The 72,089-nt window shown below is 36.6% G+C and overlaps 1 protein-coding gene across 1 annotated transcript; it reads left to right on the top strand.

Annotated features, from left to right (window-relative positions):
• Nucleotides 1-17,156: 17,156 nt before the first annotated feature.
• On the top strand, nucleotides 17,157-66,582 carry LOC114297460 (protein neprosin). Its single transcript, XM_082916128.1, has 7 exons — nucleotides 17,157-17,438; nucleotides 17,610-17,696; nucleotides 24,855-25,115; nucleotides 40,785-40,949; nucleotides 41,942-41,995; nucleotides 42,125-42,271; nucleotides 65,983-66,582. The coding sequence occupies exons 1-7, from the start codon at nucleotides 17,271-17,273 to the stop codon at nucleotides 66,355-66,357; spliced, it is 1,257 nt and encodes a 418-aa protein (XP_082772254.1). The 5' UTR covers nucleotides 17,157-17,270; the 3' UTR covers nucleotides 66,358-66,582.
• Nucleotides 66,583-72,089: the final 5,507 nt, after the last annotated feature.

The raw sequence follows: 72,089 nt of genomic DNA, 5'->3' as shown, positions 1-72,089 counted from the left end.
TCTTTTACGTGTTTCGTCTTCATTGGAGCGTGTCAATGACGCGCCTGAAGCTGTCTGTTCGTTCGTCTGCGCCGTCTGACGCGTGCGTTACCCTAGGCGTAATGATTGCCCTAATTTTGCCGCCGTTTCACATTTTTGACAAAACTTTTCTTTTGCCTCTATCTTTTCTTCACTTTTTCACTCCGTCTTCTTGCTCTTTCTCTCTCTGAAAGTTCATTCTTCTTTGAATCTGCCATCGCTTCAATCTTTCTTCTGGAACTGCGCTTAATCCCTCATTCTTGCAAAGCCTTCTTTTGCTGTTGCAACCAATTTCTGGGTTCAGCGAGCATTGTCTTGGCTTCATTTGTCCTGGTAAGACCCTTTCCTTTAATTCTTTCATTCTCTTTATGTGCTTTTGTCTATCTGTTGCCATTACTGATCTTGTTCGAGGTCTTGGATTTATTCGTATCTTGAATTTGTGGCTATACCTTGGACTTCTATGCTTTTTCATTATTCTCTTTACCGCTGTTCTTGATTTGTTTCTGTATCTCTATTGTTTCTGAGAACTATACTTCTATTCTTGAATCTGAAACTTCGTCTTTGCTTTCTCTTTTTTGTGTCTGCCCCAGATTTGTGCCCTCGATTTTTATCTTCATACTTCATAGATTTGGGATTTGTCTGTAGAACCCTTAATCTTTAGGGAAACCTGAAAAACGCCCATTTCCTGAAACATATTCCTCTTAGTTTAAGCCGACATAATGGGTATGTGGAGGCATAGGGTAAATACCCCAACAAAACTTGAATACTTTAGGCAAGAATTCTCTATCCCAGCCGACGTTCATCTTAAGCTGGCTGGGGATAATGATACCATCGTGCCCACAGACCATACAATGCCTTTTCCAATAGTTGCTTTTACCGAATGTGGACTTCGGCTTCCACTTGATCCCCTTTTTCGTCAAGTTCTCCATTTCTATAAGCTGAACCCCATGCAACTTACTATCAATTCCTATAGGGTAATTAACGGTATTATAGCCTTAGCTAGGCAAGAAAACCTTAGAATCACCCTAGCCGACCTTCAATATTGTTATACCATGTGCCCTCTTGATCTGAAGGATAGGGGTTTTGTCTATTACCTTAAGCCGAGATCCACCCAGTACAAAATTATAGCCGACCTCCCAGACTCCAAGGGGGCTGGAGATGATTTTCTCATTGCTTCTGGAAATTGGAAATTTGGCCCAGATGAAGATGTCCACCTCTACCCTCTTCCTCGAACAATCACAGAGGGCAAGAGTAAGAGTCCTGAGTCAATACTTAGTTGTTTTTATTTAAGACTTTAATACTTTTTGTTTCTGACGTCTGTTTCTTTGCAGATCTTCATCAGCCACCGAAAAATTTTCGTCAATCCTTCTTCCCAGGAACAGATCTGAAAACACTTCTTGGCCTTCCAATCCATAAACGAAAAGCCCCAGTATTACTAAACTTCATCCCTACATACAAATCCACCTTACCCGACGTCCCAAGAAAAAGAAAGAAGAGTCTCTCTCCACCCACAGCCACAACCTTAACTGCTTCTACATCCCGAACAGATCAAGAGTCCACATCTGACCCAGCCGATCTTCCATCAACTTCGGCCCCCTACTTAATACCGATTTCTGAACGTAAACGTCGAAGAAAGCTTGTAAAGACTGCCGAAATGGTTCGTCCAAGGCCTGTTGTCCAAGACCTTCTTGCCGATCTCCCAACTGATGCCGAAGCCGCACCAACGCAATCAATGCTCCCACCCAAACCAAAGAGAGTTAAAAAGGCTCAGCCTAAGGCCAAGGCTACAGATGCCGAGGCTGAGGATGCTTTGTCGATTTCGAAGCTAGCTGAAAGCAAAAAATCAGCCTCTACTTCAACCAAGAGGTCTGCTGAGGGCCAACCCTCAGGGTCTACACAAACAAAGAGGCCAAGATCATCGTCTGCGACGACCTCGGCTTCGAAGAAGCCCGACGTCCCCTGGGCCCCTGATCTATCCCTGGAGGATAGGCCCATTATGGCTAGTGAAAGTGCTGACGACATTAATGTTGCTGTCGCCCTTAGCACTGCTCTTCTTCTACCAAATGACTTGGAGCGAAATGGCAAGCTTAGTGAATATGAAAATTACGCTCTTATGCTCCAACACTCCGCTCAAGTAAGTATTTCTGTTTGTATTTGTGTTTTTTCCTTCTGTTTCTTTCTGAGAAAATTTTCTGATACTTCTGTTTTCATTCAGGCTATCCAACACGCCCATTCATTTTCAATGCAATCCTTTGAAAATCGTCAAAGATTGGTTGATATGAAGAGGGAAGCATCTTCAATGAAGAGAGAGATAAGGGCCCTTGAAGCAAAAATGAAAAAACTGGAGGATCAAGCCGAGGTTGCAACGAAAGTTCAAACTTTAGCTCTTGAGAAGGCCGAGGCTGCTGAAGCCGTTAAAAAAGTAGCTGAAGCCGAGAAAAGAGAGGCTGAGGCTAGGAAGGCCCAAGCGGAGAAAGAACTCCAGCAGGCTCTGGCCACCAAAGAGGCCGAAGTCAAAGAGGCCGATGAAAAGGCCTATGCTCAAGGTATGGCCGATGTCGCAGAAGACTACAAGCTTCAAGTCAGGCAGGCATGCAACAGGGGATTTTCCCTTGGTTGGATGTCCTTGATAAAGAAGCTTGATCTTCCTGCTGACTCGCCATTGCGCCAGGCCGACGCTATTCCTTTACCATTTCCTCCACCTCCTCCTGAAGGTGAATCAGAGTCTGAGGCCGATGCTGTGGATGAAGATGAAGAAAAAGACGATGGTGACGCCTTGGTGAGAAAACCCAAGGATGCTGCCGAAGCCAAGTCCCCTCCTCCTGCTGAGCAGGTTATGGACTTAACTTTGGATGAGGAGGGTGATGAGGTTGAGGGGGCACCCAAGGGGACTGCCACTGGGCAGCTATCGTCCAATCTTCTATTGGTAGAAAGAAGTGTGGAGAATACAATCGCAGAGATCGATGCCGAGATACAGGCGGAAAAAGTAGCTGACGAGGTACCACCGGAGTCGTCCGAGATCCCAGTCCCTGCAGTGACTAATACTGAAGAATCTTGAAAAAAATTGTCCTTTGTACTTTTTTCCTTCTTTTTTTCTGTTTTTTGCGCTTTGTACTTTTTTACTTTCTGGATTAATGCAAAAACTCTTTCTTTTGGCCGACGTGGTTTCTTCAATATGTAACTGCAACAGTTCTTCCTCTGGATGTTTCAATCTTGTGATATTCTGTTGACTGCTTTTGCATAGTCTTGTACTTAGAAAATTTTTCCATGTTTCCTCATGTTGCTTCCTTTGTACAATCTCCTCGGGGTTTCATACCTCGGGTATAACCATAAAACTTTTACTTCGGCAAGATACTAACCTGCAAACTTTTCATAAATTTCAACAAGTATAGAACATATATTTCGGAATGTAAACTTTGCAAGCTTCTTCTCAATTCTTGACAAGTACTAAATGGTAATCTTAGTCTGACCTACTTGTAAATTGCTACAAATTTCAACAAGTAATGAACAATATACTTAGCCTTTATTTTAACCTGTAACTTTCTGTATACCTCGGCGGGTGGTCATATGTCGGCTTAACATAGACTTGTAAATTGCTACAAATTTCAACAAGTGTTAAGCATCTTCCCTAGGGCTTAAACAACCCACATATTGCTATGATAACTTTAAGCAATAACCTCGGCTTATCTTCGACTTGTAAATTGCTACAAATTTCAACAAGGGAAGATAAGGAATCAGCTTAATTCCAACTTGTAAATTGCTACAAATTTCAACAAGTGAATTAAGGAATAACATCGGCTTAACTTCAACTTGTAAATTGCTACAAATTTCAACAAGTGAAGATAAGGAATCAGCTTAATTCCAACTTGTAAATTGCTACAAATTTCAACAAGTGAATTAAGGAATAACATCGGCTTAACTTCAACTTGTAAATTGCTACAAATTTCAACAAGTGAAGATAAGGAATCAGCTTAATTTCAACTTGTAAATTGCTACAAATTTCAACAAGTGAATTAAGGAATAACATCGGCTTAACTTCAACTTGTAAATTGCTACAAATTTCAACAAGTGAAGATAAGGAATCAGCTTAATTCCAACTTGTAAATTGCTACAAATTTCAACAAGTGAATTAAGGAATAACATCGGCTTAACTTCAACTTGTAAATTGCTACAAATTTCAACAAGTGAAGATAAGGAATCAGCTTAATTCCAACTTGTAAATTGTTACAAATTTCAACAAGTGAAGATAAGGAATCAGCTTAATTCCAACTTGTAAATTGCTACAAATGTCAACAAGTGAATTAAGGAATAACATCGGCTTAACTTCAACTTGTAAATTGCTACAAATTTCAACAAGTGAAGATAAGGAATCAGCTTAATTCCAACTTGTAAATTGCTACAAATTTCAACAAGTGAATTAAGGAATAACATCGGCTTAACTTCAACTTGTAAATTGCTACAAATTTCAACAAGTGAAGATAAGGAATCAGCTTAATTCCAACTTGTAAATTGCTACAAATTTCAACAAGTGAATTAAGGAATAACATCGGCTTAACTTCAACTTGTAAATTGCTACAAATTTCAACAAGTGAAGATAAGGAATAAGCTTTGCCTGAGTTTGATATGTCTTCAATAAACATCCATGCATAACTTTATCAATCATATATGTTGAAAGGATTCTGAAAAGACTTTATTGATGATATCGGCTAAACAATGATGTTTATCTAATGGTAGAAAAATTTCAAATTACAAGTATTCCAAGGTCTGGGCAATGCTTTGCCCTCATTGTCCTCAAGCCGATATGCTCCATTGCCTAATACTGAAGTAACTCTGTAGGGTCCTTCCCAGTTTGGGCCAAGCTTGCGCTCCCTGGGATCCTTCTTGTTCCCGACGACTTTTCTTAGGACTAGGTCGCCAACTTGAAAATCTCTTGGATTAACCTTCTTGTTGTAAGCTCTGGCAAGCTGTTGCTGGTATACTGCGAGCTGAATCGCAGCTTTCTCTCTTCGTTCTTCCAATAAATCCAGGTCTCGGGCTAACAGTATGTCATTGGTGCCATTCTCTACTCCCTGGGTTCTGATCCCTGGGATGCCGATCTCCAATGGGATGACTGCTTCTGTGCCATAGGCCATGGCAAAGGGGGATTCTCCTGTTGATCTTCTTGGCGTAGTCCGATATGCCCAAAGTACGTTGGGCAATTCGTCCACCCACTTTCCTTTTGCTGCCTGGAGCCTCTTCTTTATTCCATCCAGGATTACTTTGTTGGACGCCTCTGCTTGTCCATTGCTTTGAGGAAAACTTGGTGTTGAGAAATAATTCTTGATTTTGAATTTTGCACAAAAGTTTTTGATAAGTTTGCTGTCGAACTGTGTTCCGTTGTCGGCAACAATTGCTCTTGGAATCCTGAATCTGGTGATAATGTTTCTCCATATAAAATTCTTGACGTCCACATCTCGGATTTTGGCAAGAGGTTCTGCCTCTATCCATTTTGTAAAGTAGTCTGTTGCTACCAGCAAGTATTTTCTCTGCCCAGTTGCCTGGGGAAGTTGTCCAACTAGATCCATGCCCCATTGGGCAAACGGCCAAGGGCTGGATACTGGGTTTAGGTCGGCGGCTGGCTGATGTATCAAAGGTGCAAACCTTTGACATTGTTCACACTTCTTTACATAGGCTTCGGCATCCTTTTGCATGTAGGGCCACCAATACCCTTGGGTAATGGCCCTATGGGCTAACGATCTGCCCCCAGCGTGGCTTCCACAAATTCCTTCATGAATCTCGTAAAGAAAATCTTCAACCTGCAAAGGGTGTACGCACCTTAAAAGTGGTCTAGTGAAGGACCTCCTGTAGAGATGGCCTTCCGCTGTTAGACTGAATCTGGCTGATTTCAGCCTAATTTTATGTGCTTCTTTATGGTCTTCTGGCAGCTTCCCTTCTTTTAGGAATGCAATGATTGCATCCATCCAGCTTGGTCCAAGGCCCACGCACATTGCTTCTTGTTCGGTGCTCTGTTTATCTATACTCGGGGCCGACATGTAGTCGATCATAATTGTTCTTGTTTTTCCAGTTTGAATTGAGCTGGCCAGGTTGGCTATCGCGTCGGCGTGGGTGTTGTCATCTCGGCTAACTTGGAGTAATCTGCAGTTCTGGAATAGGGCTGCCAGTCGGATGACTTCCTTTGCATATGCCGACATTCTTTCGTCTCTGGCTGCAAATTCTCCTGTTGACTGGTTAACAATCAGTTGTGAATCACAAAAAACAATTACCTCGTCTGCCTCTGCTGCTGCTGCTAGTTTTAGCCCTGTAATTAATGTTTCATATTCTGCTTCATTATTGGAGGCTTTGAACCCCAGACGGATGGACTGTTCTACGATTTCTCCATCTGGAGATATCAGTAGTACTCCTGCTCCTGCTCCCTAGCGGTTTGAACTTCCATCGACGAATAGTCCGAATGAATCGCCGATGTAGATGCTGCATGGTCTGAGCTTTTCTTTCTCTTGCTTTTTTGTCTTTGACTGGGATTCTTTTTGCTTGTCGGGGCAATGTTCCTCTTGGCTCGACAGAGCCCGAGGTGTGATGGCTTCAGGTGTGAGTTCTACGACGAAGTCGGCCAAAACTTGGCCCTTTATTGCTGTTCTTGGCCTAAATTCTAGGTCAAACTGGCCTAGTGTTACTGCCCATTTTGCTATTCTTCCTGTTAAGTCTCCTTGATGTAATAAGGACTTCAGTGGGTGCTCTGTTAGAACCACAATCTTGTGTGCCTGAAAGTAATGGCTCAATTTCTTTGAGGCCATTACCAAGGCTAGCATTAATTTTTCCAGTGGTAGGTACCTTGTTTCCGCGTTAGCCAGAGTCTTGCTTACATAATAGACAGCCTTCTGCTCCCCTTTCTCCTCTCGGATTAGCACTGCACTGACTGCGTGTTCAGAGACTGCTAAGTACAAAAACAATTCCTCCCCTGGGATTGGGTTAGAAAGGACCGGGGTTGTGGTCAAGTACTTTTTTAGGTCGGCTAAGGCAGCTTCACATTCTTCCGTCCATAGGAAGTCTGTGGCTTTTTTCACCAGGTTAAAGAAGGGTCTGCACTTGTCTGAGCTTCTGCTGATGAATCGGTTTAGGGCTGCGGCCCTTCCAGTGAGCACTTGAACTTGCTTTGCCGATGTTGGACTCTGTAGTTCCAGGATGGCCTTGATTTGGTCTGGGCTGGCTTCAATGCCCTTTCTTGTTACCAGATATCCTAGAAATTTACCTGACCCAACTCCGAAGGCGCACTTTGAGGCGTTGAGTCGGAGCCGATATCTTTTGAGTATGTCAAAGACCTCTTTTAGGTCGGCAAGATGACCTTTTGATTCCTTGGTCTTTACGACCATATCATCGATGTAAACTTCTACCGTTTTGCCAATCAGGTGTTTAAACATCTTTGTCACTAACCTCTGATAGGTTGCTCCTGCGTTTTTCAGCCCAAAAGGCATTACCCTGTAACAGTACAGGCCTTTCGGGGTGATGAACGCGGTCTTCTCCTCATCTGGAGGGTACATAGCAATCTGGTGGTACCCTCTGTATGCATCTAAAAAACTCATCCTTTCATGTCCCGAGGTGGCGTCTACCAGTTGGTCGATTTTGGGCAGAGGAAAGCTGTCTTTCGGGCAAGCTTTGTTGAGGCTGGTGAAGTCTACACAAACCCTCCACTTGCCATTCTTCTTTTTTACTACTACTGTGTTGGATAGCCACGTTGGGTACTGGACTTCTCGGATGGCCCTGGCTTCAAGGAGTCTGTCTACCTCTTCCTCTACTGCTTCGACGTGCATTAACGTCGGCCTTCTGGCTCGTTGAATCACAGGTTTTGCCGATCTGTCGACATTCAGACTGTGGCAAGTGACCTCGGGGTCAATGCCAGGCATTTCATAAGGTGTCCAGGCGAACGCCTCTATGTTTGCCCTTAAAAAATCTTCCAGTTCTTTTTCTTCTTCTCTAGCTAAGCCTGAGCCGAGAAGAAAAAATCGTTCTTCGTCGCCCTCCTGGACGAGGATTTTCTTTAGTGTCTCTTCGCTTTTCTCGGCTGGTTCTTTCCCGACGTCTTCTAGGACTTCCACGTCCTCATCTTCAACTTCTGCTTTCTTTGGCTCCCGTATACTACAGGTGGACTTTATTGCTGCCATGGAGCAATTTTTGGCTTGTAGTTGATCCCCTCTGACTTCTTCAATCCCATGCTCTGTTGGGAACCGGAGTAGTTGATGCAACGTCGAGGGAACTGCCCCCATTGCATGTAACCACGGTCTTCCCAGGATGATGTTGTATGGTGAGGGTGTGTCAATTACCAGGAATTCCGTCCTGATCTTCTTAGTGCCGGCTTGTACCTCCAAGCTTGTTGCACCTAGTGGCCATGTCGGCGTTCCATTAAAGCCGACCATCGGGCCGCTGGATTGTTCTAGGTCATCGGGGTGAAGGCCTAGCTCTTTGTAACATCTGACGTACATGATGTCACAGGAGCTGCCTTGGTCTATTAGGATGCGTTTTACTTGGCACTCCCCAACCTGGAGGGATACTACCAAGGCATCATTATGCGGATGTTGGACCAGTTCTAGGTCGACTTCAGTAAAGGCTATCATCGGCCCTTGGCATTCTTCTGGCCGATGTCTCTTTTCCCCGATTTGGTAGATATGCTGTAAATGTCTTACCCTCTGGGTTTCTCCTCTGACTTCGTTTTCGTTGACCCTTGAGTGGATTACATTGACCACCTTCGGTTCTCCTGCTTGTGGCAGCTGTGCTGGGGAAGGGGGTGCTGCTGGTGCTTGAGGCAGCCTTGCCTGCTCTTCCCTCGTTCTGGCATCATCGACCAAGTCCCTCAGAAGGCCTTGTCTTACTAGGTCCTCCAAGTGTGCTTTTAAGGCTCTGCAGCCTTGAGTTGGATGCCCTTCTTCATTGTGGTAGGCACATCGTCTACCAACATTCCTTCCCATGAATTCCCTCGGTGCTCTTGCCGGAGCCCTGAAATATGGTTGATTTCGAATCCGATCTAAGATTTTATGGATTGGGATTCGGAATACCGTTGTTACCGCATGTTTATTTCTTAATTCTATTTCTTGTTTGGTCGGCCCACTGTTGACTCGGGCTCGCTTTGGCGAGCCGTTTCCCTTTTCTTGTTTTACTTCTTTGTTTCCCGATGTATCTTCCTCGGCCCTTGCGTATTTCTCAATTCTTGCCATGAGTTCTTCCATGCTTTTTGGCAATGTTTTTGCCAAAGACTTCCGTAGAGGGCAGTCATCTTTCAGGCCGTTCTTAAAGGACACGACTGCTACTTCCTGGTTGCATTCGGGTATTCGGTTGAACACCTCGTAGTACCTCTTCGCATAGGCCCAGAGGCCTTCTTCTTTGGTGATTCGTAGAGCCATCAAAGCATCAACCCTCAGGGGTTGCAGCTTGTTGGTCACGAATCTGGCCACAAACATCTCGGCCAAGCCTTCCCATGTTTTTATGCTTCCTTTTGGTAACTTATGGAACCAATCAGATGCAATTTCCCCAAAGGATGAGGGGAATACTTTGCAGAGCAACGGCTCGTTCCCGCTATATAACGCCATTGAATTCAGGTATAGCCCAACGTGAAAGTTTGGATCTGACTTACCATCATAGATTTAAAACCTCGGCATACTGAATCTTTTGGGCGGTTCGAATTTGTCCAGTTCCACCGAGAAGGCTGTCTTCGGTTTTACTGGGGAGTTTACCTCGGCTTCTGCATTCTGCTGCCTCCTCTTGAGGTAGTCCCTTAAGTCTTCTTTGCTCCTCCCTGGAGCCCGGCTGTCTTTGGATTTTAGTCTTTTTGGTACACTGCTTTCGGCCTCGTGGTGGGGTCGTTTGGATCTTTCTTCATGGGTTGTATCAAAATGGAGTACTTGCCCCTGAACATGTCGATGTTCTTTGGGGTCTGGGTTCCTCATGTGGTGTGTCCTTCGGGACTCTTCTTGCCTCGGCTTTTCCCGTCCGACTTCCCTGGAAGGCCGGTGAGAATGCCTTTCGCTTCTGGTATGCTGAGGGACCTCAGGGATTGTTTTTCTTCCATCTTTCTGAGTGTTGTTCGCCGGCATCGGCGTATCTTGCAGCGGGTATGGTGGCTGCATAACATTATTTTGCATCATGAAGTTGACGACTGACTGGAGGTCAGCCAACTTGTTTGCTAGTTCTTTCACTTCTTCATCCCTCCGTAGGCACCTGTCCCTCCATACCTGGAGGTTATCTTCATTGTAGTACTTTCCTTGGTTTGCTCTTTTTGACATGTCGCCTTCTGGGATGACGTCGTTCTCTCTGTGACCCTGGTCACGGGCTTCTGCATTGTGGTTATCTCCTTTGATGTCAAGGTCAATTGGTCTGCCACTCCCAGTGGGAGCGTCATCCCCAATATTTTCCTGCTGTCCGTTACTGGCCATCTATTCTTCCTTCGTTCCCACAGACGGCGCCAAATTGTGTGGGTGAAAATCTGACCACACTGCCCGTTTAGTGATCAGCTGGAGAGCACAAGCGGAATAGATGGCTTAAGCAACCTGAAACAGAAAGAAAAAGCTCCGGCGGTGGTTCTTCCACCCAGGGGCACTCCGACGATCAAGTCAGTATATCTCTCAAAGATAATCAAGTACTAAACTGAATACTCAAAGTATAAATTGCATACCTTAGACCCACGGGGGTGCCTCTCTTTTATAATATACTCAATCCAAGTCCCACTAGAAGTATGACTTCTATGAACTCCAATTTACTGTTTACTCTGGACTCTTCAAGAGATAAAGATAAAACTCCCTAAGAGCTTTATCCTTATCTTGGTTAAGTCCCCTCTTTGCCTTAGGACTCTTGCCCCTTATCTCGGATTCCGATATCTTCGGAGATGACCTCAGCTTCTCCGAGATTACCTCGGCTTAACTACCAGGGCACGTGGCACCTCGGCTGACACGTCGGCGTCACCATGCCACGTGTTGGTATTCAGAAAATATATCCCCACACCTTATGTCTTAGTTAGTGTGTTAGTTGATATACTAATTAGTGTTTCTAATATTACTCTTAAATTATATATAACTCATTAATTTTGTATTAAAATTTTAAGAGAGAATGCGATGGGGAAATATTCTCTATGCGATGGATTACCAATTTTTTAACACAATTTTCCATCAATTTGTCAATATGTTGGATCAAAAAATTAACAGTAAGTTTTGATCGAAGGATGACGAAAGAAAAAGAATGATTTTAACCTCTCTTTTAGGTGTGAAAAGAAAAGAAATAATTGTACTCATTTACTCTCATATTTGGATAGGTAAGAAAACAAAACAAGTGAATAAGAATATGAGTGATATTTCTTTCCTTTTTTTTTTCTTTGTATTTTTAGGTACAATCTTGGTATTTTAAATAGGATAAATTTACTTTATCTTCTTGTGATTTTGTTTTGGCACGCTTTATCCCTTTATGATTCAAGCATATGTGGGGAATCATTTTATGATTTTAGACTAAAATGCTATCATTAGTTTTTCCACTAAAAGTAATGGAATGTGTGCTATACTCTCCCAAATTGATAGTGGGGCAATGCAACAATCCCAAATTAAAGTGAATAATTGAATCAAATGTCAAAAATTCCCCTATCAACATCTTTTCAAAATTAAGTCATATTTCTGACCAAATCTTAACCATAACTCTAATCATAAATGTTCTCTTCTATCAATAATTTAATTTAAAATGACATTAAATAAAAAATTAGTTTTTTTTATTACAAAATTTACAAAAGATCATATCAATCTGGCACGGCGATATCACATTATCTTAAAAAGAGACAAACAAACTTCATAGAATCAAGGATCCAAGTCTCTATAGAGGAGGAGAAAATGCCCCTCCATGGGAGAATACATCAATAAACGAAGAATTAAGAAAATCAAACATAAAAAAAATCCCAGATCCAAGTCACCATCGAACTCATTGAAAACTCTACTGCTCCGCAGCCTATAACTTGGAATATCACTACATGAAATCGCACATCCGCTAATCAAGATAGAACATTAAAATTAAGGTGGTCACTTAGCGTAAAACAAACACGTTATCTGGCATCAGCATTCGAACTGTGAGAAGATTTGAAAGTAGATCTTAAAGTTTTGGGCTTGATGGTGGAGAAAGTAAGGCAGTGATGGTCGGACTAGTAAAGTAAATATCAAATCTAGTCAGATGAGAATTGGAGAAAAAAGGAGGAAGATCAGAGAGGTATCAACCACCACAGTCTCCCTCTCTCTTAACAAAAAATTTCAGAGAGGAAAGCAAGAGGAATTTTTAGGATTTTCCATTATTTTATGATATATATATATATATATGTGGCAATAAATAGGGTGTTTAAATTAATTTATGATTTAATTTGTTAAACATATATTTGTGTGTGTATATGTACATGTTTAATTTAGAATGTTATTAAAAAATAAATTGGATTAAAATTAAAAATTAGATTAAGGTACTTTTATGATTTAATTTGTTATATATATATACACATATTTAATTTAAAATGTTATTAAATAAAATAATTTTATGTTAATAAATTAGTGTGTTTAGTTTAATTTATGATTTAGCTTGTTAAATGTATCTATATATGTACATGTTTATGTTAAAATGTTATTAAATAAAAATTGGGTTAGAAATTTAAATTAAAAAATAGATTAAAGTAATTTGATGATAATAAATTAAGGTGTTTAAATTAATTTATGGTTTCATTTATTATATATATATATATATAATATGTATGTTTAATTTAAAATGTTATTAAATAAGAAATTAGGTTAAAAACTGAAAAGTAAAAATTAGACGAAGATAATTCTATGGTGATAAATTAGGATTTTTAGGCTAATTTAATTTAATTTGTTAAATATGTGATTAAGATAGAAAATTGTATGTATTAGAGAAGAGAATATGGCATAAGAGTATTTTGGTAATTTTGTCACTATTTTTAACAAAATTTGCTTTGTGTTTTAGTCCAAAACCATAAAGGGTTCTATGCCTATATTTGAACTATAGGATGATAAAGTATTCTAAGACAAAATCAAAGGGGGTAAAGTGAATTTTACCCTTATAAATATTTTATAACCAATAGATTTGTTTCTCACCAAAACTCATTATTTTTAGTCAGAAATAAAATAGGTAAAAGAAGAAAGCTCTCTTTCTCACAATTTCTTATTATTTTTCACCATTACTTACATATTATGAAGTATGGGTATTTCAACAAACATATCGTACTCGTACCAAGTACTTACTGTGTGCTGGTATTTTAAATGGTACTTTTGTATACGTATCGATACAAGAAACATGTACCCAATTTTTTTTCTTAATTTTTGGTGTATTCAGTATATACCCAAACCTCGAAATAGTAATATAGAGGTAAAATTAATTTCATTAGACTTTTTATTTTTATTTTTATACTTAGGATGATTTAAAAATGAAACTATGGTTTTTAAGTTATTTAATCTAATGACATTTATTTTGATTTATACCTTTACTTTTGGTATTAAATATGAATTATAGGTTGAATCTTAACAAATTAAACCATTTCACTAATTTTTACATTATTCCAATTTAAAAATAAATATTTTTTTGCAAATGTATCTAGTTGTAACTGTAACGTATTTTTTTAAAAAAATTATCGTTTCAATGTACCCATATCATGCTAGTACTTGTAGTCGTACATAACTTACATTTATACCCTGAACATAAAAAAATAAAAATAAATAAATAAAATTAAAAAAAAAATTCTATCAATTAACACCATTCAAATTGTGTGTAAAAGGCTCACATTAATCCATTTGGAAGTCCACAGTTAAAGCTAAGTAATTATAGCCATGCAATTAGTCAATCAATATCATCTATTAACCGATTTTGAAGAAGTTAGGGAACCCTACTAGCCTCGTGCTGGTGAATAATGGGGCCATGTTATTGATGTTGGTTCTATTGGAGGGGCCCCTACTAGACTTAAAAATATATATATATATATATATAACCCACATTGACATTGCCATTGTATATGAAAAATATTAACCACTGTGCACAGGTTGGTGGTGAATAATTTCAATGATTTATGCTTCATACCCCCACTGGGGGTCGACCCCCAGTGAGGTGTCGGCCCCGGATTGGTGTAAAAAAAAAACTGTTTTTTTTTTTTTTTTTTTTAAGTTTTCAGCCAGTGGGGGCGCGCCACGTCACTGGGGGCGCGACCCCCACTGGGTGTATGTAGCGCTGTTGTAATTTCAATATATATGTGTGGGTACATATTTTTAGAGTGTCTATGTGGCCGAGGCGGGTAGTTGAGGTATCATGTGGACAAATCGTGATGCTGAGGTTATTGAGATATTTTTGAGATGTGGTGTGGTGATATTGGAATCTTGAATATTAAGTGGAGGCGCTTAGTTCGGATAGAAATGAGACTCTTAAAGGGATCATTCTTATTTAAGTAACAGTTCCAGATCAGTGTTATGCTTGAGTCTTATGAACTAATGGTTCCACGGACAAGAGCATTGTTTATTATAAAAATAAAGCGTCCCCATGGGTCCAAGGTATACTTTTACTTGGACATTGTTAATTGAGTTGTTATCTTTGAGAGATAAGTCAATCGACATGATTATCGGAGTACCCCGAATGGACGAACCAGCGTATTCTTATTTTTTTGTGTGCATGTACTTGATTTAATTTATTCTGTCGCGTGCTTTCCAGCTAAGTTTCATGTTTGGTTATAAAGTTGGAAATCAACACATACAATATGTATAAATTAAATAAATATATGAAATATATATATATATATATATATTAAAAGATGTAAAATATATATTTGAATTGTAATTATTTTAACATTAATTGCATCTTGACCAATGGCTATTTAACACTGCTTAGCAATATACTTCCTATATTATAGGACAATTTTAAAGGATTTGGTTACACTTTTCTAAAAATACTTTTCAGAAAATTATATTTTCTTGTTTTTCATATTTTCTTATTTTTACTGAATTTTTTTAATATTTTAAGCAATTTTTTTTTTTACTTTTTAGACATACCTAACATAAATATACTTAAAAAGTAAAAAATTTGTGAAAAACCCTTTTAAAAATTCACTAAATACCAAAAATACAAAAAAATAAAAAAACTAGAATTCAGTACACTTTTTTGTATTTTCATGTATTTATTAATTTTTTAAAATTATTTTTTCATAAATTTTTTACTTTTTAGATACATCTAAGTAAGGTACATCTAAAAAAGTAAAAAAAAAAATTTAAATTTTAAAAATATTCACTAAAAACAAAAAAAAAATACGAAAATCAAAAAACTCAGTTTTTAAAAAATTTAATCCAAAAAACTCAAACCAAACACACTTGTCTTTTCAATCAGGGATTGGACGAGTCCATCTTAATTGTCTTTTGGAACAGGAAAGCATAATTTTATTAAGGGAGTGGCTTTCCTCCAGTCCAATCACGGATTGAGGGTACTGTTGGACCCATGAGGTCCTACCAGCGGTCTCATTTTGATAATCCGAATCATTTAATATGTAAAACTTGTCGAGTATTATATTCTTGTAAAAACTCACTTTGATTGGATATCGATAGTTATGTAATCAAATCCGTTTTATATGAAAAAAATAGATGGCGAAAAATAAACGGCTTACAAAAATCGGATTTGATTGCATAGTTATCGATATCCGATCAACGTAATTTATTATAATCATATAGTACTCGACGAGTTCCACACATTAATGGTTTGAATTATTAAAACGGGATCTGTAATGGGCCCTTACGTGTCCAACAGTATCCCTTAATCCGACCACGAAAGGAAGCCATCCTCTTTTATTAAAATTCCAAGAAGTAAAAGTTACAACAAATCTCAAAAAAGGCCATTAACATCACGCTGACGAACGGTCAGAAAACCAAGAGGTGCTTCTTGATATAATCAGTAAGGAAGAAGTTCCCTTTGCCAAAAAACCCATCGCTTAGTTTGCCTTCATGTATACAAAACAGAACATAAGACTGTCAAAATTAGATAATAGTTATAAGTAATCATGCAGAAGTAGACAATTAAGCCGTTCGTTTGTTGTTTGACATTATGAATATTATGAATTAAAAAAATGGTTTCATCTTGACGAACTAGGTGATGCCTCTAAAAACCCTCTAGATTGGTGGTGCTAGATACACCCAAAAATTTTTGCAAATTGCCCTCTTCATGCACCTTATTGCTAAGAAAATTCATCCTGTTGCCAAGACAATATTTTGGGAATTGGATAAAATTATTCTTAATTAGATTACTAAAATATTATAGAAGGCCATTTTGATCAATTTAGTTTTAAAAAAAAAAATGTCCCACACAAAAAATTAGGCTAGTCCTAACAATAGGGCCGCTCTAAATTAAAAGTCAAAAGTTAAAAGTCAAATTTTAAAGGTTGATTAATAAGTTGTTTAGCTGTGTCCCCATTTCTTAAATAATAAAAAATAAAAAACATTTTATCGCAATTAATGTTATAGTTTGGTAGGATTCAACTCGAAAAATGTTTTCATTTAGGTATGTCTTTATTATTATAACTAGGGTCATGCAAAATATCGACCAATTTGTTAAAAATACTGTTTAATCTGTTAAAATCGTATCAATCCATACAAATCTATCCGCTAAATGCAGATTAAATTTTAAAATTTATAATCCGCCTTCAAAACCGCTCCGCTTCGCTATAATTAATACATATATATTTTTGACCTCTAATGAAATATTAAAGTAAAAATGAGTGAGAGAGATTTAAAATATAAAATTTGTTATAAATTAGTAATGATATATATGAAACATATTAAGTAAAATTAGTTTGTGTTATAAACGTGAAAAATATTATGCAGATTAATATTATATGTTATCCAAATGTTTTGCAATTGGGTAGAATATTTTTCAATTCGCCAATCTACCCAAAATCGTCTAAATCACGATTTGATAATCTGCCATTCGATTAGTAATTTTACTCTCAAAACTTTAAAATAACATCGCGCACAACTTGGAGCATTGTTCATCCCCATTCATAGAATGACACTTGTCAATATTTTTTACTAAAAAGTAAAAACTAACCAAAAGTATTGAATCCGTTAAAAACTATATAAATATGCTCCAAGACTAACAACTAATTTTCCATTGTATTCCTCATTGATATTTATAGAGGAATTCACGTGCGGGTACGAACTTATAGGATAAGCAGTAGCAAAGTCAGTGGTGAGAGAGAGTGTATTGTGTTCATCATCATGATCACTCATAGTGTTGTTGTGGTGGTGCGGCGGTGGTTATTGGTGCTTATAGTAGTGCTGTTGCCACTGTGTTATGGTGGCATAGTAAGCATTTCTGGTCAGAAACTTGATGATGTTGACAAGCAGTTGAAGCACTTGAACAAGCCTGCTCTTAAATCCATCAACGTCCTCTCTCCAACACCCTTTTGCTTCTCTCTCTCTCTCTCTCTCTCTCTCTCTCTATATATATATATATATATGTGTGTGTATATTTGCATGTTTTTGTATGTATGTATGTATGTATGTATGTATTGATTTTCTATTAATGCTTTGTTGTTAAAAAAAAAAAAAAAACAGAGTCCAGATGGAGATATAATTGACTGTGTCCATATTTCTCATCAGCCAGCTTTTGACCATCCTTTACTGAAGAACCACACCATTCAGGTCACTCTCTCTCCCTCTCTCTCCGTCTCTCCATGTGCGTGTCTTGTTTCTAATGGTGTATAAAAAAATATAAAAAAAAGTGTGAAATTCATTTTATATCTCTGTGTATGCTCCAGAGCACTTTACGCCTCTGTGTTTTAAAAATATGCAAATGCCTCCCTCCTACGTAATTTTGGACTAAAATATATAATTAACCCTGTTAAAAAAAAAAAAAAAAAAAAAAGCAGACTTCTTGACTAGTGGCGGAGGCATAGAGGGGCTCACGGGGTCACGTGTCTTAGGGTGATTATTCAGTATTCTCGAAATATAGACACGTGGTACTCCATTAGGTTTTGATTGGTAAAGAGACACAAGTGCCCACGATTTATTTTGAGGATGAGGGAATAACATGGGACTAACTAATTGGTGATTGGTTTATAGTATGGACAAGTGGTACTCCGAGAGTATTGAACAATTTCCCCGTGTCCCTTGAGTTTTGGAATTTTTTTTTTTTAAACATGAAGAAAATATTTTAGATAAAAAATTTATAAAAATATTATTTAGAGTGAAATGTCAATAACATTTTTAAAATTACGAGAACAATAATGACTATTTTGATTGAAAATAAAAAGATTGTGATAAGTCATATTATTATTTATGAAAATTTCAATATAATTGTGGTATCTATCATTATATAATGAATCTTAATGAAGATATGGAATTTAATGGATTGTTAATTGCATTTAACATGCGGAGTTCATTTTCCATGTATTTATTTACTATTGATTGGTGATATCATATGTCAATGATAACGCGATATTACTATTATATTGAATTTTTACTCAAATTTTGTATAAAAAATTGCTTTATCATTTGATAATTGTTTTTTTAAAATTATATCCATGATTTTTTTTTTATACTGTCCATAATACTCTAGTTACAAATAATAGTTTTATTATTATTATTATTATTATTATTATTATTATTATTATTATCTTTCTTGAAATCAATCGTAAAAATTTATGTAAAATTTTTTTGAAATTTTTTTCAATATTGATAAGTGCCTCATCTGATTTAATTTCTTGACTCTACCATTGTTCTATGTAATAGTGTATTTCCCCTTTCTTCTTCTATTAACCAAAATAAATAAATAAATAAATATAAATATAAATAAAATAAAATAAATAAAATTTACAATCACCATTTATGTATTTGACCCAAGCACCACCATCAATTTTAATGGAAATCTTATTGCATTTTTGTGTTTTATTGAATAAAAAATGTTTCCATATTGAATTTTTATGGAAGCAGCATCAAAATTTAAACTATAAATATATACATGCATACATATATATACCCAAAGTTATACATATAAATGTATACATACATATATATATATATATATATTTATGAAAAGTAATTGTGAAAGATTTATTGTTGGTAATGGTGAAGGTTTTAATTGTTATTAGGGTTTTGCAAATTAATGGGGCTGCAAATCAGTGGAGGGGAGGTCCTGTTCAATTGAATCTTTAAAACTATCTAATCTCTTTATAAAATACGTGCAACATTACTTCTTAGCTACCACCATTAACTCAACATTACAACTGCCCACGTCTTCATTCTATTGATGCAAATAAACAAAAAAATCAATATGAACAAATCATGGATTTGGGATAGGGAGAGTTGCAGCAATTAGTATGAGAGAAAATGGTTGGATGTTAGAGGGGGACGGGGTTGGGGAAGAGGGAAGTGGATGGGGGAGCTGTGTGTATTAGGGTTTGGATTTTGAAGTAAGAAGAAGATGAAGAAAATGAAGAAAGGGTAAATTTGACCTTTTACAATAGAATTTGACATTGCTTTTTGTATCCACTCTCAAAGTTGGCCCGTGTTTTGTAAATTTTATCAAGTTTGACGGAATAAATAATGATAATGAGATTAACTGTAAGATGATCAAAATCACATGAGATGTTTTTGACTATTTTTAAATGATGGAGGGTAAAGTATTTTAAGGTCAAACTACAAGAGAGTAAAATGAATTTTGCCTAAAAAAAAAAAAAAAGTCAGGTACAAGTAGTAATGCTACATGTATCCCTGTTAAGTACAAGTAGTAATGCTACATTTATCCCCCCCTTTTTTTATCAATAATATTCGGCATAATGTGCTAATAATATTAGCCATAATATGGCAATAATATTAGGCACGTGTATTCACGCACGCTTAAAACATGCTTGGCATGCCTAGGGTTTGGCACATGTTTTGCCCTTTTTTTTAATCAATAATATTGGGAATAATATTATCAATAATATTAATTTATCAATAATATTATCAATTTATTAGTAATATTAGGAATAATATTATCAATATTATTGATAATATGAGAGCGGATAATATTAGGGTTTGGCATGCTTAGGGTTTGGCACGTGTTTTTTTGTAATCAATAATATTAGGAATAATATTATCAATATTATTAATAATATGAGTGGATAATATTAGGGTTTGGCATGCTTAGGGTTTGGCACGTGTTTTTTTGTAACCAATAATATTATTAATTTATTAAAAATCTTATTTATCAATAATTTTAATTTATCCTGTTTTTTATCAATAATATTAGGAATTTTTTTTAAAAAATATTGGGTATAAAAGCACATCTATAAATCATAATCATTCAAATACGACATCTTACTAATTTTCAATTTATACCATCTATCTTATTTTTGAGATAAAATTCAGAACACAATTTCATGGTGCATAATATTTTGAGGAAATATCATTTTGTCCCTCAAACTATCACGTGTTTTTCAATTTGATCCTCATACTTTGATTTATTTCAATTTAGTACCTGAATTTTCAACAACTTGATCAATTTAACCTTTGCCGTCACATTCTGTCTACAATTAGACAGAATGTGTTAACGTTGCACCAAAATTCATTGAAATTTCATTTTACCCCCAAAACTATACCTTAAAAATCAATTTGCCTTGCAAACATAAAAAAATTAAATTTTCCATAATATATTCTTTGCAAAAAAATAATAAAACAATATAAAAATTCTCATTTTGAATTATTTTGAGACTATGAAGTATGGATAATTCGACAAACATACCATACTCGTACCGAGTACTTACCAATGTATGATATTTTTGTATACATACCGGATACACAAAATATGTACTCAAAATTTTCTTTCTTAATTTTTTACCGTACCTCAGTCGAAAATAATATTTTTCTTCTACTATTGGATAAAATTCTTTTTACTAAATTTCTTTTTCATTTTTAGTTTTGTGTTTAGTATGGTTTTAAAATTAAGTTATGGTTTATAAGTTATTTAATATAATAATATTTAATTTTATCTTATATCTATGCTTTTGGCATTAAATGTCAATTGTATGTTGGATTTAACAAATTAAACCATTTAATCAATTTTTGTATTATTTCAAATTGAAAAAAAAAATATATTGAGTAAATATCATTTTGCCTCCTAAACTATCACGCGCTTTTCACGTTGACTCCCATACTTCGATTTATTTCAATTTGGCACCTGAACTTTTCACAAATTGATCAACTAGACCCCTGTCGACACCTTCTGTCTACAATTGGACGGAATATGTTGACGTGGCATTTAAAATTTCATTTTATCCCCCAAACTATACCTTAAAAATCAATTTACCTCCCAAATTAAAATTCAATTTGCCCCAAAATTATACTTTAAAAATCAATATGCCCCCCACATCAGCACATTCCGTCCAATTGTGGATGGAAGATATTGGTAGCTGTCTAATTGATCAATTTGTGGAAAGTTCATGTACTAAATTGAAATAAATCGAAATATGGGAGTCAACGTGAAAAACGCGTGATAATTTGGGGGGAAAAATGATATTTACTCCAATATATTTTACAAACGTATTAAACCATACCCGTACTTGTACCCTTACTTTTTAAGGATTTTATCATGCCAATGTACTCATATCATACCAATACCAGTACTCATACCCATACCTGTGCTTCATAGGTCTCAAATTATCTCGAGTTGATCCTATAAAAACTTATTGAGTCAAAAAATTCTTAATTACTCTATGTGCGTGTGTGCATACAATTATACTAGTTTATTACCCAAATTAATTTTAATAAAATTGATCGACTAATAGTAATTTCAAAATTGAGTAGGAAATTTTTTTCAAAATTTAGTAAGTAACTGGTACGGATACGGCATATTTGTCGAAATATCCATGCTTCATAGTCTCAAGATAATTATAAATGAGGACTTTTATATTTTTTTGTTATTTTTTTTGCAAAGTATATATGATTTAAAATTTAATTTTTTCATTATTGGGATAAAAAATATTTATTAAATATTTAAATTTAATTTTTTTATATTTGGGCGGAAATTGATTTTTAAAGTGTAGTTTGGGGGGTAAAATGACTCTAAATGAATTTTAGTACCACGTCAGCACATTTCGTCCAATTGTAGACGGAATGTGATGGTAGGAGTTAAATTGGTCAATTTGCTAAAAATTCAAGTACTAAATTGAAATAAATCGAAATATGAAAATCAAATTAAAAAACGCGTGATAATTTAGAGAATAAAATGATATTTCCTCTAATATTTTCTCCTTTAATACCATGCTTAGCGTACCATATGATATGTGAACAGTATATTAAAGAAAAACATTAATGGTGGGACTCATTACATCAACAATATGCTGACATATGCAAGGGTAGAACTACACTCGACTTCCAAAAAGGTTTGGTAATGTATGTGTAGTTTTATTTAAAAGTTTTGGATTATAACAAATTGAATCCGAGAAAAAAAAAAAAAAAGTTTTGACGTTTATATTAGAGGTAATAATAGCAATCAAATTTATACAAATTGTTCAGTCTTTTAGAAAGAAAATATTATACAAACTAAATATTTTACTAATTCATATTGCATGCAATAATGCATTTTAAAAACTGAAACATAATCTATTTTAATTATATTAGAAGTTTCACATTAGTGAGTAAAAAAGAATATACGAGTTTTATTGACTATTTTATTGAAGCCATGGTATTGATGTCCCAATATTTTGTTTTTGGCTGCAATTTGATTATTTTGAATTAATTTTGTCAATATAATGGCAAATATATAAAATTTGGGAAATGTAACCATGTACACCTCTAAAAAAATGCACATCATTGGAAAGGTTGAATTTTTTGTGGTGAAAGTTGTAATGTGTGTTGGTATTTTTCCATAAAAGTACAAAAAAAAAAATACATAAAATGAATTAAATAGAAATGACAAAATATTTTTTTATATATATTAAAGAATGAAATATAGAATAAACTACACAACTAAAAATATATAAATGAATTAGATTATATTACTAATAGAACAAACTATTAACATGAATAAATAAATATTAGAACTCATCGAGTTAAACTAAATTCTGAAAAATTTAAGAACAAATGATAAGAAAAGAAACAAATCAAAGCATGTATGACATCACAGTTTCTTTAAAACAGATTCACCGCGGTATGCTTGCGTCCATCTCCCGGGATACCATGGTTAAAACCAGCTAATGCAGAAGTATCTTCTGAATAGTTTTGGCGAACTTGACAATGGATACACTTTCTCTAACAAGAACCAAAGAAGGGATTAGCAAAAAAAGATAGGAAACATTTCCTTTGACGTTAAAAAAAAATAAACAAAATATCTCCAACTTTTTATCTCAAAACACCATCTTCATTTTCCATCCAAAATCTCTCAAAAATTATTCTACCAAGTTGGAGGGGAAATGTCTCTATTTATACAAGTGGGGGAATCCCTAACCATGAAGGGTACACATCACTAGGACCATCAAATGCCATTAACCAAGGCCATCAATTCTAGCTATTGGGATTAGAGTTACAAATGTTGAAAATCTATGGCACTAATATGATCATCAACTCTATCATCAAATGACGAGAGTTACAAAAATTTACATTTCTCATGTACTTAATATATACAAATAAATATTTATATAATGATGTTTGAATAAACCAAATAGATGGGTTACAAAATGGATACTAATGTTAATGTTAGGTCACAACTCGATCCAAGCCTCAAACACATGCACAAGCTAGAACATAGCTTAGCCCAAGCTCAAGATTAAGTCCAAGTCCATGTCCAAGTCCACGTCCAAAACCAAGACCAAACCCAGCACATGCACAAACACAAGCCTAGCTCAGTCCAAATCAAGATTAATTCCAAATCTAAGCCCAACTTTATTGATGTTTACTTTATGAGACAATTCTCATTTACCACTCAATGGTTTCGGCTCGTTACTTTTGTATTGCAATCTTTTCACGTAAGATAATACAAAACTACTCAGACCCACCTCAACCAGCGGTTGGGTCCTACTTTACTTTCAAATTGAAATTGCCAAAAAAATCATTATCTAACGTATTTTCTAAGTAAGTGTTTATGAGATACTAAATTACTAATTAAGTGTTTACAATAAAAATTTTCTAACATATTTTTTCAATTTACTAAATAATTTTACAATCAACTTTAGAGGGAAGATGTTAGGTTTCTAACACATGACTATTTTTTGGGCCAGAATATAAATTTCTTTTATCTAGAATATTTAGTATATATGTCTTTTATATATTTAATTAAGTACAAATATGGAATGATTTGAGCATGTGAGACCTTGTTAACTTTATTTTTAAACTCCCAAAAAAAAAAAAAAAAAAAAAATGCACCCAACCTTTTGCTTAATAGCACCGTATATAATATTACTATTAAGGTCTTGTTTGGCATATATAAAAAAAGTTAAAAAGTTACTATTCAATTTAAGTCACATCATCTTATTTAAGTAACATCACCTCTCTATGACATCACTTCAAACACAATCCATACCTAACTCATATTTCATAAAAAGTTAAAAAGTACACTTCTTTATAACATCCCAAACCACCCCTAAGTGGCTTAAAAACTTGAGACCTTTTCAAATATGGGTCCTTAACCAGTTGTTTAACTGCCTAATGGACGTACCACCCCCCCAATTCAGACACTAACTACAAGTCTTACAATTAGGGTGAAAACTTACCCATTTTTAATGTTTTTGTTTCTCAAATCTGCTCCAACTATTAACTACAAGATCCTTACTGTTAGGGCTAAAGCTTACCCATTTCTAATGGAGTATTTTGTGCCAATAATAGATGAGGCCAAGTTACCACCCAGAAGGGCTATTTGAGGAGAACAAAGAATCCATTCCAAAGTCCAATGAAGGAATATCAAAGTCAATTACTCAGCTATGGCACTTAAATGGAAGGTGCCCAGAAGGAACTATTCCCATTAGAAGAACAAAAAGGAAAGAAATACTCAGAGCACGCTCTATCAAGAGTTTTGGAAAGAAGCAGCATGGAATCATCCCTGAACCAACAATGTCTACTCAACCCATCAATCTAAGTGCTCACGAGGTACAGCCACTGCCATATAAAATCTTTGTGCATGAATATATGTATGTATGTAGTTAAATATGATAAACAAATGAGAGAATGAGTGAATATATATTACATTAAATAATAAGCATATGAATATGAGGCCTTTTATATAGTGAAGGAGAAGCCTTAAGTGTGGTAATACAGATAACTTATCTACAGTAATAGAATGAAATCGAATCTAACTAGATCAAATCCTCTACAAATTGAATAATATATATAATATTAGATATATATGTATATATTATATTATACGATAATATCTGTAGACGTCCCCGAACATCCCCGAACGTCCCGGGAGAGAATCTCATTTTGTTCATTGGGCTCACTACAGTTCGGACTCGATGTCACAGTTCTTAATCTAATCTCGCATAGTGCAATGCAAGACCGATAAATCATCAAAGAGTCCAAATCCGGTAAGTCGTTTTGAAAAACTAATTTTTAGAAAGAAGTGCCAAACATGGACTGCTTTTCCAGATACAGAGTCGCCACATAAATATTTTATTTTAGGGGAATTTAGGAAACCCTGACTCATGCCTAAGGCCACGTGTCCGTCATCACCAAAGTTGCCTCTGTTCAGGAACTTGGGTACAATTGGGGAAGATCACTTCGTGAGCACCCCCGCTCGCCCGATCAAAGATCGGCCTCTACTAACCATGATATCGAGTTTTGAAAACATTATGTGCTCTTATTCCGGTTATTAGCCTAGAATTACTATGTGATACATACAACATACAAGTATAGATTGGATCGTTTGAGTTGGAACAAAACATTTCATGTTTGTTCATTTGAAAGATGGTTTGATGGTGTTACTCGCAAGTAGGCTAAGACGTGGATTTGCCACCCTCAAGTGGGCTTAAGAAAACATGATTTTGCCACTCTCAAGTGGGCTTAAAACACTCAGTTGGTGAATTGTTCCAATTCAAAAAACCCAACCTTCACCCACAGACATTCAGGCAGTTACATCACATAAGCAAATAGCCTCATGGTAAGCATGCTATCATAGCAGTCACTCACACGCATGCAAGGATGCTAAAGCATAAATACTTACCGAGTACTCCAAGCCAAAGAAAGAAGCTAATTAGAAATCATGCATGAATCCTAACTATGCTGAAATGCCTGATGCAACACATGCAAAAATGCAACTAAGATAGGCTCGGCTATTCTAAAATGGCATATGAAATGCAGCAACTGATACACATATTCAACTCAGAATTGAAATACAATGCAGTTAGTATGATGCGCCGAGCCCGGTGCATGCAAGACAGATAAATGGATGCAAACATGCGAGCATAAGTATGGTAATTGAAACGTGCCCTAAACTAACCATCATAAGTTGGTACATAAAAGGGAGAAAGATGTGGGATTGGAAGGCATGCATCACACACACACGCACACTTATAACAACATTGCCCTCCTCGGAGAGTCCGAATGAATAGTACAGAATAAACTAGCTAATCTAAGCTAATTAAACTAATTATTACACAACATTAATTAATTAACGAATTAACTAAGTAAGTAAGGAAACTAGCATGCAAATTAAACAAAATGGACTGCCTCAGCTTTGTTCCGAATGATAGGGATGCATGCATGCTAAAGGCGCCTTGTCGGGAAATCCATCGCGATGTCCCGATTTACCTCTGTTTGCAACTGGTCCCAGAACACTGTACAAAGCTCCAGAAGGCTGTTGACTAGTTTTTTGCTGCTGGTTTCCGGTTTGCTGCAACAGAGAGCGAAAAAGGGGCATGACAAAGTATTTTCAACATATGTGTGCATGACCACCCTCTCCATCATTGCACAAGCTCCAGGGAGTGTAGTCCTCGATCCTCGTGCCACTAATCACGCATCTCGATGCATGATGGCCGAGGAGTCGGATTGCACGACTCGATGTAAAATGAATGCACATATAAACACAACAAGGCCTAAACTCCATCATGGGTAATCCGGAGTGCCGGCGACTGAGAATTTAGGCACGCTTCGTCACTTGGAGTACGAAACGTCCCTCGTTTCCCGTGTTTGGACTAAACCCTATTCCAAACACAATGCAATATACATGGCATACACAATACGATTAGCATGCAACCCTAAACGCAATGCAACCTAATCATGCTAGCATGCGAGGGATGATATGCAAACATGGAACTAGCATACACAATGCTATGAACTAAGAATGACATACTCAATGCACATGAACTATATGGCTATAGATGTCCCCGAACGTCCCGCGAGGGAATCCCATTTTGTTCATTTGGGCTCACTATAGTTCGGACTCAAATTGTCACGGTTCTTAATCTGATCTCACAATGTGCGATGTGAGATTGATAAATCACCAAAGAGTCCAAATCCGGCAAATCGTTTTGAAAAACAGATTTTTAGAAAGAAGTGTCAAACATGGACTGCTTTTCCAGATACAGAGTCGCCACCTAAATGTTTTATTTTTGGAAAATTTAGGAAACCTTGACTCGTTGCCTAAGGTCATAGGTCCGTCATCACCAAAGTTACCTCGGCTCGAGAACTTGGGTACGATTGGGGAAGGTCATCTATGAGCACCCTAGCTCGCCCGATCAAAGATCGGCCACTACTAAACATGATATCTCATTTTTGAAAACACATGCGTTCTTATTCCGATTAATTAGCCAGAATTACTGTGTGATGCGCGCAACAAAACAAATATAGACTAGATCGCCTAATTTGGAACAAAGCATCGCATATCCGTTTGTTTGGAAAATGATTTGAAGTTTGCTACTCGTAACTAGGCTAAAACACGGATTTTAATGAATTATCCCAATTCAAGCAATCCAACCTTCACCCACAAACATTCAGGAAGTTATATCACCTAAGCAATTAGCCTCATGAAAAATATGTTGTCATGTTAACATTCACACTCATGCGAGATGCTAAAGCATAAACACTTACAGTGTACTCCGAGCCAAAACAAGAAACTAGTTAGTAATCTTGCATGATCCTAGTTCATGTTAAGATGGCTAATGCAACGCATGCAAAATGCAACTAAGATAGGCTCGGCTATCCTAAGAATGGCATATGAGGTGCGACAATCCAATACATGTATTCAACTTGGAACTGAAATACAACGCAGTTAGCATGATGCGCCGAGCCCAGTGCATGCAATACAGATGAGTGATGCAAACATGCTATCATAAGTATGCTAATTGAAATGTGCCCTAAAACTAACCATTGAAAGCAGGTAAGTAAAAGGGAGAAAGAAATGGGGGTTAGAAGACATGCACACACTCACGCACACTTATTACAACATTGCCCTCTCTCGGAGGGTCCGAATAAATAATACAAATTAATTAACTAACAAGCTAATTAAATATTACAGACCCTTAATTAATTAACAAATTAATTAAGCTATTAAAGTAGTAAAGCTGCCTCGGGAAGAGGGTCAAATGCATGCATGCTCGATTCGCCTCGCTCGGAAACCCGTTGCCATGCCTCTGTTGCCTCTGTTTGCACTGTTCTGCACCTCTGATAATTGTGGAAAATCCTAAGATTGCTTCTGAACCACTCCCTGAACACTTTGGGATGCCACCGACCGAGAGAAGACACCATCGGCCATGAAAATATGGTCATCGACCAAAAATGGGACCACCGGCTGGGTATTTATAGTCGACCGGCACTGAAAGTTGCCGACCGGCCATATATTCCTACAGAATATTGGTTTTGCTGCAGCAGAGGACAGACAGTGCATGACAAAGAATTTACAAGGCAATGTATGCACGACCACCCTCCCTATCATGCTATGAACTCAAGGGAGTATGGCTCTCGATCCTCGGGCCACCAATCACGCATTTCAATGCATGATGGCCAAAGAAGCAAAGTGTGCAACTCAATATGGAATGAAATGCACAAAACACATAAAGGGCCCCAACCTCTATCATGATTGATCAAGAGGCAAGGGATGCACACACAATGCAATGCAACCTAGGCAAGCAAGCAAACATGCAAATAACTCAAGTGTGCAACAAATCTAATGCAACATGAGCATGTTAACATGCAATATGCAATAGGTATACAACCTAAACATGTGGACATGTATAGCATGCAACAACATGCAAAATGAAACAAGCATGCAACAACATGGTGAGATGGACTTACACTAACATAGGTAGCTCTTAAGCATGCTAAAATCAGTGGCCAAATGAGATAAGAACAAGGCCCAAGATTCATGCAAACATGCACAATACAAGGGCCCCAAGCCTAAGGCACAAAATGCAACTCTCCAAGAGCAATGCAAGGATGAAACATGGCATACAATGGCATACATTCCAGCTCTGAAATGGCATACTAAATGCCCCCAAAATGACTCTGAAGCATGCAAACACTCATGTAATGCATTGTTAAAGACTCAAACACCGAAGCTAGTGAAATGCAATACACTATAGACATGCAAAGCGATGCTCAAATGACGAAACCAACCCCAAACAGACCTGATGCAGGCCAAAATCAGTGGCAAAATGTGTTGGGATGGTGGCTCAAAACGCACAAAGATGAAGCTCATGCAATGGTCCATAAATGAGGCATACAAGCACAACTCTTCAACATATTTAAAGAGTGATAAATGCATGTGCATGACCATGAAACATAGACTGAAATTACACTACAAATGATGTCACATCATTGAAATAGGCCAAGTAATGCATACTAAATGACTCAATACACAAAGCTTACAAGCAAGATTGAACCAAAGCTATGCAAAACAAGTCATAGGTGACCAAGACAACCAAAATCAGACCTCAAGCATACCAAAACATGGATAAAATCTTCTTGAAGTCAAGCCAAAAGCATGCTAAAAAGACATGTCACAACATGACGCATGTTAGGCTATTTTATGGGATTGCATGGCAAGTGTATGGAGCATGCAAGGGCTAACCAAACCTAAAAAAAGGTATGACATGATAAAATAAGCCCAAGAACATGCTGAAATGGACACAACATAGGCTAAAATGAGATGTTACTTCAAGGAGCATACAAAGCTAGTCTGTGTGATTTACACTACAAGTGTATGAGGCATGCAAGGGCCAACCAAACCAAGCAAAAACATATCTAAGGCATGTTACAACTACACCAAAAATCTACTGAGATGGCCCAAAAACAAGCTAGAAACACATGCTCAAACATGAGGCATACAAGACTAGTTTGCAAAATTTACACTACAAGTGTATAAACCATGCATGGAATGACCAAGATAGGCAAAAACAGTGGCATATGATAGAAAAATAACCACAAATACCAGCCAAGACATGTCCAACATGAACTTAACAAAGGTGCTCACATATGAGGCAAATATGACAAGTATTGAAGACAACAAGGAGATGGGATGACCCTCTCCTTCTTAGGACCTCAAAACACCACCTCCACCACTGGATTTCAGTGGTGAGAAGGCCAATACAAGGTGGTCCCGAAGCTCACAAAAAAGGCACAAAAAAGAGGCCAAACAAGGCCTAAGAGGAGGGAAACAACCCCAAACAAAAAAATGATCTTAAAAAAACTTCAAAAGCATGCAAAAACAAAACTTTTATCAGTTATAAGTTAAGCTCAAAATAGCATGCAAGATAGGCTAAAAGTGTGTGCAAAAATGAGGAATAAAGAGGGTACTTCTCACCCTTGATGCACAGCTGCAAAACCAGTCGATTCTTGGACCAAGAACCAACTCTTTGAGACCTCTCAAGACCCTCCAAGAACCTTAGGTCAATGGTGGAGGTGTATGGCTATGAGGTGTGGTGCTAAAGGCCAAGAACAAACACTTTCTAAGCCTAAATTATAGAGACAAAGAGAGATATATGCTTCTTGCCTTAAACAAATTTTTGGAACCTCTCTAAAGGAGAGGGAGGCCCTCTCTTCTAGAGAAACAAGAGGGTTCAAGCTTCTTGGTGAAGCTAAACAGGTTCAAGCTTCTTCAAGAATCTAAAAAGGTTCAAGCTTCTTGGAGAAGCTAAAGAGGTTCAAGCTTCTTCAAGAAGCTAAAAAGGTTCAAAAGGTTCAAGCTTCTTCAAGAAGCTAAAACAAGGGTTCAAAAGGTCCAAGCTTCCTCAAGAAGCTAAAACAAAGGTGCAAATCCTCCATACACGTGTATGGAGGATAGAGACTGTGCCACCTGGCACTAAATATCTGCATAAAACAGATGAACAGGGTTCGGCCCGCAGAAAAGGCCGATTGACCAACACAAAGGGTCGGCCGACTAAATACATTGCCGACCGGCCATCACTTTTGGCCGGTAGCAATAAAACAGGGCCGGTGGCCTCAGGCCATGGCCGGTGATGTGTGGGGATAGCCAACAAGCCATTTCCTGTGCTCAGGTGCAAAGACCACAAGTCCTTGGTCCAACCAAGCACAAAACAAATAAGTCGAGAGATATTGAGGCAAGGGGCGCGACCGAGACCTCCGAGAACTCAAGAGGAACACGAACATGGATGATCATCGAGTGTTCAAACGACGACGTCCAAATCTTGAGGGCGGTAAAAAATGGGGTGTCTACAATGGCATACGCAATGCACATACGAAGATGGACATGCACGAAGACATGAACAAGGCATACACAATGCGACGATCAAGCATGCGACAACATGGATATGGTATACATAATGCAAGATGGACTTAAACTAAAATGAATGGGCCTCAACCACACTCAAATCAGTGGCCATACATGATGAAAATGAAGCAACAACGCACATGCAAACATGCACAAATGCAAGGGACCAAACCTAAGGCAGAAAGTGCAACTCCACCAAAGCATGGTAAGCATGAAATATGGCATACAATCACATATTTTCCAGCTCTGAAATGACATGCAAGATGGTCCCGAATCATGCAAACACCTCACACAATGCATGCTAGATGGCCTAAATCCCGAAACTAGTGAAGTGGATTACACTATAGGCATGCAAAGCAATACTCAAATGGCCAAACCAGCCCCAAACAATCCCTATGTAGGCCAAAAACAGTAGCAAATATAGACTAAAATGATGGCTCGCAAAGCATGGAAATGAAGCTCATGTAATGGTCCAAAAATGAGGTATTCATGCATAACTCTCAAACACATTTAAAAAGTGGAAAACATGGGAATACGGCATACATATAAGCTCTGAAATATGATTCACGATGATGCCAAAACATGGAAACACCTCAAAATACGCATGCAATAGGCTTTAAAACTCAAAGCTAGGCAAGGGTATTGAATTACAACCGTGCATAGCAAACATTATTCGACCATGAGGCCCAAAAATAGAGCTAAGACAGTCCAAAACATGCACAAAATCAGTTTAAGGCATGGCCAAAAAGTGCTAGAATCAAAGGCCAAAATAGCACGCAATGTAAGCTAGTAAAGAGGATTTGCACTACAAGCATGTGAGGCAATCAAGAGGCCACTAAACCAACAAAAGTCAGAGGTATGACATGCCAAATAAAGCCCAAAAACCCACTGAAACATGGTTAATGCATGCAAGAATGAGATGCTCCTTTGATATGCTATGAAGAGGGTTATTCTACACATGCAAGATGGGCATCCAATATGGAAAAACAAGCTCTGGACAGAGCCTATGCAGGTTCTAAAACTCATCAAAAATGGCCTGAAACATGGCTTGGAAGCATGCAAATAAGGGCTCCTTTGTAAGGCCAAAAATGCTAGAAAACAAAACAAGGAGAGAGAGGGTCACCCCTCTCTGATTTTGGCACTCAAAACAGCATGCTAGCCACTAAAAATCTACTGGATTTCCGTGGCTAAAAGGCCAAACAAAGGCCAACACAAATGCTCTAAGGCATGGCTCAAAACAAGGTAAAATGAAGCATGCAAGGGGATAGATGACCCCCAACAACAAAGTGACCTTAAACAAACATGAAAAGGACCTCAAAACAAGAATTTTTTTTAGTTTACACCAAAGCTCAAATATGCTTGCAAGTATGGCTAAAAGATGGAGCAAAATAAAGCTTAAAAGAGGGAAGAGTATGTTACCCTTGTAGCTTCAGCAAAACCAGCAGCTTCTTGGACCAAAAACCAACTCTTTGAGACCTCTCAAGACCCTCCAAGAACCTTAGATCAATGGTGGAGGTGTGTGGCTATGAGGTGTGGTGTTAAAAGCCAAGAACAAACACCGTTTCTAAGCCTAGAATGTAGAGATATAGACAGATATATGTGCTTTTCCTTAGAGAAATTTTTTTCAACCTCTCTAAAGGAGAGGAAGGCCCTCTCTTATAGAGAAACAAGAGGGTTCAAGCTTCTTCGAGAAGCTAGAGAAAAGGTTCAAGCTTCTTGGAGAAGCTAGAGCAAAAGGTTCAAAAGGTTCAAGCTTCCTCAAGAAGTTAAAACAAAGGTTCAAAAGGTTCAAGCTTCCTCAAGAAGCTAAAACAAGGGTTCAAAAGGTTCAAGCTTCCTCAACAAGCTAAAACAAAGGTTCAAAATGTTCAAGCTCTCCAAAAACCGTACCAAACGGAGAAAGTTAAGCATTCTCGAACCGAGGCGCACAGCCGACGACTCCGAAAATCAGAAACTGGTCTCCAAACGGGAACAGTGGTCTAAGACCACGAAAAGTAGCCTACGGCCACTGAGAGATGGTCTACGACACCTCTCCCTCCCTTCGGGAAGAGAAAACAGAACCTGGTTCGCAAACCGAGGCAAAGCACAAAAGAGTCCCGAGGTCGGGAGGTAAGGCTCTCAGCCGAAACTCTGAAAACTCAAAACGAGCACAACATGCACCATCACCGAGCGCTCAATCGATGACGTTTGAATCTTAAGGTCGGTCAAAAATGGGGTGTCTACAGAGCTAAGAAACTGTAGACATCCCCGAACGTCCCTGGAGGGAATCCCGTTTTGTTCATTGGGCTCACTACAGTACGCACTCGATGTCACAGTTCTTTATCTAATCTCGCATAGTGCAATGCAAGACCGATGAATCATCAAAGAGTCCAAATCCGGCAAGTCGTTTTGAAAAACTGATTTTTAGAAAGAAGTGCCAAACATGAACTGCTTTGCCAGATACAGAGTCACCACCTAAATATTTTATTTTGGGGGAATTTAGGAAACCCTCACTCGTGCCTAAGGCCACGTGTCCGTCATCACCAAAGTTGCCTCTGTTCGGGAACTTGGGTACGATTGGGGAAGATCACTTCGTGAGCACTCCCGCTCGCCCGATCAAAGATCGGCCTCTACTAACTATGATATTGAGTTTTGAAAACATTATGTGCTCTTATTCCGGTTATTAGCCTAGAATTACTATGTCATGCACACAACATACAAGTATAGACTGGATCGTTTGAGTTGGAACAAAACATTTCATGTTTGTTCATTTGAAAGATGGTTTGATGGTACTACTCGCAAGTAGGCTAAGACGTGGATTTGCCACCCTCAAGCAGGCTTAAGAAAACATGATTTTGCCACTCTCAAGTGGGCTTAAAACTCTAAGTTGGTGAATTGTTCCAATTCAAAAAACACAGCCTTCACCCACAGGCATTCAGGCAGTTACATCACATAAGCAAATAGCCTCATGGTAAGCATGCTATCATGGCAGTCACTCACACGCATGCAAGGATGCTAAAGCATAAATACTTACCGAGTACTCCAAGCCAAAGAAAGAAGCTAATTAGAAATCATGCATGAATCCTAACTATGCTGAAATGCCTAATGCATCACATGCAAAAATGCAACTAAGATAGGCTCGGCTATTCTAAAATGGCATATGAAATGCAACAACTGATACACATATTCAACTCAGAATTGAAATACAATGCAGTTAGTATGATGCGCCGAGCCCGGTGCCTACAAGACAGATAAATGGATGCAAACATGCGATCATAAGCATGCTAATTGAAACGTGCCCTAAACTAACCATCATAACCTGGTAAATAAAAAGGAGAAAGACGTGGGGTTGGAAGGCATGCATCACACACACATGCACACTTATTATAACATTGCCCTCCTCGGAGAGTCCGAATGAATAGTACAGAATAAACTAGCTAATCTAAGCTAATTAAACTAATTATTATGCAACATTAATTAATTAACGAATTAACTAAGTAAGTAAGGAAATTAGCATGCAAATTAAACAAAATGGACTGCCTCAGCTCTGTTCCGAATGATAGGGATGCATGCATACTCAAGTCGCCTTGTCGGGAAATCCATTGCGATGCCCGATTTGTCTCTGTTTGCAACTGGTCCCAGAACACTGTACAAAGCTCCAGAAGGCTCCTGACCAGTTTTTGCTGATGGTTTCCAGTTTGCTGCAACAGAGAGTGAGAAAGGGGCATGGCAAAGTATTTTCAACATATATGTGCATGACCACCCTCCCCATCATTGCACAAGCTCCAGGGAGTGTAGTCCTCGATCCTCGTGCCACCAATCACGTATCTCGATGCATGATGGCCGAGGAGTCGGATTGCACGACTCGATATAAAATGAATGCATATATAAACACAACAAGGCCTAAACTCCATCATGGGTAATCCGGAGTGCCGGCGACCGAGAATCTAGGCACGTTTCGTCACTTGGAGTATGAAACGTCCCTCGTTTCCCGTGTTTGGACTAAACCCTATTCCAAACACAATGCAATATACATGGCATACACAATACGATTAGAATGCAACCCTAAACGCGATGCAACCTAATCATGCTAGCATGCGAGGGATGATATGCAAACATGCAACTAGCATACACAATGCTATGAACTAAGAATGGCATACTCAATACACATGAACTATATGGCATACGCAATGCACATACGAAGATGGACATGCACGAAGACATGAACAAGGCATACACAATGCGACGATCAAGCATGCGACAACATAGATATGGCATACATAATGCAAGATGGACTTAAACTAAAATGAATGGGCCTCAACCACGCTCAAATCAGTGGCCATACATGATGAAAATGAAGCAACAACGCACATGCAAACATACACAAATGCAAGGGACCAAACCTAAGGCAGAAAGTGCAACTCCACCAAAGCATGGTAAGCATGAAATATGGCATACAATCACATATTTTTCAGCTCTGAAATGACATGCAAGATGGTCCCGAATCATGCAAACACCTCACACAATGCATGCTAGATGGCCTAAATCCCGAAACTAGTGAAGTGGATTACACTATAGGCATGCAAAGCAATACTCAAATGGCCAAACCAGCCCCAAACAGTCCCTATGCAGGCCAAAATAGTAGCAAATATATACTAAAATGATGGCTCGCAAAGCATGGAAATGAAGCTCATGCAATGGTTCAAAAATGAGGTATTCATGCATAACTCTCAAACACATTTAAAGAGTGAAAAACATGAGAATACGGCATACATATAAGCTTTGAAATATGATTCACAATGATGCCAAAACATGGAAACACCTCAAAATACGCATGCAATAGGCTTCAAAACTCAAAGCTAGGCAAGGGTATTGAATTACAACCGTGCATAGCAAACATCATTCGACCATGAGGCCCAAAAATAGAGCTAAGGCAGTCCAAAACATGCACAAAATCAGTTTAAGGCATGGCCAAAAAGTGCTAGAATCAAAGGTCAAAATAGCATGCAATGTAAGCTAGTAAAGAGGATTTGCACTACAAGCATGTGAGACAATCAAGAGGCCACTAAACCAGCAAAAGTCAGAGGTATGACATGCCAAATAAAGCCCAAAAACCCACTGAAACATGGTTAATGCATGCAAGAATGAGATGCTCCTTTGATATGCTATGAAGAGGGTTATTCTACACATGCAAGATGGACATCCAATATGGCAAAACAAGCTCTGGACAGAGCCTATGCAGGTCCTAAAACTCATAAAAAATGGCCTGAAACATGGCTTGGAAGCATGCAAATAAGGGCTCCTTTGTAAGGCCAAAAATGCTAGAAAACAAAACAAGGAGAGAAAGGGTCACCCCTCTCTGATTTTGGCACACAAAACAGCATGCTAGCCACTAAAAATCCACTGGATTTTAGTGGCTAAAAGGCCAACACAAATGCTCTAAGGCATGGCTCAAAACAAGGTAAAATGAAGCATGCAAGGGGGTAGATGACCCCCAATAACAAAGTGACCTTAAACAAACATGAAAAGGACCTGAAAACAAGAATTTTTTTCAATTTACGCCAAAGCTCAAATATGCTTGCAAGTATGGCTAAAAGATGAAGCAAAATAAAGCTTAAAAGAGGGAATAGTGTGTTAGCCTTGTAGCTTCAGCAAAACCAGCAGCTTCTTGGACCAAAAACTAGTTCTTTGAGACCTCTCAAGACCCTTCAAGAACCTTAGATCAACGGTGGAGGTGTGTGGCTATGAGGTGTGGTGTTTAAAGCCAAGAACAAACACCGTTTCTAAGCCTAGAATGTAGAGATATAGAGAGATCTATGTGCTTTTCCTTAGACAAATTTTTTTCAACCTCTCTAAAGGAGAGGGAGGCCCTCTCTTATAGAGAAACAAGAGGATTCAAGCTTCTTGGAGAAGCTGGAGCAAAAGGTTCAAAAGGTTCAAGCTTCCTCAAGAAGCTAAAATAAGGGTTCAAAAGGTTCAAGCTTCCTCAAGAAGCTAAAACGAAGGGTTCAAAAGGTTCAAGCTTCCTCAAGAAGCTAAAACGAAGGTTCAAAATGTTCAAGCTCTCCAAAAACCGTGCCAAACGGAGAAAGTTAAGCGGTCCCGAACCGAAGCGCACGGCCGACGGCTCCGAAAATCAGAAACTGGTCTCCAAACGGGAACCGTGGTCTACGACCACGAAAAGTAGCCTACGGCCACTGAGAGATAGTCTACGAGACCTCTCCCTCCCTTCAGGAAGAGAAAATATAACTTGGTTTGCAAACCGAGGCAAAGCACAAAAGAGTCCTGAGGTCTGGTGGTAAGGCTCTTAGCCGAAACTCCGAAACCTCAGAACGAGCACAACATCACCGAGCGCTCAATCGACGATGTCTGAATCTTAAGGTCGGTCAAAATGGGGTGTCTACAATATCATAATATAATATATATATATATATATATAGAGAGAGAGAATATATTGTGTTGATATGGTTACTTTACTATTTTAGTTGGCTTTTTTGACTATTTTAACCTAGTTAAAAAAGTTGTGTTTGGAACAATAGTTGATATATATATATATATAGTTTTTTGATAGTTGATTTGATGGTTGTGAGAGAAAAAGTGAAATGATTATGGTTTGGATATGACATTTTATCTTATTAGCTATTTTAGCCTATTTTGTCTTTATTGGCTATTTTATCCACACAAAAAAACCTCCAACAACACCCGCATTCTAACTGCCCTTCTCATACTCAAGGTCATTGAGCAGACAACTTGAGTAAAGCATGAAAACGTCCAGGTGGATGTGCTTTGGTGAAGATATCAACAGTTTGATCGACAGAAGAAATAGAACGACGGCGAATAGTACCACGAACAACATAGTGACAATCGATTTCAATATGTTTGGTACAATCATGAAACAAATCATTTGAGCAATTTGAATTGCACTACGGTTGTCACAACAAAGGACAGTAACAGAGAAATGAGTAATCCCCAAATCTTTGAGTAACCAGTGAAACCATAATAATTCTTGCGCAGTGTTTGCAAAAGCACAATATTCTCCCTCTGCACTGGATATGGAAATAACAGTTTGCTTCTTGCTACACCAGGAAATGAAGGAATCATTGAGAAAGAAACAATAACCAATGGTAAAGTGGCGATCAGTAGGATTACCTTCCCAATCAGCATAGGAATATAAGCATACAGCTCAAAGATAGAATGAGGAGAATAATGAAGTCTAAGAAATAAAGTGCCTTTTACATATCAAAGGATATGAAGGACAACAACGTAATGAGTGGAGTGTGAAGATGCCAAAAATTAGTTGACAAGATGAACAACATAGGCGATATCCGATCGGGTAACACTGAAATAGACTAGATTGCCAAATAATTGTTAATAAAGCATGGCATCATAGAGAGAAATGTTGTCTAGAGGAGTGAGATGAACATTTGTCTTAACAGGTGTGGAGCCAGTCTTGCTATCAGTGTGACCAACATGGGTGAGTAAATCAAAGGCATACTTTGCTTGAGAGAGATAATAGCCACTAGAGTCGGAAGAGATTTCAAGACCCAAAAAATAGTTGAAAGGCCCTAGATCCTTTATCTCAAAATAACTACCGAGGGAGTGCTTCAACTTAACTATACAATTAACATCATCACCAATAATGATCATGACATCAACATAAAGAAGAAGATGAGTGGTGCCATGATTAGTCTTGTGAATGAAAAGAGCATAATCATATGGACTAGAAGCAAAGCCAAACTGTGCAATAGTGGTACTAAACTTGGAAAACCAAGCTCAAGGAGCTTGACCATAGAGAACACGTCGAAGTTTACTGACCTTTTGAAAAGGATGATCATAGCTAGAAGGAGATTGCATATATATAAATTTCTTCAATGAGATCCCCATTGACAAAGGAATTTTTTATATTCCTTTTATACATGCCCCACTTGCGGACAACATCAATGAAAATGAGACTACGAACGAAAGTGAGGCGAGGATTAAGAGCAAATTTCTCCTCATAGTCAATGCCATACTCTTGAGTGCAGCCTTGAACAACTGAGGGTTCTTTGTAGCGTTCAATAGTGTTATCAGAACAAGTTTTGATCTTGTAGACCCATTTACATATAATACCAGTCTTGCTGGAAGGAAGGTCCACGAAATCCCAGGTATGATTTTTGGCCAAAGCTTGCAATTCATTAGTCATTGTGTGCTGCCAAAGAGGATTAAAACTGACATTACAGTAAGAGCGAGGTTCATGCTAAGAAAGAATAGTATAATAACAATGATAATTATGCAGATGGAGAGGAAGTTATTTTACCTGAGCAGCATGACGAAGAGCTGAGTCAGGATTAGAAGATGATTCAATGGAAACAAGGGATAAAAGAGGCTGTGAAAGATAATGGAGGCAAGACTAGCAGGTGGAGCAAGATCCTTAGGAGGTTGAAGTGGGAAGGCACCATGGGGTTGACTGTAGGCAAGAGCATCTTTGTAAAGGCTGGAGAATCATTTGTATCAATCTCAGCAGAAAATGAATCTAAGGAAGGATTAGTGAAGAGTATAGAAGTAGTGGGATGAGATAAGTGAAATTTAGATAGAGATGAAAACATTTTGTGTTCCCAAAAGACGACATGGCGAGAAATGTGAAGACATTTAGAAATAGGGTCCCTATATCGATATCATTTGTGTTCAATGCCATTTCATAAAAAACAACATAGACAAGAATGAAGCTCTATTTTTGTATGTCCATGAGGTTGCAACAACACAAAACATGCAAAACCAAAAGACTCGGATAGTGGTGTAATCAGGACAAAAAAAACATGGTTGATTCTAAAAACAACAGTGAGGGTAGCTTCGCCCCAAAACTTTTTCTAATGAGAAAAGACTGTTCAATTTTTTTAAGACTATATAATCTATTCATGAGACTACAATTTTCTAATTAATATGATTTTCTACATTATTGATATGTTTGGAGGACCTTATAAGGTAAACAGTTTGGATTATTGAGATAGGTATGTGATTAGTTGGGAAACTCAACTAGAGAGAATCCTAACCCCTTTTGTTTTCTTTCTTTTTATTTTATGTTATTTATTTATTTTTTGTTTATGATTTTTATTTATGTTATTTTGGAGTTGTTTTAGTATGCAATGGTTGTTGTTCAAGGAGACAAGTATTATGGAACAAAGGCAACCATGAACGTTTGGAAACCCATAGTCCAGCAATCCAATGAATTTAGCTTGTCCCAGCTCTGGATCGTGGCAGGTTCTTATCCTTCGAATCTCAACACTATTGAAGCTGGTTGGCAGGTACACTTTAACATTAATTTGATTATATTGTAGATTTTCTTGTTATTCTTCCCTTTTGTTTCTATAATGAAAAATACTACATATAATCTAATTTATTACTGCATTTCCCCATTTGATCAGCATCCCTACTTTTAGCAAAATCTCATTTTGGTCTATTCACTTTTACTAAAATTCTACTTTTTATTTAGAGAAATTGTGCCAGTAATCTCTATATTTTAGTCTTTTTTTCATTTTGGTCTTTATAATTTCAATTAGTTTGATTTTGACCATAAAATTATGATTTTGTAAAAAAAATTTGTCTAATTAATTACAATTGTTAGTATTTTTTTTTTTATGAAAAATGTGTACATGAGTGGCATGTATCATGTTTTATAGGTAAAATTATAAACTTATTTAATTTTGTGAGTTAATCTTAACAAACTAACTGATTATTTTCTTTCAAAAAACGTAATTGACATTATCAATTAATCCAAATCGACACAATTTAAAATTAAGGGTTAAAATTGAGCTAATTGAAATGATAATGTCCTAAATGACACAAGATAAAATGTAGAGATTATCGATGTAATTTTTCATTTATTTATGCCCTTAAATAAATGTCATGTGTGACGCACATGCCAATTTTCATTCGATGTCATTTATATCAAATAGACAAAATGGTTTTTTATTATTTGACTGAAAGTATAAGGAATTAACTATTATAAATAATGATAAGAATGCTAGATTGACATGTTGATGAAAGTATAGAGGTGCAAAATATAATTCACCATTTATCATCTTTTCCACGAGTGATAATCCCTATACAGACACACAAAACCAAAAACCAAAAAAAAAAAAAAAAAAAAAAAAAATTAACATCACACTAAATTTAAAATATTAGTCATACACTTTACTTTTCTTTCCCATTTTTTGTGTTAGTATCTTTTCCCTTTGTGTTTCACTTCATTTCATTTATGTCTCCTCTCTATGATGAAAAAAAAAAAAAAAAACAGGTTTACCCATATTTGTATGGAGATGCCAACCCCAGACTTTTCAACTACTGGACTGTGAGTCGTTAATTATTTTAATTTTTTTCCAGTAATGTTTATTTTGAGTTTCTTTTTTCTCTAGGATAGTGTTAATATATATATATATACAGGTGTTTAATGGTGAAATTGGTTAATGTTAAATGACAGAGAGATGCATATAACACAACAGGATGCTACAACTTGTTCTGCTCAGGCTTTATTCAAACTAGCAATAAAATGGCACTGGGGGGCACCATCTCCTCTATTTCTGCTTATGGTTCTTCCCAATATGAATACAACTTTCTAGTTTGGAAGGTAACATTTCATACATTAAGAACAATGGACTTTTACATTACCCACTTCTTTTAATTGTTTAAATATTTAAAGTACTCTTATATAAAATAAAGTAAAAGCAAATATTCTAATGTTGCTCCCTTATAATGGTAGTTAAATTTCAAAATACTAGATTATAGAAACATTCGGAGAATCTTTGACATCACATATGCTCATACCTTCATGATTTTCTTTTTTCCTTTATTTATTTATTTTTTATTTTTTACTTTTACTTCTAGGAGAGGAGGTTTAAACTAGTATTACATGAAAATTAAATACACATGTTTACTTGTGTTCTATGAAGCACGAGTACAAATAAATGACCAGCCAGTAATCTTAGATTACCAAAGGTCTATCCTGACAAATCACAAAATATTTAATAATATAATGAGGCCTTAAACGGAAGTATTCTAACAAAAGTAATGCAGACCATTGAGTAGTGCGTAAAAGACATGGAAGTAACATACATATATCATTAGTTAACTTACATAATTACATTAAGTATAAAGGTACAACATTTATAAACTTAAATACAAAGTCATGATCTCCAAAAACTTTTTCAGAATGAGGTAAAAAAAAAAAAGCATCGACTCGGAAATGCCATCAACAGAAGTTTCACAAAAGGGTCGTCATAAGCAAAACTCTAGGCTTGATTCTCTTGCTGATCATCTACATATATATAGGGAAAAGGGGTGAGTTAAAACCTAATAAGTAACATCAGAGTAAAGTGGTTAATGGATAGGTTCTAAACATTCTTAAAACATTCTTAACATTTTCATAATACATTTCTGTAGAAAAAATAAGAAATAATACACAGTAAAAATAAACGGATTCAAGCATACATTTTATGCTCAGACTGAATCTATGGATTATGTGAGTGAATTACGTGCCTTCATCGATATCTTTGAACAAATCTCAACAGTGGGGTAGAACTACCAGAGAATTACCCACACTCTTCATAGTACAAAGGCATCCCATGGCAGAGAGCTAGAGAGACCAAAATATTTTTCCATATTTAATTAAAACCCATAATCCAATACGTAATATGTATAAGTGATTATAAAGAGACACATGTAACCACCCACAACTTTATCTCCCTAGGAGATGAGATTGTGGGTTACTCAGTCTTATCCCCAAGATAAAGTGGTTTGAAATTCAAACTGACAGGGTCACTTAATGGGTCATGGGTCATGCCATTATGGGCGCCCAAACTCAAGTCCAAAACTCGACCCAATTTCCAACATCTCCCACTTGCACATGGGTTGGCATAACAGTGCCGCGTCTCTGTCTCAATCTCAATCTCAATATGCCCAAATCTCAAACAAACTCATAATTGCCAATGGACTATGCGACTGTTGAAAACACCTGCATGTGAGAGCTCTACACTAGAAACTCAAAAGAGCCAGCATAGAGACATTAACCCAAAGATAATAATAGTGTCTCATATATCTCAGACCTATCCAACTACACCGGTCCAAACATCTCTAATCCCTCATAGAGCATGCTCGACCATCTCATATCATGCAATATATTCATACTCAATCCACCTCTCATGCAGAGAGATGTGAGTTGTCGGCAATGAATATACAACTGTAGTGTAATACTAGATGATATTCTCTTTGCCCTCAGGCCATTTAGTTTAGGATTGACTGCTTTTCCAATCATGTCCCATAAGGCCGAATCATACATGACTGCAAGCAACATACCAAAGTAACAGAACATCAACCTCTCAGCGTATGAGATAGTCAAAGGTCACAAAAGGATACAAAATGAAAGTCATATCAATACACATGATGAGGAAGTAGGGATCTATTCTCTCACCTCATTACGCGGTTGCCAAGCACATGTAGGGATGGCAATTTGAAACCGGCCCGACTGGGACCCGACCCCCCGACCCCGAATGGGACAGTTTTTCCCCGAAAAAAACTCCCTACGAACCGGGGATGGTATTAAAAAATAAACCCCCGATCATTTTCGGGCCGGGGACGGGGATAGATTTCCCAACCCCGGCCCCGCCCCGGCCCCAGCCCGAATACTCCCCGTATATATCCCCGAATATATATTTCGCATATATATTTAGGTTATTTTAAGACTCATTTCACTCCTCTCTTCCACTCACACTCTCTCTTCTCTACGCCTCTCTCTCCCTCTCTCTGCTGCGATGCTCACGGCGTTGGCATCGGCGTCGACCGCTCCTCCTCTCTCCCTCGCGGAGTCACTCCTTCCTTTCTTCTCTTGGCCTCTCTCCCTCTCTCTGCTGCAATCCTCATGGCGATGGTGTCGGCCGCTCCTCCTCTATCCCTCATGGTGTCACTCCTCGCTTACGGGATGTGTTGTTGATGATCCTCAGATCTGGGTGTGTTGTTGAATCTGGGTGTATTGTTGATGATCCTCAGATAGATCTATTGAGTTGTTGTTCATGAGTATTAAATCTGAAGCTTTTTTTTTTTTTGGCATTTGGTATTAAATCTGAGTGTTGTGTTGTTGAATCTGTTGTTGAATTTGTTGAATCTGTTATTAAATCTGAGTGTTGTGTTGTTAAATCCATTGTTGTTCTGTTGTGTTGTTGAATCTGTTATTGAATTTGTTAATGAAGCTCTTTTTTTTTTTTTTTGGCCGGGGACTCTCCGGGGTCGGGGGAACCCGATCCCCGTTAGGGGACGGGGGCGGGGGTGGTGACAGGTTCCCTGTCGGGGATCGGGGTCGGGAATGGGGGAAATTTCACCATCAGGGATTGGGGACGAGAAGGGCGATCCTTGGCCCCGCCCCGCCCCGCCCCGTTGCCATTCCTAATCACATGTAGTATAAATACATGTTACGGTGGAGTAACTCTTCCAAAGAGTGATGTCATACTCCATACACCGTACAGATCTTAGTCTACTCACTCTTAAGTGTACAAGTTTCTTTCTAGCACCTAACCCAGATTCTCTTTTTGCTCGCTTTCCAGGCACCAAATGAAATCTCGTATCAGGCTAATCATAACAGGCAAAACATGGAAAGTGGGTACTAACATCCATTTTTGGTCTTTAACATGATCTCATCCTGGTTGCAACCAAGGTGCCATACATAGTGGATAATTTTAAGCCTCTCTTGGCTCCAAATAAAATTAACCACTAGTCTTATCCTTGCTCGCTTTCAAGTGCCAATGGTGATTGCTCGTGTGAGTGAGCCAATCTTGCCTGCTAATATCACCATTTGCTAATCATTATGACACAAACTATAATACCATCAATATCCCATAATGTCACAAAAACAAGAGATCAATTGAAAAACACATCCACAGTTTGCGCAATTCTAGATTCCAAACATAGGCCTTATCAGCACCTCTTACGATAAGCATATAAAACGGAATCCACCATGTGCGCCTCACATGAAATGGTTCAAGATCACTATCTTTTGCACAACTACCTCTCTAAAGACATTCTAGTGACCAATTTGCATTCATTCAAGATGCGTCCAACTAGCACATTAAATCTTGTAAGGGGCAAATTTATACACTAACAATACAGTATCCTATCCACAATCTAATGAGCAAGGTCAATGTCTAAATTACTCAGTGGACTATTTACAAAAGATAACACCCATCATGTTGAATACGCCCACATAGCGTACTCCAAGCTCCCACAAGAAAAGATCAAGGAATATAGATCATTTGTTTCACTCTAAGACAATCTGAAGATTCACTCAATAGCTGAGGCTCTAGCTTATACTAATAGGTAAGTCAATTAGTTTGTAATTTTGCATCTAGAATCATTCTAGAGTGTTCCTTATGTAAGTCATCGAAGAAAAACAGAGAATTCTCCCAGAACAATCCTTAAGGATAATACATTTGAGCATATAAATTGTATCACTTATGTCTATCATGTCTAAAACAGAGGACTGCCAACCCTATGTGATGAGAACCCTATAAATTCCTGTCTCATAATGACTACGTAAGGAAAAAACTTCTTTTTGGACCATTAATCATGCCTCAATGGTCATCATCGATCATCGCTGGCCCATCATGGCTTGATGAAATATAAGAACCACTAATTGGATAACTACTTTATGTCGTAAAAGATTTATTGGAACTAGCAATCTTTTGCGCTCCTAACTTTTTTCCATAAAAGCAGAAGGTAAATCCATATGCATCTACTTATCCAATTCTCCAATGAGAAGTTGACTCACAATGTCCACAAAGTAAAGTTTTGAACTCATGTCAATCATAGCCTAAGTCGACATAACCTTACTCCCTAAGAGGAAGTCTTATCATAGTCTACATCTCCTCAACGGTGTGACTTTTCGGTATTTAGTGAGACTTATGCCCAAAAAAAAATGACTACCTAAATCGCACATGACTTTAGAATAGTTTCACGTCATAGCAGAATGTCAACCTAGAAATGGTTAATCCTCAAAGATTTCGTCTTAAACGCGCAACATTGATCTAGTTTCTAAAAACAAGAGACTAAAGAGCCTTTGACACTATTCTAGGCTCTTTATTATTTTGTAGAGCAATCATGAATGCTTGCCTCTCAATCACTTAGTGCTGACTTGGAAAAATTCCACATTTGCTAAAATTTTAGAGTATTCTTCTTTAATGGAGTAATCCACTAGTAGGCACATCGCTCCCACTGTCCCTAGGATATTGGAAATTTCTTTTCATTTTCAACTAGACTACATAAAGCGTCATACTTAGAATTCTCTATCTTATAGAGTTCCACAACTCTATTCGCGTCATCTCTGCTAAGAAAACTATATGTGAGCAAATGCGCCAATACAGATGCTCGTTTTCGGCTTTCTAACTTACTTGTGTGTAACCATTGTGAATAAAGTTACACATTCACATGGAAGCAAGATGCAGTAAGCGAGTGGGCCTAAGAGGGCTACTCAAATCATCTATGTCATCCTTTCGTCAATGTGATTAAGTACAATAAGCCACCGATTTATGACCAATGTCATAAAATAATTCCAATCATCCTAATGTGTGAGTTCTCGAAGACAAGTGCAAAGGCTTAGGTCCAACTAGGCAATAACCCATGACTAACTCATGCTCACTAGATCATAAAAGGATGTCATGGAGATATCAAATGTGCCTAAGTCACAAACTTAACTAGTAAGTGCTAATCCCCTGCACCTTTAAGTCAATTTTATTCTCCACACACTTTAATGCATCTAGTTGAAACATGACATTTGCCATCTCCATTTCTCGCTTCATAATTAGTTGTTCATAATTCTATTGTCCACTACAAGGAGAGAATAAGATACTAACCTATGATTGCTTCTGAAGTAACTTAAGCTCGAATTAGGCTAAAGAGTCTAATTCAACACGATACTCTTATGAGCAATACATCAAATTCTTAGAGTCATAACAACCAACTTGGCCTTGATATTTTAATTACTATGCTACAACTTTTTCACTTAGTGATAAATGCCATTCAAAGGCGTTAGAGTAGCTAAGGAATCATATAAAGAAGCACTTCCTCATGTCTCACAATCAAGTGTGGAAACAATAAGTGTCCAGACTTAGACAAGTTGGAAGTACTAATAGATTTTTGCACCCACTTGGTGCTAATCTTCTCACTTAATGTCAATAGATTTTTCAGCTTCTATGCGCTAATCTCTTAACTTTAAGTGACACTTCAACAGATACTATCATAATGCGTGAAATTTTACTCCAACCACTCCCATTAGTTGGGCAGAGAGCAAAACACTGCTCATACTAGCTACTTGTCTTACACTTAATGACTAACTTATTCAAGCTCACATTCCTTGGATGACGTGACTCTTGGATATTGCTTCATCCAATGATGCAACATTATTACAAGTCAAATTACAAAGTCAATCCGTGCAACTCAATAGTCATGATCACATCTAGATCTATTGAGGGCTTACTAATTTCACAATTTCAAACTTGCTAATCAAAACTACCTAGCATGCTGCGAATCACAGTGCACACATCAGTTTTTACTGCAACAATTAAGGTAACAAAATTACGACGACGTTGAGTCGTGTTTCTTTACTTTGGCTCAACTAAGATTTGATCTAAAGTCTCCTAGATTTTCTTCTCATTTAAAATAAGGATTGCATTGTTCACAATTGAACATCTCTGTTAAGTCTAGGTCAACCAATTAGAAGAAAAATGAGCATTGAGATTAATTTGATTAGCATATCACAAGTTAATTTTGCCACAAAAATCCAAATTAAATAGTGACAATATTACAAAAGTCGTAAAATCGAAAATCAGCTATGTTTGTAATAATCTCTTATGCCACAAGCGACAATTATCCATAATTTAATTTAATTTATGCGGAAAATATTAATTTTCAAGAGTAAATTTACAAAGATTTCTCTCAACCGAACAATCTCCCACCATCTATGGCATCTGTGAATCATGATAAAATATTAATTACATACAATAGCATCTTAATGTGAATTCATAAAAGAAAACATGTTAGATTAATTTAATCATGGAATTAAAACCAATATAAATAAATCATGCAATTTAAAATAACAACATATTGCAAGTTCTAAACATTTAAAAGAACTTAACTTGTTGTGTACAGTATTTAAATAATGCCATAATAGATTTCTATAATTTCTGCAATTTTTTGGAATTTTCTAGAAGTACAAGTAATTAATAACTATGCAAAAACTCATAAATAAATATTAACGAATTTGGAAAAATACAACAATACTACCAATAAATAAAAGATTATTGTAATAGTGTATTACAAAAAATTCAAGTTTAGAATCTAAGTCATGCTCTCCCATGAGCAATTTAACTTTAAAATATTGAATTATTCATTAGTGAAAAATATTTACTTTCCATAAAATTTTGAAACTTTAAAATATTGTATAAAAAGGAATTACGAGTCCAACGGTACAAGCCGTGTTTCAATTAGAGTTATAAAGAATATTATAGAAGCAACAAACAGAGCCTTAACAGTCACATCTCCTATGTTGACACTTACAGTAGTAGATGATGTTAGCAAATTGCATCACTACTACGTCAGCACACATCAGCACACGCGTCAGCGCACGTGCCGCACTTGGAAGCGCCTGAAAATAGTTTTATGCACGTGGGGCGCATGCGCCACCTCCCAAACTCTGTTTTGGCTCGATTTTGGCACTATCTGACTTGATTTTTTGAGAGAAATCCAATGGTGGTCTCGGTTTTTTATTTTGACAAGTCTAAAAAAGAGAATGTAATTCACTCCCTCTTTCTATTTTCTACAATTCATCTTCTATTATGAACTACCAATAACATAAAAACGAACCCAAATTAGGGTTTATGATTTCTCTTAATCCGTAAGTCGGAATCAGGTACATAATATACCGTTTCGAAGGTCTCGAAACAAAGATTTCGAATATATAATTTTCATAATATCAAAATGAAGCACGTAAAAACAACATGTAGTCAAAGTTACAAAAATTAAATATAAATTTCAATTTTTTCCAAAATTTGATAGTCCTATTTTTATAAAAATTTACAGATATGATCTAAATAATATAAACCAAAACATGTGTAAAATTTAGGATGGTTAGAGATGGTTCGAAAAATATCAATTCTTATGTATAAAACACATGTATACATATTTTTATGCACAAATAACATGAAAATACCCAATAATGGCTCTGATACCAATGTAAAACAAATAAGAAACAATACACAGCGAAAATAAATGGATTCGGGCATACCTTTTACACTCTAACTGAATCCATGGATCATGTGGGTGAATCACGTGTCTTCATTGATGTCTTCAAACAATTCCCAACAGTGGGGTAGAATTACAAGAGAATTACCCACACTCTTCATAGTACAAAGTCTTGCTTGTTCTCCCATGGCAGAGAGCTAGAGGGAGCAAAATCTTTTTCTATATTTAGTTAAAACCCATAATCTAATATGTAATACATATTAGTGATTATAAAGAGAGAGATGTAACCACTCATAACTATCTCCCCAATAGATGAGATTGTGGGTTATTCACCATTATCCCAAAAATATTGTTGTTTGAAATTCAAACTAACAGGGTCACATAATGGGTCATGGGTCATGCCATCATGGGCGCCCAAACCAAGGTCTGAAACCCGACTTGATTTCTAACATAGAGATAAAGAGCTTTATGAAAACATTCTTAAATTAAACTCAATATGTGGTACATCTAATAGAGCGTAACAGAACGACCACTTTAGGTCGTGAACAAAAAAAAAACAACCATGATAGGTTATGAACGAAATAGAGATCTCTATAAGTCAAGGTACATAAGAACGTCCCCCAGTGGCTACGACTCATTAAAGGATGCAACATTAGATTTAACAAAAAATGGAATACTCATTCATCCGGCAATAAAATACAAATTTCATAAAACAATTTATATCATAGCATTTTCTAAATTACTTATACAAAAATAACTTTACAAAGATATTACTCATAGTTGGTTTGAGTCCAGTATTACTCCTTGGTGGTCCGACCTACATGATACACACATATAAACATTGATAATGTACAACAACTAATTGAACTTAACTTTTCTTTTCTAATCCACTTAATTAAGTTGATTTCTAGTCTTGTTTAACTCTTGTTATGACTTAATACATGCAAAGGGTTGTCCGAAGGGTCAAAATGGTCGAAAAGGATTCAAAATATAAAAACCCTTCTTTCCGCACATGTAGGAAGGTCACACATGTGCGGTTATTTCAAAACCTAACACTCTGTTTTGGGGTACTGGCCACACGTGTAGGGCTCACTGATGCATGTGCAGTTTTGGGTAAAGCTGGGTAATTTGAAATTTCTTCAAAGTTCAACGCTTCTATAACACAAATTCTTGCTAAAACTAATGCAAAACTCATACCACATCATGTGAATTCAGTAATAAACAAGAGAATATGATAAATTTTCAAATCTTTTGCATCAAAAACTTCTTTTGATTTCAAGATTAACCTTAAAACTTCATGAATGTAGTAATTTTCAATACTTTTCTTCCTTACCTTCAAAACATAAAATTAAAGTGTCAAAACCCTTGGAAACCAATGGTGCCTGTGAAGATGAAGCTTAAATATATCAACGATATCACAAATCAAACTCTAATTGATGGAATTCTAAATTATTTTCCATATTTCTTTAACCTAACTCAATTTCTTCATTTTATTCTTTATTTCTTTCAAATTACATTAAATTGGTTTTAATTTCTCCTTGATTTCAAGTATTAGGAGGCTTGTCTACTTGAATTAAGTTAGTAATCTTACCTAAGGTTCTTCAATAGATGAATTCTTCAATCTCTCTTCTCATCTTCCCTTGGTTCTTCTTTGAGTTTTCCTTCAATATTCTCTAGCAAAACAAAATGAATCTTTACTCTATCTGTCACTCTCTAGAACTCTTTCAAATACACTCCATCATTTTATTAATTGAATAGGATTAGATTATCCACTAATTGCTTATTAACTTAATTTATTAATCCTAATCGATTATGTCTAGTTTAATCTAATTAATCTTAATTAAGTCTTAATTTAATCTTTCATAATTTTTACTAATCTCACTTAATTTTTAATAAAGTTCCGAAAAGGCTCTATTCATTAGACTAAAACTATTAAGCTCCTCACTTAGGGTTTCTAAGTCATCTAGATGTTCAATTTCTAATTCAAACAAAATTCACTAACAAATATATCACACATATTTAACACAAAGAAAATATGAATATCACTAAGATAAATGAATGCAAAAATGATATGCATGACTTGGTTATCACAATATGGGTACATCGATAAGATAAATTTCAAAAAAAAATAAGATATGGTACGACTTTATACGTTTATAAAAAAATATTTATTTTTAATTTTAAGTAATGCAAAAATTAATCAGATGATTTAATTTGTTAAGCTCCAACCTACAATTAACATTTAGTATCAAAAGTAAAGGTATTAACTAAAATTAAACGTCATTATATTAAATAACTTACAAATCATAACTTAATTTTAAAATCATACTAAGTATAAACTTTTTTTTTTAAAAAAAAAAATCTAGTAAAATGAATTTTATCTCTATATTAGCAAAAAAAATATTATTTCAACTGAGATACGATACAACTTGGATATATACGAGGTACATTTGGGTACACCAAAAATTATGAAGAAAAAATTTAAGTACGTGTTTCGTACACCCAATACTATACAAAAATACCATATGAAGTATCATAGGTCGGTAAGTACCCAGTATGTACACAACATATTTGTCGAAATATCTATACTTCATAGCTTTGATTGCCTCTAGCATCGAGTGTTAGTTAATTTAAAATACAATTAGGAGCTACATAAAAAAATAAAACCCATCTCCATGTTGTTGCATATGTTGGCCACCATATTTGTTCATTATTTGCTTCTTAGTAGTGTTTAATTTGGTTAAGCCTAACTTCTTTCGTGTCAAATATGCAATCAAGGATAATGTTGATGAGCCTATGGTGTGGATTATTGTTGTTATTTAGAAGGTCCACAATGAGACTAGCACTCACTTTTAATTCAATGCTGCTCAAGTTAACGTTGAGTGTCATGACAAGCCCATCTCGTAAGGCCCAAAATTCAAAATGTTTACTAATCGAAGGACCAATGCATCTGAAAACCTATCTACACCGAAATCGATTAGGCTGTTTTTGGTTGGAGGATTTGGGAAGGAATTTAGAAATGAAAAGGGAAAGGGAAAGCGAAAGGGAAAAGATATTTGAAATGTATATTTCACCTAATTTCATATATTTTTTTTCCTTTTCCTTTCTAAATCTCTTTCCAAATCCTCCAACCAACCAAAGCCTTATAGTTCTTGTTGACCAAGCACCACTAGCCCAACCCGAATTTCCCTTTGCAGCCTAATCAATGTTAAGTTTGAGTCAATGCTGGTGGTTCTCAACCTACAAGCATGGTTTCCCTATGGCTGGAGAAGAAAAGAGGCTTCACCATAAAAATAAATAAATAACACTCAAAAGGGTTTGGAAATAATGATAGAGGAGAGGAAATTTCAGTATTTAGGGGTTGTTTGGAATGAGAGTTTAGGGTCAAAATAACTAATAAAGACAAAGTTGACTCCTTTCGCCAATAAGACAAATTGTTAAATTCAAATCATAATTATTTTATTTTTTATCTCACAACCATAAAATCAATTGCAAAAAAAGTCCATCATCATCTGTAGACCGCCCGAACTTGCTCCGCGCGCAAGGGCGCGAATTCTGGTTCTAGCTACTACAGTTCGGACTTTTGTTACGGTTCTGAATCTAATCTCACAAAGTGCAATGTAAGACTAATAAATCACCAAATAGTCCAAATCCAGCAAATTTTTTTGAAAAATCAATTTTAATCAAGAAGTGCCAAACATGGACTGCTTTGCCAGATTTCAGAGTTGCTACCTAAATATTTTGTTTTGGGAAATTTAGGAAACCTTGACTCGTGCCTAAGGCCACATATCCGTCATCACCAAAGTTGCCTCGGCTCGGGAACTTGGGTACGAGAGGGGAAGGTCCTGAAATGAGTACCCTCGCTCGCCCGATCAAAGATCGTCCTCTACTAACATGATATGTTGTTTTTGGAAAATACATGTGTTCTTATTCCGGTTATTAATCTATCATACTACGTGATGCGCACAGCATACAAATATAGACTCAATCATGCGGATTGAAACAAAACAACTCATGTTTGTTTTTTAAAGTAGTTTGAAAGTGCTACTCACAAGTAAGCTAAAGCGTGGATTTGCCACCCTTAAGTGGGCTTAGAAAAACATGATTTTGCCATTTCAAGTGGGCTTAAAACGCACATTTTGATGAATTGTCCCAATTCAAACAATAAAGCCTTCATCCACAGACATTCATGCAGTTATAGCAATTAAGCAAATAGCCTCATGGCAAGCATGCTAACATGGCAACATACACATCTCATGCATTATGCTAAAGCGTAAACACTCACAGTGTACTCCGAGCCAAAGAAAGAAAACTAGTTAGAAATATGCGCGATCCTAACTATGTTAAGATGCCTAATGCAACACATGTAAAAATGCAACTAAAATAGGCTCGGCTATCTAGAATGGCATATGAATGCAACACTTTGATACATGTATTCAAATAGGAATTGAAATACAATGCAGTTTGAATGATGCGCCGAGCCCGGTGCATGCAAGACAAATGAATGAATGCACACATGCAAGTCATAAAGTATGCTAATTGAAACATGTCCTAAAACTAACCATCAAAAGTTGGTAAATAAAAGGAAGAAAGATGTGGGGTTGGAAGACATTCACACACACACGCACACTTATTACAACATTTTGCCCTCTCGACGAAGGGTCCGAATGAAAGCAAAGCTAAGCTAGCTAACTAATCTAATTAGACTAATTATTACACAACCAAATCGAATAATAAGCAATCTACTTACTAATTACTACAACACTTAATTAATTAACGAATTAACTAATCAAATTACAAATTGATGCTAACTAACAAGTAAGCATTAAACTAAGCTGCTCCAGCTCTGTTTGAAGAAGAAGAGGATGCATGCTTGGTTGCTGCCTCGAAAAGCTCTCCGGTTGCTCTCTTTGAGGCTCTGCCTGCAGGGTGTCCTTGAGAGCTTGCTGCTAAATCTTACCAAAACAGTTCTGGGGAGTGCACCAGTGGCCTGCCGGCCATGAGAGATGGCTGCCAGCCACCTGCTAGCCAAGAGTGGACACTGCCGGCCAACAAAGGAAGGGTGCCGGCCACCAATGTGGCACTGCCGGCCACTGGTGTGCTTTGACACCATTCTACAACAGAACACAAAAACAGAGGAAATGGAGGGTCTCCCAAGGGCATGTACGTACTACGCCACTCCATATCACCTCAAAACATCAATAGAGAAGAAGCATCATTGGATCGAAGACCATCAATCAAGCATCACAATGCATGATAGCCAAAGATCCAACTTGCACAATTTCGATGAATGCACAACAAACAAAACAAGCAAAACACTAAGACCACAGCCTTATCATGAGTGATCAAAGGCAACGGAGATAAAGGGGATTGACTCACCTTCATCACTTTGAGTATGAAGTGGGCCAATCCACCTTGTGTTCAACATAACGTCCGGTTGAACACGATGCAATGCAAAATGCAACATGCTCATCTACCAATGCTAAGGTGGCATGCACAAGACTCTATCATGGAAGTAATGCATGCAAGACATGTTATGGAGCTAAAACACTAAGGCTAGTGAAGAGCATCATATAAGAGGCATGCAATACATAACCTAAACAACCACACCAGCTCTGGACAGAGCTCAATCATACCAAAACAGTGGCCTAAACATGCTGGAAATGAAGCTCAAAAAACTAGACAAACATGCACACATGTTGGCCTGTAAGCAAGCCATAATACACAACCCTCAAAAGCTATGAAGAAATGAAGTATATGAGAGTGTGACTACACTATATGCACTGAAATTACATGCTAAATGGTGCCATACCATGCAAACATCACATGTATAACATGTTAAAGGCCCCAAAATTCAAAGCTAGTCAAGGCCCTTTACACTACAACCATATTAAGCAATGTTGAAATGACCTGAACCATTCAGAACAGACTTAAGGTAGGTTAAAACAGTAGCAAAAACATGCTAGACTCGCAGCATAGATGGCAAGAAAGATATGCTCATTTGATGGCTCACCAACAAGGCATAAGGGCACAACTCTTAAACACAATTAGAGAGTGATAAACATGAGAGTATGACAGAAGTTTATGCTCTGAAATTACATATCAAATGATGCCATATCACACAAACATCACAAATATAGTATGCTAAGGGCCTCAAAACTCAAGACTAGTGAAGCCAACTATGCCATAGCTATACAAAGCAAGCCATTTATGACCAACACCACTTAAAACAGACCTTAAGCATGTTAAATCATTGCAAAAATGTGCTGGAGCAAAGCTAACACATGCTAGAATGATGAACTAAAGCATGAAGCATGTTAGGCCAACAAGAAGGATTACACTACAAGTGTATAAAGCATGCAAGAGGTGATCAAATCAACCAAAAATAGAGTTATGGCAGGTCCAAAAAGTCACAAAAACATGCTCAAACTCAGCCTAAAGGAAGGAGAAATTCATGCTCATTTCGTGAGCCAACAAGAGAAGATGAGGGGGGGGGGACCACCCCCTCCTATTTAAGGCCTCAAAACAAGTTTTCTATCACTAAAATTCCTCTAGAATTCAATGGTTAAAAGGCCAAAACAAGATGGTTTCAAAATCTTTAAAGGAAGGCAAGAAGCTTAGCAAATAAGCCACCAAAGAGGGTGAAACACTGCTAACTCCAAAAACACTTTAAGCTACCATTTTTAAGCCTTAAAAACAAAGGTTTTTTTAGTTGACAACTAGGCCAAAATCAGCATAAAAAGGTGGCCAAGATTGTGTACAAAAATAAGCTTAAAAGAAGGAGAAGCTCACCCTTGAAGCACAGCAGCAAACAGCCACTTTTCTTGAACCAAAACCACCTTTAGCAGCCCAAAACAAGTTCCAAGGGACCTCAGCCCAATGGTGATCAAGTCTTCTTAAGGGTTGATAGGTTGAAGATGGTTGTATGCAAGCCTTCTAGCACAAAAGCTTTAGAGAAAGAGGAATATAGAGAGAAGTTTTTAGAGAGAGAGGCTCCTAAAGCTCTTCCTAAAAATGCTCTCCAATGTTCTCCCCCTTGAATATGAGATATAAGGCTCTCATATATAGAAAAATATCAAGCTTTGGTCGAAATATCTCCAAAAGGGACAGCTGTGCTAGCTGGAAGCAAAATATTTGCAGAAAACTGCACTGTTCCATCTATGGTCGGCACTGTACCACTGTTGGCCGACACTTGACCATTGTTAGCCGGCAGCACACTCCCTTGGACGGCAGGGGGCCGGAATTGGCCATTCATGGCCAGCACATGACCCAAAAATCCCATTCATGGTCATAAACTTCTACCTCTGGTTGGACAGAAAAATCTACTTTTTGGACTCGACTTCAACCAGACATAGCTCCTTCATCTGGACTCCTTTTTAGGTCATTCTTGAGCATAAATTGTAGCCCTAGAAGTCTTCTTTCTAGTGGTGTTATCTTCACTTCAAAATTTCAAGTGTGCAAAAAGTTATGCCCATTTGAGTGAAGACTACTCAGTTTTGATCCTACTGGGATTCATGCCCAACTGCTTCTCCAACTTGTGTTCTTCTCTCCTCTCCTCCATTCTTCAACTCCAAACCCCTAAACAAGGTCTTTTGAAAGATTTTCACAAGAGTTCATCTCTCCTTCATTCATTTCCACTTTGTCCTTGCTCGGTTTACCAAAAAGCGCAACATTTAACAAAATGCGAACGTCAGAGCATCGTAAAAATTTATTTTCAAAAATATTTTGAAAGAGAGGGTTTTAAGGCCTAAAAACCATTCAAAATAGTTTTGGTCCAAAAGGGGATTTAAAGTCGGGATTTGTCTTTCTCCTTGCCGAAGAAAACGAACCTTTGCCCTACACATCTTTCATCGCCAAGTAAACCATCAGTAGCGCCCAAGTCTTACGGGTGGTAAAAAATGGGTTGTCTACATCATCCAAAATATTACTTTTTTAGCTAGGCTAAATAATCAAATTGTCACGCCTCGAATTTTATTAACCGAATCCATTATAATAATTCCATTTATTTGAGAACATGCACAAGAATAAATAACAACATTCTCTCACGACAACAATGATGATATAAATGAGACATGGTATAATGTCCTTAGGCTTACATTGAATGACAATAAATAAAATAGAAGGGATTTAGCCTTATACAATACATGCACACCGCCAACAAGTAAAGGGCCCCGTGGCTAACAATTAAAACACTTCAAGTCATACATGATTCCTCCAACCTTGTGCCTGAAAAAGTTTATCAACACGTGGGATGAGCACTAAGCCCAGTAAAGATCCCAAATATCCTAACCAATCACAACATATAGATAAAAATGATGATGAATCATTAAGACATACCATATAAGTAGTGTGACATTTAATATCCAAAATATACGCATGTAACTGTGTTTTTCTCAAAACGTTCCTCTTGACACATTTCCATATGAAATCAATTCTTCTCTTTCACATTCCCATCATTACTTCCGAAAGAAAATATTTTAAAACCTCATTCTTTCTTTGATAAAACTTCCCACGTTAACAGAAAAGAATCTCACTTAAACAACCGTTCTAAAAATATAACCCCATATGTAAATCATAATCCCCATCCTACCTCTTAATACTCTATAACCATTTACATCCCAACATATATATCTACAACCTTCCCTGACCATAGGCCCAAGGATTTAAAAAAAGATCGGTATGAAACCGTTAACACATATATACATTCAAACAAGATAACCGAAGTAATACATACTATCAATCTCGCCTCCACAATACGAAAACTAATGACACGTATATATATATATATCCAAAATGGGATAACAGAAGTAATACATACCACCAATCTTATCTCCATTGGCCTACAACACGGATGGAAGATCCAACAATACCTATACCACATAACACTTTACCGGCCTCACCTGGAAGAAGGTGCTCCTCAGGTCATACTTTAACAGGCACAAACCGAAAGAGAAAGAAGAACCTATCACAATGCACTATGCTTTGTCGGCTAAGATACGGCGGGAAATGGACCCGGTTTTTACACTTTACCGGGCGCAAACCAGAAAGGACAAGGAAACCTCTATCAAGGCGCCATGCTTTTCCGGCTACAACACAGTAGGAAACGGACTGCAAACAATATCACATTAAAAGCATACGAGCTAATAAACAGAATACTACACGGGTGTAATACATAGGCCTAGTTCAATTATCACCATGAAACCAAACTTGCTTTCCAGTTTATTTCTCAACAACATCCGGTGAGTCTCAGCCATCACCCAATCACAACCATCACACCCATGATGATTTCACAATTCAATACAAACATTTATATCACAATAATGAATATAAATAAATACAATGCCAAGAGATGTAATACAACACAAATAACTTCCCAAATCCCAGAAGTTCCAAACCAACACCACACCAGTATTATAAATCAACATAATTCAATGGTGCAAAAGTGCTTGCAAAATTTACACATTAGCATGTTACCCCAACTCAAAAGGTTCTACACACCCATACCAACCAAAAAACACCCATAAGTGACGCTCCACTCCCCCAAGTACAACCAGAAATACCCCTCAACTCTACAACCATTAGCTCAAAACTGAAAATGATTTTCGAGGTGACTATGTGTCAAGCAACTTCAAATACAACCAAACCACCAATCCTCTATTCTCACGACTCAAAGTCCAAAACAACATCAAAACTCCTTTACATGTCCAACCTCACTACCGTCCTCGCTTAGATTATTGAAACTGGCTCTGCTCCCGCAGAGGGCAATGACGCCAAACATGGCCCGTCCAACCACATCTAGAACACTAAGGTGGTCCCCTATTCCAAGATTGACTTGAGGACGCCTGAGTCCGACTAGACCCTCCACAGGACGAGTCTGAATAAACAAAAGTAGTTTGTGGCGTCAACTGCGCCTGTGCTTGAGATCTTGCCCGCCTCTGATTCTTACTAGGTCTACTACCTCTCCGAACAGTCGAACTTGCCGGTATGGACCCTTCCTCCTCATCCTGACCAACACTGTCGATAATGGTTTCCACGTGAGTCGTTGCCTCTACCAAGGCATGATAATCTCTATGCCTTGCCTCGGCAACTTTTCTCCGAATAACATCACACAACTTTCTCTTGAACTCAAGACAACGCTGTTCCTCTGTTGCAACCAACTCTGGAGCAAATCTTGACAAACTAGAGAATCTCGCCTTAAATTGTGCCAATAGAGTATCCTTCTGGCGCAACTCAACAACCGGTTCCTCAATCTTTCCCGAACAGAAGGAGGAAGATACTTAGCCAAAAAGGCCTCAGTGAAAGCAACCTAAGTAGTGCCCACAAAAACTCGCGCAGACTTCCACTAATAACCGATGTCTCCCTTCAGTTAGAAACCAACCACCACAACCCTCAACTCCTCATCTTCGACTTTGAGCACATCAAGAGTCTTAGTAATTTGTTCTAACCAATCATCAGCCTCCAACGACTTAAGCTCCCCTAAGAACACAGGTGGATTAGAGCGAAGAAACTCCTTAGTCAACTTAAGGTTATGCCCATGGTCCTCCTCATTGTGAGCTAGAGCATCTCTTACTGCTCTCATAATCTTGCATGCAACTTCCTCACCCACATTCGACGTTGCAGGGGTAGGTACTAACGGAACAGCTGTGCCTCTACCGACACTCCTACTTTCCCCATGACCTCTACTCCCTTAAGAAGACATCCTATAAAACCAAAACCACAACAAACTTAGTAGACAACATGGCAGCCTTGCCCAAAGCACACACTGACCCCTGCTAAGTTACAAGACACACTTAGCCCCAAAACACATAATTCTATCACATAAGGACAATTAAACACTTAATCACATAATCGGATCAAATCCACGAGATAACCACTCACCTCGGAACTCTTAAGATATTCCTATCAGAAACCACGTTGGTTAGCCGTGTTTCTGATAGAACCTCAAAGTAAGTTCACCGGTGACAAGCATTATTTAGGAAACTTGACCCTGTACTCACATAAATGCAACATATAAGGTCGTAACACATGAATTATCTATATCTAACATCCTCACCAAGAATAGCAAACCCACTATGGTAAAACCACTTCCCACGAGCCGAAGGTACTTGACCCGACTCGCTCTGATACCAAGTTGTCACATCCCAACTTTTATTAACCGAATCCATTACCAAATCCATTATAATAATTCCATTTATTTGAGAACATGCACAAGAATAAATAACAACATTCTCTCACGAAAACAATGATGATATAAATAAGACATAGTATAATGCCCTTAGGATTACATTGAATGATAATAAATAAAATAGAAGGGATTTACCCTTATACAATACATGGCCCACGACCAACAAGTAAAGGGCCCCGTGGCCAACAATTAAAATACTTCAAGTGATACATGATTCCTCCAACCTTGTACCTCAAAAAGTTTTATCAACAAGTGGAATGAGCACTAAGCCCAGTAGAGATCCCAAAGATCCTAACCAATTACAACATATAGATAAAAATGATGATAAATGCATCAAGACATACCATATAAGTAGTGTGACATTTAATATCCAAAATATACACATATAACTGTGTTTTTCTCAAAACGTTCCTCTTGACACATTTCCGTATGAAATCAATTCTTCTCTTTTACATTCCCATCATTACTTTTGAAAGAAAATATTTTAAAACCTCATTATTTCTTTGATAAAACTTCCCAAATTAATAGAAAAGAATCTCATTTAAACGACCGTTCTGAAAATATAACCCCACATGCAAATCATAATCCCCATTCTACCTCTTAATACTCCATAACCATTTACATCCCAACATATATATCTACAACCTTCCCTGACCATAGGCCCAAGGACTTAAAAAAAGACCAATATGAAACTGTTAACACACACACACACACAAAGATATATATATATATATATATATATATTCAAACAAGATAACCGAAGTAATACATACCACCAATCTCGTCTCCCTAATACGAAAACCAACAACACGTATATATATATCAAAAACGGGATAACTGAAGTAATACATACAATCAATCTCATTTCCACTGGCCTACAGCACAGATGCAGATCCAACAATACTAATACCACATAACACTTTACCGGCCTCACTCGGAAGGAGCTGCTCCTCAGGTCATACTTTGACGAGCACAAACCGGAAGGGAACGAAGAACCTATCACAATGCGCCATGCCTTGCTGGCTAAAATACGGCGGGAAACGAACCCCCTTTTCACACTTTACCAGACACAAACTAAAAGGGACAAGGAAACCTCTGTCAAGGCGCCACACTTTGGCGGCTACAATACGGCACGAAACGGCCCCCAAACAATATCACATTAAAAGCATACAAGCTAATCAATAGAATACTACACGGGTGTAATACATACACCTAGTTCAATTATCACCATAATAGCCACAATCCATTAATTACATTAACTCATTTCCTTTAAAATATATACCGCAAACCACTATTCCACACGGGTTTTCCTTTATTTCAAACAACCCAAAACACATCATGGAGTACTAAACCTTAAAACCATAACTATTCAACAACAGTCTCACAATAGAAACAACATTTATAAATGTTCCAATTACCTCTTTAACAACATAATCCATAACTCAACACTGGAATTGTCTCTTTACAAAGTTCACTTACAACCAACATTATATCATCTCATATCACATTATCCATCCTACAACAGTACACATGGCATATATCTAACAACAATCAATTCCATCCTCTACCGATGGCCAAGGACAAAACTCTAGACACCGATTACATAATCCGAAATCATAAATACACCTTAACTAATTTCACACTTTTGTTTATTGCCAACTCTCAAGTTTTATAAAAAAGGGGTAATCAATTCCATTTTGTTTTGAAAGTAAAACCTTTGTACTCGAAATCCCAACACCATAGCGGCCACGTCCACCAACATTAAATCAAAACTCCAATTATTCATAAACAACCACATTATAACCCCATTTCTATTTAACATTAAACTTCTCTTTTATATTCCAAATCAATAAATGAAACACCCAATCTTTCCAATTTATATCCTAAACATGATTTATAATTCACAACCAATTACACACAACCCACGAACTCACCAATATAAACCCGATTTCAGCTATATGCTTTTTAACAAAACTCAACAATAAACTATGTTTTTAAATGCCATAAAAATTACCACAAGTCTATCCATAGTGAGGTATTGAAGAGAAGCTCAAGAATCCCCACCTCTTGCAGTGAAGGGGAGAGAAACCAAAAATCCACCGGCAATGAAAACAAGATCCTCTCAGATCAAAAGAAAGCCCTCACGACCCTCTACATTTTGATCTATAGGACTAGGGGTAGAAAATGGGTGTAACTAGACGAAACCCAAGCTTTTAGGTCCAAGAAACCCTAACAATGACGAAAATGAAGAGAGATAAGAGAGACAAAAGCAAAAAAATGACTTTTTTAGCACACTGCGACCTTATATAGACACAGTCCGCTCGAGCGCAAGAAGTGCCGTTCAAGCGTAAAATACAAACTCTCAGAAGTTTTACAGACAAGTGACCACCGCTCGAGCACAAGAAGTACTGCTCCAGCGAACGCCACTCGAGCGTGAGAATGGCCGCTTGAGCAATGAATGGAAACTCTCAATATCTCTACAGATTTGCAAAAGTGCTGGTTCAAAATGACCGCTCGAGCGCAGGAAGTGCAGCTCGAGCGCAGAAGCACAATTCTGGGCAAAAAAAGTTTGAAAAACAAGTTACCAACATGTTCCTAATGCAACCAAGACACTCTAATAACCAAATGCAATCAACAATTAGTAGAAGCAAGACATGAACAACCAAAAAGGGCAATGAAACCCAGATCCCAAAACATAAACGGGGTTGGATTCAAACCAGGGTCACTATACAAATAGCCAAAAAATCAGACTAAAAAAGTTCATCCCAAACGAAGGCTTAACGATGTCATTAGGGAGTGAGGTAAAAACAATCTTGTTTCCATGAAGCCAAATATACCAATTTGCCATAAGCAGTGAAATTATCCTTTTGTCGACTTAAATTTTAGTCGTATAAGGCTATTTTAATTGGCAAAAGCATTCTGCAACAAAAAATTTTGGTCGTCACTTTAGTCATTAATACATGGTGGGGGAAAGTAATATGGGGCTAAAACAATTATTAGTCGGCAAAATCAAGTATTTGGCAATTAAACTTTTGGTCGTTGAACATATAACTACTGTGACTAAGCCATTTGGTAGCTAAAAATGTTAGTCACCAAAAGTATTGTTTCCCCGACCAACAATAAGCGAACCAATACCTTTGGTTGCCAAATGTGAGTAGCAACTTTTGAAAATCGAATAGGATCGGCCAGTTCAAACTGAACAGTCGACCAATCTAGGATCCTCCATTTTGCCAGATGGCAATTATGTTTGTGATATTATATTGCTTGGTAAAGTTGAATATAGAATCACATGGAAGTGTAACAAAGTACTATGTCACATTCAACTTTTGTTTATATTTGCTATATATCTATATATATAGCAAATATAAACAAAAGTTGAATGTGACATAGTATTACATTTTCTTTCAAACATTACATATAATTAATAAATTTTACAAATAATAAATATAAGTATATTTATTGAATTTTAAATTTATCTTAAAATTTAAAAATAATTTAAATAAATGTATCTTAATTATTATGTTATTATTAAATATTTTTTAATAAATTTATAAAATAATTATGATGTCATGATTTGATTCCACTTTGGCCTGATGGTTAAACCGATGACTTGGTTATCCGATTCCTTTTCTAGTTTGCTTACCGATCCAATTTTTAAAAACAATGGTGAGTAGTGAAACAATGACTAGCAAATTTAGTCGCCATAAGTATTAGTTGATTTTCCCGACCAATCACTTGGTTGCCACATAATACAATATATATGCTAACCATAAAAAGGACATCATTTTGATATCTGGGACCAAAACTCATTAGTCGCTAAATTTTTTTTGGTTCTTGCTTTTTTTCCCTTTTTTTTTTTTTCACCTTCCCTCTTCTAGTTTTCATGACCAATATTTCAAATTAGTTGCAGAACACAATATTTCTGTGACTAAATCACATTAGTCGTGGAAAATAAAAACATTTGGCTACTATTTTTTTTTTTGAGTGGGCAAATATGTGTTTTTACATACCACTGGTGTCATTTATTTGTCCCAGCATGTGTCCAACAAGCAAAATGACGTCGTTTCGCTAACTACGAATAAATTTCATTAGTCACTAAAAGTTTAATGTCTCCCATCCATTTTTTCACACTCCTGTCTCTATTTTTGGCGACTAATATTTCAAATTAGTCGCAAAAAACAACATGTTTGCAAGTAAATCACGTTAGTCAACAAAAGCGTAAACTTTTGGCTACCAATTTTTTTTTAGTTCGCAAATGTGATATATTCACAACAAAGATTTATTCAGTCAAAAAAAATGGGTGGCGAAAATATAATTTCGTGTAAAAATCAATTAAAATAGTCTGTTTCCAAACATTCTCAAAATATTTGGTATTGGTATGTGGCTGTTTTAATTGTTTTTTTAATATTTTTTTATGAAAAGACATGAAAAAAAAAGTAAAAATAAAGATGTGATTTAATACTTTGACTTTTTAACTATTTTAACTAAAAAGCCAGCACTCCAAGGTGCCTTTCTTTTTATGTCTATATCTCTGTTTACTATCATATACACAAATATATGTTTAGTAGTAGTGGTGCACAAAATAACTGCAACAATCACATAAATGGTTGATTTTAAATGGTAGATTTTATTATTTTATTGTTCAAGTTCCGACAAATGATTTTTTTTAGACACTGAAAAAGTGATTTTTGTTGAAAATTTTTAAAAATTAAAAAGAATACATAATTTCAAAGAACAGTCAATGCCAAAGTGACTTATTCATTTTATAACTTTTCCACTCTTTGAAATATTTTATCGAACTCTTTATTTATTTATTTATTTCTCTCTTGAACATCTTTTTGATTTTGTTAATAATGGGTGTTGTAATTTGATAGGACACAACAACAAGTGCCTGGTGGTTGCAATTTGGGAATGAGGTAGTGGGTTACTGGCCAACCTCCTTGTTTTCATACCTTGCTGACAGTGCTTCAAAAATTGAGTGGGGAGGAGAGGTGCTGAACTATGCGTCAGGTGGGCAACACACCACCACCCAAATGGGGAGTGGTCATTTCCCCAAAGAAGGGTTTGGAAAAGCTAGTTACATCAAGAACATCCAGATAGTAGATGGTTCCAACAATCTAATAGCTCCTATAGGTGTTAGCACTTTTGCTCCGCAATCCAATTGCTACAATGTTCGAATGGGCAATAATAATGTCTGGGGCAACTACATTTACTATGGTGGTCCTGGTAGAAACCCTAATTGCCCATGACCAAAGTGGAAAAAATGGAGAATGAAACTAGAATATTATAAAGAATAATTATAATGACCAAATTTGAATATCATAATTATAATGACCAAATTTGGATATCATATTTGAGAAACATATGATTTGATGTTTTACATTACATTAACTACATATCACTTGATTTGATATGCTCCACTTATGTTTATTTAAAATTGCAACTGATATAATGCCATGTAAAATAGTTAGTCAGATGATATTTAAATATAGTATTCAAATGTGATCACACTAAAATTATTTTAAGGGTAAATTACACTTTTAAATGTGGTAATTTGATCAAAATTTTATTTCGATCCCCGTTGTTTTAATTTTAATAATTCGGTCTTTACACTTTAAATACAATTTTAATTTGTCCTTCAATTCAAATCTGGCATTAAAATTAATGATTTTGTAACACGTTTCAAGCACCTGAGGTGTATAGATAGAAAATAGGACAAATTACATTGGTGGTCTCTACATTTTGCCTTTGATGTCATTTTGGTCCCTCCACTTTCATTTAGCTCAATTTTGACCCTTAATTTTAGATTTTGTGTCAATTTGGTCCAATTGATAAAATCGTTAGTGTTTTTGACAAAAAATAATCACTGAATTAATTGAGATTAACTCGCTAAGTTGAGCAAACTTATTACTTTGCCCATAAAATCATGACACATGCAACTTATAGATGCATTTTTATTAAAAAAAGATGTTAACGATTTTATTCAATTAGACTAAACTGAGACAATGTCATAAATTCATAGACAAAATCGAGTCAATTTAAATTACAGGGATCAATATGACATAAGGATCAAAATACAAGGGTTACAATATAATTTGCTATAGAAAATTTGGATAGTAAGTTGAATGGAATGATAAAATTGAAATTAAACTTATAGTGTAGGGATTAAAGTGAAATTTAAGTCAAACTATATGTCACGACCCAAATCCGCCCCTATAGGTTTAGCATCGTAACCAGCCAGTAATCCTAAGATTATCGAAGGCCTCTGAAACAGATTAACAAAATAAGGGGCTAGAGAAAGCAAATACATAAATATAATTATCCAATGAGCTGTGCTGACTTATATGAAACAGAAAATTCAAAACTTTATGTACATATCCAAAAGTCATTCTTACGTTATACCCACACACTTAACTATAGCATCTTAAGTACAACCAACAAAAACAAACAAAGTCTTATATATAGAAACAACTGGAGCTTATAACACGTGACATTTCAAGAACCTTCAAGTGAGGCACAATGATTGGCTGACAACAGAACACGAATCTAGAAAAAAGTCTTCAGGCCTGATCTCCAGAACGCTCACCTATATATATATACACACAGTGAGCTAAAGCCCAGTGAATAACATTAAAGTAAAGGGGTTAGTGAATGAATTATGAACATGTCATATTTGCAAAACAAATCATAACATAATCATTCTCATATCCGAACATCATAATGGTACATCCAATAGAACATATCACATCGTCATCCGACTAGAGTAATCGGTTTCGGATACCGATTAAACACATATCACCACAATGAAGTGGCTAACGAGATCTCGTAATCACATTTATGTCACGGACCCGCATTAACATGCCATCCCCCATGACTTGGGACTATCTATGGATGCCATAATAGATTTCAAACATAGGACATTCGTACACACAAACAATATTATTTCAAAAATCATAATTTATCGTATATCATTTCGAACATAATTCATAGGAACATATCTTTAGAATAATGTTACTCATAGTGGGCTCCCGTAAACGGTCAATCAATCTTCGAGCGTTGACCTACAAACACATAGCACAAAACATGTCTTATCATTATACATGTACTTGGCCATCACCGCTTAGCTCTCTTCACATAGGTTTCTTGTTCTTGCTTAACGCATTGCTCAAAACACACTCTTGTAATCTCTTAACATAGTACATTCCTTTCTTAGTGTGTTTTTAATTCATATCCTCATTACTATGTCTTAATTAAGGCTTAGGAATGCCTAAGATGCAATGAGGATGCCAAAATATGAGTTGAAACACTTGGTCAAAATTTTGAAAACAGGGTCACCGTTCGAGCATAGCTTTCCTCACTCGAGCGGACATGCAAAACGTGAGTGGTTGCTCGAGCGCAACTTCCTTCGCTCGAGCGGTCTGCAAAGGCACGAAACTTCTGGGAGCTTGCATTTCATGCTCGAGCAAACTTTTGGTTGCTCAAGCAGAAGTGCAAGGTCACAAAGTGGTCGCTCGAACGGAGAATCTGTCGCTCGAGCGAGGAAGCAGAATCTGGGATTTCCAGATTGCACTTCCAAGCTCAAAACTCGAATTCAACTCTTCAAAACTCAAATCTTGGGCCCCAAAACTTGAGATAACATTTGTAAACTTGCAAAATATGATGAATTAAGGATTATTTCATGCAATCATGGCCCAAGAGCTTGCCAATAGCTCAAAATTCATCTTGAAACTTAAGAAACAAAGCATGCATGTAAAACCTTTCAAATTCTTTTCTCCAAAACTCATGAAGTTAGCCAATTGAGCTTATAAGCTCCATGCATGTAAAAAATTCTTATTGAAACATGAAATCAAGGTTCAAAACATGATAATTCAAACATGCATGTACCAATTATCCATAATTTCTACATGAATGATCAAAATCAAACTTGACATGGAAAAACTCAACATGTTTATACATGTATGCAAAATCCTTCTCCCAATTCTCCTCTAAGACTATATAAACATGGAATTCACTCTCAAAACTTGGTAGAATATACATGCATGTACATCCCATGCTCCAAATTCAACACAAATGATGAAGCTCATGACCAAAATGATGATTTAACACTTATGCATGCTTGCATGTATGAATTACAACCCAATTCTTCATTCTCTTGACAACTTATGTGAAATACATGCAAATGATCAAAACAACACCATGAATTTATCTCTACCACACATAATCTTCATGAATTAGTAGTCAAAAGCTCACCTAGAGTCTTAAATTACTTTTGTTCTAGCTTAATTTTGATGGATTCAATCCAAGATCTTCAATTCCTTCAATCTCTTCCTTTCTCTCTCTAAAATAAGAGTTCTCTCTCTCTAAAATGCAAATCTCAGATTTTAGCACTTAAATGAAGCAAATTAAGCTCAAGAATGAGCTTAAGAGCTCATATATATAGTTATGATGCCATAATACATTAATTAGAACATAGACTTGCCAAACGCAACTTAATTAATCAAACAGAATCAACTTTTAATTAAATTTGCCAAGTGTTCTTAAAATTTCAAATAACATATTGATATAACCAATTTCAGTTTCAGATGCCGATAAGGCTTTTAATTTTCATATCAAAGCAAATTTCACAACAGATATTATTACGATTAACAGATAGAAAGTCAAACATCATACAAAATGCACAATAAACACATACTTTATTTTAATCACTTAATTAACATCTTGAATTATGGATTAGTACTTAGTTACGGATCGGGGGTGTTACACTATATGAGTGAAATTTGTAATTTGTCCTTATTATAATATAAAAACAAGTGAATATGAATCTTGTTGGAAGTTTTCACTTTCTTTAGCCTCCTAATATAAGAAGTTGGATGCTTGAGAAATGCTCAAAATTTCTTCAAACTAAAAGAAACAGTCACCTTTGAAGTAATGTATTGTGAATTAGAATAATTGTTAAGGAACAACGAGGCCTACAAATGCACAATAATACTGACTCAATCTATTAGAGAGACATTTTAGAGTTTACAGACGCCACGTCAAGGTTCAACATACATTGTTTGAAACTCATACCCACTTAAAAGTTGAAACCTATAAGTAGATAACACATTTAATATATATTAAGACCCATTTCTTTTAGTCTTTATCTGATGTGAAACTCTACCTTTACACATGCTCCAACAATTTTCGCTTCATTTGAACAAAACATCAGGCATCTCCTTACTCTTCCTTGAGTGTTGATTTTTATCCACAAGTTCATCATAGATAACACGCACTCCTCTATAATCCTTATCTATAACTCTCCAACATCAAGTCAAACCGAACCTTTCAACCCGCACAAACTCCATCGTGAGCCACCATACTCCATTGAGAGAGCCACCTTGCCACAGTCCAACCTCCACGTGCACTAGGAATTTTGCTCCATCAAGAGTCACTATAGATTTTTCTTCTTACTCCATCAAGAGTTTTCTGTGCAAACCAATTCCACTAACATCAAATGCTCTAGAAGAGTCCGACCATAGATTGCTTGTCATCAACTCTAATATTAGTTGTTAGGGAATAAAGGAGTCCACAAGTACACAACAATACCGATCCAAATCCAATTCATTAGGGAGAGATTCTAGAGTTCACGGATGCCACATCAATCAAGACCTAACATACATTATTTGAGACATATACTCATTTAAAACTTAAGCCTATAAATGGAGAGCAAATCTAATATATATTAAGACCTATCTCTTTTATATTCTTTATTTGAGGTGGAATTCTACCTTTATACATACTCCAACAATAATCTTATGTTGATCATAGCAACACAATGATATGTTCTTGTTTAGAAATTGCATTCTCTCTAACTTTTCAGTCAAGTTGATGGCCATAAATTTTTTGTTTAATGATTATAAATTCTAGTGAAATATATTACACATGAGTGGTGCTAAAATTTGATATTGATAATAAAAAAATTAAAAATCAAATGCGTATCACTTTTCTCCTTTATTAATCATTTTTTTAGTTATTTAAGTTATTTCTATTTAATAGTTTATAAATAAAACTTACACCAAACAATTTAGTATAAACTCTTGAAATAATTTTTTTCTTAAAAAAAAAGAAATTATAAACAACTCATGAATTTCCCTAAACAACACCCTTGTTATTGTTGGTATTTTTCTATGATAATAATAGAAAAATAAATAAAATTAAATTAAATAGGAATGGCAAAACAATCTTATTTTTTTAATTAAAGAATGAAATATAGAATAGACTATATGAAAAAATGAATAGATTACATAATGGATTCAAACCAACCAAAATTTGAAGAACAAATTAGTAACATGGTTAAATAACTATTCGGACTCATCAAAATAAGATTAATGTTCAAAAACAAAAGAATAAACGACAAGGGAGGCAAACCGAGTCTTGTATTTCACATAGTTTTCATAAAACAGATTCGCCGTCTCACCGGTAGTGCTGGAGGTCTATCGGCACCTGTTTTCCAAGATAAAACGGTTGAACGTGTGCAACAGTAACACTCACTGAAGCAGTTTCAGGGAACTTGAACATTGGTAGTACTCTCTCTCTAACAAAAACCAAATGAAAGGACTAGCAAAAGGGAGGTGAAATTTTCTAGAATTATTTTGACATGAACTCGTCTCTATCTTTTTATTTCAAAACACCATCTCCATTTTTCATCTCTAAAATTCTCCAAAAATTGGAGGGAAAGGCCTTTAATTATACTTGTAGGGAAGAACTTTAGCCATAAAGGCTATCATCATGAGAGTCAATAAATGTCATTAACAAATGCCATCAAATCTAGCCATTAGGGCTAGAGTTACAAAAGTGCAAGACTCTCACGGGCTTAATATATACAAATAAATATGTATATAATGATATTTGAATAATTCAAAAAGATTGGCAGCTGATCCAAGTCAAATCTTAAGCATATGTACCAGCTAAGCCCAGCAAAGCACAACTCAGCACATGCACA

Source organism: Camellia sinensis, chromosome 2 (assembly GCF_055761805.1).
Source record: "Camellia sinensis isolate YWXY chromosome 2, ASM5576180v1, whole genome shotgun sequence".
Taxonomy (NCBI): Eukaryota; Viridiplantae; Streptophyta; class Magnoliopsida; order Ericales; family Theaceae; genus Camellia; species Camellia sinensis.
This window is presented reverse-complemented; position numbering and strand designations above follow the sequence as displayed.

Excerpts from the sequence above, each read along its gene's own strand:
- LOC114297460 (XM_082916128.1), top strand. The coding sequence starts at position 17,271 with ATGATCACTCATAGTGTTGTTGTGGTGGTGCGGCGGTGGTTATTGGTG. Across the intron at positions 40,950-41,941 it reads CTATTGAAGCTGGTTGGCAG|GTTTACCCATATTTGTATGG; the intron begins GTACACTTTAAC and ends AAAAAAAAACAG. Across the intron at positions 42,272-65,982 it reads ACAACTTTCTAGTTTGGAAG|GACACAACAACAAGTGCCTG; the intron begins GTAACATTTCAT and ends GTAATTTGATAG.